The sequence below is a fragment of the Cryptomeria japonica genome, chromosome 11 (assembly GCF_030272615.1).
Source record: "Cryptomeria japonica chromosome 11, Sugi_1.0, whole genome shotgun sequence".
Taxonomy (NCBI): Eukaryota; Viridiplantae; Streptophyta; class Pinopsida; order Cupressales; family Cupressaceae; genus Cryptomeria; species Cryptomeria japonica.
This window is the reverse complement of record NC_081415.1, coordinates 182,421,090-182,493,178: the sequence shown is the minus strand read 5'-3', so window position 1 is coordinate 182,493,178 and position 72,089 is coordinate 182,421,090.

The following is a 72,089-nucleotide window of genomic DNA, read 5'->3' as shown; positions in this document are numbered from 1 at the left end:
CTCATCTTGCTTATTTATGAGCACTGTAAAATCCTTGACATCCAGGAAAATAAAAGGTTGTCTGTTTCTCCTAGAAAAAGAAAGAGAAAGCTGGAGGAAGGCGAATCCAGCAAGGGGGAGGCTATTCTGAGCAAAAAAAGAAAGAGTGCCACTGGGATGAAAGCCCGTGATGAAAAATGATTCAGAGGAAACTGGTAAAGAGGGAAGTGAAATGGAAATGGATGATTTAGAGGGTGAGGAAGGCTGGAAAGATGAGGAGGTGGGTGTAGAGGAAGAAGAAGATGAGAATGAATTCGATAATGAAAATCCAATTCACAGTGCCAGCATAGGCCATGACAATAGCCAACAAATGGAGGAAAAGGATGATAAGGACAAAGAGGATAAAGATATGGATTCTAGGAAGGAAAAGAACAAGGAACCCAAGAAAGAAATGGCTAAGGATAATTTGAGTGAGGATAAGGAGAGTGCAGGTGAAGGTCTATTCCTAGATAACCTTAAAAAACTCACTGAGGCCAGATTGGGTTATGAAAGATGGACTTATGAAATTTTGAAGATCTTGGAAAAAAATGGCAAATAGAAGGAGGAGAAAAGGTAGGAAGATGACACGAATCAGAAGCTATGTGTAATGCCCCGCTAGAAACCCTAAAGGAAAACAACACAACTAGGCAACTAAAGGGTGAAATATTTTTTTTTTTAAAGATTAAGTGCATTAATTATAACAATAGCACATTTAATAACATAATGGAAGTCTAATGTATGATTTCCTATGGGTTACCAATGAAGATTAATTCATAGATCATATTAACATTGTGGTTAATCCAATTGTCTATTTAAATAAGTTAAATGCTTAAGATTAAAACTACTCATACATCTAAATTCCATAATGATAGAATCAAAGTATTCCAATGCATTTATTTATCCATAAATCATTCATAGATAAGATCAAAGCAAATGAATTAACATACATTCCACTGACATAATATTACAATATCCATAATTACACACTAGTACATTCGGAGCTGATTTCCGACGGCCGTTTGTCGGATTTGCAACGAATTTTCGTTGGAGTGTTGACAAAATCCACCGTCGAAAACTTGATGTTGGATTGGTTGATGATGCCATTCCCGTCGGAAATTCGACAATCTAATGGACTCTACTAACGGTCAAAGAATTCGTTGGTTGAAAGCTTGGTATTCGTCGTAATTCCGATGATGATAATTTTTATGAAAAAAAAAAATTATTATTACCGAAGATAATTATTATCATCAATATAAAAGAGCCATCGAAGGAAAGAAACACTGATGAATTCCAGAAAGGACTCACCAAAGATAATAACTTCATCGACAAAAGATATTGAAGAAAGCAGAGAGGGTCTTCATCGACAGGAAAATTTCTCGAGGAAATAATACTATCGGTGCAACATAAAAAGGACCCACCAAAAGGAGCGTTTTAATCGAAAGAATAATATCGATCAGACAAAAGAAAGCTACATTGATAAAAGATATCGATGAGGATATAGGTTTCGAGGAGGTTAAACTTCATCGACAAAAGATATCAAAGAAATCAGAGAGGGTCTTCATCGACGGGAAAAGTTCTCGAGGAAATAATACTATCAGTGCAACATAAAAAGGACCCACCGAAAGGAGTGTTTTCATCAAAAGAATAATATCGATCAGACAAAAGGAAGCTACATCGATAAAAGATATCGATGAGGATATAGGTTTCGAGGAGGTTAAACTTCATCGACAAAAGATATCGAAGAAAGCAGAGAGGGTCTTCATTGATGGAAAAAGTTCTCGAGGAAATAATACTATCGGTGCAACATAAAAAGGACCCACCGAAAGGAGCGTTTTCATCGAAAGAACAATATTGATTAGACAAAAGGAAGCTACATCAATAAAAGATATCAATGAGGATATAGGTTTCAAGGAGGTTAAACTTCATCGACAAAAGATATCGAAGAAAGCAGAGAGGGTCTTCATCGATGGGAAAAGTTCTCGAGGAAATAATACTATCGATGCAACATAAAAAGGACCCACCGAAAGGAGCATTTTCATCGAAAGAACAATATCGATCAGACAAAAGGAAGCTACATCGATAAAAGATATTTATGAGGATATAGGTTTTGAGGAGGTTAAACTTCATTGACAAAAGATATCGAAGAAAGCAGAGAGGGTCTTCATCGACGGGAAAAGTTCTCAAGGAAATAATACTATCGGTGCAACATAAAAAGGACCCACTGAAAGGAGTGTTTTCATCGAAAGAACAATATCAATTAGACAAAAGGAAGCTACATTGATAAAAGATATCAATGAGGATATAGGTTTCGAGGAGGTTAAACTTCATCGACAAAAGATATCGAAGAAAGAAGAGAGGGTCTTCATCGACGGGAAAAGTTCTTGAGGAAATAATACTATCGATGCAACATAGAAAGGACCCACCGAAAGGAGCGTTTTCATCGAAAGAAAAATATCGATTAGACAAAAAGAAGCTACATTGATAAAAGATATCAATGAGGATATAGGTTTTGAGGAGGTTAAAAGGCATGTTCTCGATATGCGTGGTTTTGTCGATGTAACTTTATCGGTGAAGAACGATAAGGGAAAATAAAGAAAATCTTTGGTGAGATAATAAAGGAGGACACTGAAGCCCAAGGTTTCTTTGACATAAGACCTGATGGATATCATATATGTTTCGATGAGGAGACAACCATACTGACCGAATACAGTATTTCGATGAAGGGAAAAAATACTTGATCGAAGTAATATTTGAAACAAAAGTATTGTTGATAGAAACAAAGAGATCGATGGACTAAAGAAACAAATTATTGAAAGACATATCCTCATAGAAATGATTATTGATTGCCACAAAAATCATAAACAAATCCCAGGGAAGGCCACATTGCCATTAAATTCAAACATGTGCCCGAGTGACCGTTGTCCAAATTGCCATTACTAACTGATTAAATACGCCATAAGTAGTGGATCAACATCAAAGGACACATCATTAATGAATTCATAGGCAATGAACTAAAAGCAGGAATTGGGTGAATTCACAAATAAAACTTAGTAATTCCAAGTAAGTTGTTTGCACACAGACCTCTTTTTTAAAATTCAAATGGAATCATCATCTAAAACTAATAAGACTAGAAAGGGAAAAGAACCTATTGCTGCAGAAGAAAAACCTAAAAGATAGAAAAGGGAAGGGCTTTCTTTGGCCCAGGACTTGATTGACCAGTGGCCATCATCTAGTTTGAGGTCCAAGAAGATTAGAGCTGATGAGGAAGGCCTGGAGGACCGGTTTGAGGATCTTGGAGACATATGGACAGAATTGAGAGGGTATGAATTATTCATATATGGGTACAATGGAAGAGTTGCCCCTCAACCTATCAAAAATTTATGGAAATTGAACTTAGGAAGGTTAGCTGTGGCTAATGTATTCGTGAATGTGGAGCTCGTGAAGGCATTGGCAAACAATTATGACCCTAAAACCAGGACCATATACAACTACATGGGTGAGCCAATTCTTGCAATCACAAAGGAGGTTATTGACACCGTGTTCAAGTTGGATTGGGGATTTGAAGAATTGATTGACCTCAAGAAGTTAACAAGTGAATATTTTAACTTAGAGCACATTTACAAAACGTGGAGACTCCCTATACATAGACCTAGGAATGCAGGGTCCTTAGTGCCACTAGGTTAGGATGACAAAGCTCCTTATGATGTCAACTCTTTCCATCCATATTTCAAGTATACCTATTACTATGTTGCCTAAGTGCTAGGGATAAAAGCCCATCCTTTGATGGATATTGAAGCCATGGTCATTTGTGCCGATTTGCAGTCTAAGGACCCCCGCTTCTTTGTTTTTTCTGCTTTTTTGGTTGAGGTTTTGAATGATGGGTTAGAAAAGTTAAAGGGGGATGTCATCAATGTTCATTTCAAGCATTATTCCTTACTTATGCATATGCTATTGTATGTGGGCCAAGATGAAGGGTTATGGCTAGAAGAGTTATGTGTTAGGACATATGACAATGTTGGGATGAGAAAACCAGTGCAACTATGGGTTTCTTCATGGGACCAAAGGTATGTGAATAATCAATATTGGCATTTTGAGGAGTTCTTTGTCAAGCCATTATATAGACTATTGGGATGCCCATGCGATCATGCCCTTGCACCAGAGGTTCAAAGATTCCTAAGACCAAACGATTTCACTGAAGATCCCTCAATTGAACACAATTGGGGAGATTGGTGTTGTTTTTCAGACTGCACACAAGTCAGGGTATACGGGTTCGAAGGGAGACCATACTTACTACCACTTACAATCCCTAATAGAGTGGCTTGTCTGGAAATTGTGAGGCAACTGTCAATAGTGAGTACAAAACATCTGTCAAGCCATCAGAGACAATCAATTGTACCTAGGTTGTTAGTATTTTGAGATTTTATTGTGAAAAGTTCAAAGAGTTATGGCTTGCTGCAGACAAAATTGGATTATTATGGCATGGCTATGGGGGATCCAAGGCCCAATTTTGATCCTGAAGGATACATAAGGATAGCCCGATTATCACAAAAGCTGAAGGCTGGAGAGCATAAATCTTACCTACCGGATGACCTCATTAAGAACATTGGCTAAGAAGAGGCCAGAGTAAAGCGAATAAAGTTTGAGAAAGAAATGCAGGATTATAAATGGAATATTTTTAGAAGGAAAATGGATGAGAACGTGATACAAAAGATTGAAGACCCCTTGGAGTTGGCCAACAAACATATGGAGCATGAATTAGAAATACTTGAGGGAGTCTCGCCTCATGTTTTTAGGGATTACATTGATACTATTAGGAATACAGAGCCTTTGGCTCATATGTCTCCTGCTTCCACATATGGCATCATTCCATTCACTCCTTGAGAGGATTACCCCCCTAGTTATGCAGAGGATACATAGATAGACTTGGCAATAGGACAAGTGAATGTCCAAGAAGTGGCTAACTTCAGATTCCTGAAGCATGAGGATTTCATTATTGATAGTGACTTCATTGCTTCCAAGGAGTTCACCACATTCCTCTATCAACATAAAGGATCTCAAATTAGGAATAACATGAGAAATAATGAAGAAGAGCAACAGCTTCAAAAGTTACAAGAGGAGATGGATCTTGTGATGAGAGAAATGACACTTGAGAAGGGAAGATAGTTGCTTAAGGAAGCTGGTGTGCTATTATACTCTGGATGGGACATGAACTCTGCCTTGTTGTTTGATGGACTCCTCAAGAAGTAGGACCCAAGTAAGCAAATGATGGCAAAAGAGATTGATAAACTCTTTAGAGGATCAGGATATGATCCAACTTAGAAGGCTCTTCTATAGTGGGCTATCTATCCCAAAGATAAAAGACCTATATTGGTTGATACAGAAGAAGCTTTTGGACATTTGATGGTGCAGCAGGTTGGAAAGACTGACCCTAGAACAATTGCCAAACTAAATTTGGGTGTCACTAAACTGAACCAAGATCAGATAGAGTTTCTGGTCTGAGAAAATTCTACATACAAAAGCCTATATGAGAAAACTGATGAAGAAAAATAAAGGCTGCAAGCAAGATTGCTTCATATTGATATAAGTACCAGTCAAATAGGGATGACATATGGTGTTGACAGAGATGCCGTGGATGCCTTGATAGACGCTATGTATTGGAGGAATAGGGCCGAAAAGACATCTCAGCAAGTAAAAAAGGAACAACAAAAGATGGATAAGTTAGTTCTCGAGGTCGTTGAGCATAGATTCAAAAGTATGGTGTAGGTTGCAGAAATCTATTGGAAGACATACATTGGAATAGTCAAAGCTTTGAAAGAGCATGAAAGGCTTAGGTCTCGATTGGAAGGCATGATGAATGACAATAGTCTGATGAATCCAGGTGAGAAAATTGAAGCTGAGGCTTACTTGAAGTCCCATGATGAATTGGAAAATCAATTAAGGAAAGAGCTTCAGAGGCTGGATGATGGGAATACCCCTAGGGTGCCCTCTTTTTATAGTAATGGTGAGTTAGTATCGTTGTAATAGTGGAAAAAAGAGTTCATTGATGAGAAGAATCGAGTAGTAGCAGAGTTGGATCAGGACAAAGAATTGTCACTTTGTGTTAACCATATTCTATCCAATCATTTCCAGACAGAAAGTGACATGAGGACACTAAAAAATGGCATTCTAATGTGTAAAGATGATAAGTACATTCAACACATAGGAATGTTGAACTTGTTTATCTTCAAGTTTGTTAACAAAAGTGCTAATTAATAGTTATGTGCTGAAAAGCCATGATGCTTGCTGACAATGTATACCCTCATATAAATGAGGGAACTTTTGTAACAATAAGGATCATTAGAGAAGAAGTAGAATATAGCCTCAGGCTTACTATTGTAGCATTTTACGAACATACATAATATAATCAGTTGTCTTTCCTTTGTGTATATGTTGTGGATTACTACATCTTTATGTAGGTAGTTGCTTGTGATATTATCTAAAGGAGATAAGGTTACTTGTGTTCTTCCAGTAAAACTCTGTGTTTCATATTGTGGATTTGAATAAAATATTTACTTGTGAATATAGTTTTGTATATAGTGCGCCTGCATATTATCTCAACCATGGTGCGCCTGCATATGTATATAGTTTTGTTTATAGGTGGAAATTTTGAGGTTCAATGTCAAACTTGGTTGCTCTGATACCATATGTAATATTCCATTAATTCTATACTTAAAGAAAATAAATTGTGATCTATATTAAGAAAAAAAATTGAGCATTTCAAAATAAAACATAACTACTTCAGTTGAAGGAGAAAACTAACTAAATGTTCTTCAACATAATAAGAATCTAACTAATTTATCTAAAAGGAAGGTAATATTTTAACGATAAAAAACATTGAACAAATATTATTAAGCTAATCAATATGAGAAAGGAATTCAAATGGCCAGTTTCATCACTTAGATAAAGCATCACCATCTTGGCCAAGGTTTTAACATTGCAAGCACCAATGTGTTGTTAGTGTTCACCTCCCTTGCTCGACTTGTACATCCAATTCTTGAGCTCAAAAAACTCACTAGTTACCAACCATCTAAACAAGCCATCTGCTTAATGTGTACTAACAATAATGGTTATTAACGACCATCATATGATAAATAGCATACACTTGAGCCAACTAACTCACTAGTTTACTAACCAACTATCTAGCAAACTGCTTAATGTCTACTAAGAATAACGGTCATAAATGACCATCATAAGATAATTAACATACACTTGAGTCAGTTGATTCATTGGTTATAGAAATTCTAGGTTTAGTTGATCCAATTCATTACATAACAGTCTCATGTCTACTGACATTAATGGTTTACAAGGACCTTCATGGGATTGTGACATAACCTAACAAGCCAACTGCTACAAATCCCCTATCTCTAATAAGCTTCAATGGTCATCATGGAATTAAACCTAATACAACATTGGTTCCCTTATTTAGCTAAATTAACACATCATATTATGACTCAATAAAAAATACGGTTCTAATATTTTTTTTTTTCTTTCTATATTCCCAAAAGTATGCATCTAATTGATGATAAGAATCCTTCTTCGGGTCTTGCAACCATGGAGACTGGTTATAATCTGATTATAACCGATGTGCATTGATTCCAAGATGAACCATATTTGGTTGAACTATGAGTTAAGAGTGGAAAACAAATAAACATAGAATAGCTGCAAATTATAGCAAGGTATTGTGACTATAAGATAGAAACCATCCTAGGAGCCTCCAATATATCAAAAGTTGAGAAAGTAGCAAGCTTACTATACAAAGACAGTGATCACTATAAAGTTGCAGTCAAGTTCAAAGCATTTATTTGTGGGAACAAAGGGTTTCATATGGGGATAGAGCAGTCTCATGAAATATCATGACAGTCATAATCATAATCTAAAGAGTAGTCAAATATTCAATATAGATTGGTGATAGTGCAGTCATTCTGTTGAGCATCAAATCTGAATTAAGTAAAATATCTTGATTTGAGAAATTAAATCATAGAAGCCATCTCTCTTTGGAAGAAATCATCATTTTCATTGATACCGTAATAACCCATAAGTTATTGAACAAGTCTAAAAGTATTCTATCAAAGTATCTAAGATTCAAACAGTATCGATGAGACCCAGCGATGTCTCATCGATATAAAAGGGGCATCGAAGAAAGCAAACACTGATGAACTTCAGAAAGGACTCATCGAAGACAGTAACTCCATCGATAAAAGATATCGAGGAAAGTGGAGATGGTTCTCATCGACAAGAAAAGGTCTTCGAGGATATAACACTATCAGTGCAAAAAGACTCACCAAAAGAGATGGTCCCACCAACAAAAGGTATTGAAGAAAGCAGAGGTGGCCCCCACCGATGATAAAAGGATTTTGAAGAAACAATATCATCGATACAAGATAGAGAAGATTCACTGAAAGAAGTATTCTCATCGAAAAAGTGATATTGATAAAACAAAATAAAACTACATCGATGAATGATATCGATAAGGATATGAGTTTCGATGGGAGGACAAAAGAGTCACCGAAGTCCAAAGTCTCTTCGACATGAAACCTAGTAGACAACAAAAAGATTTCGATGAGAATATGAGTTTTGAGGAGACTAAAAGGCATGTCTCCGATACACATGGTTTCATCGATACAACTTTATTGGTGGAAGATGACAAAGAGAGGATAAAAGGGGCTTCAGTGAGACAACATACCCATTCATCAAAGGAGCATAGTGATATCGATGGAAAAAGCATTTCGATGGAAAACTAAAGGAAGTCACTGAAGCCCAGGGTTTCTTCGACATAAAAAAGGACTGATGGATACCAGATAGGTATCGGTGAGGAGACGACAATACTCAATTTGTTTATCTTCCAGTTTGTTAAACAAAAAATGTTGGTTACCAGTTATATGCCAAAAAGCCACAACGCTTGGTAATAATGTATACTCTCATATAAAGGGGGGAGCTTTTGTAACATGAAAGAGAATTAGAGAAGGAATAGATTATAGCCTCAGGCTTACCATTGTACTATTTTGGCAAATATACATAATAGAATCAGTCATTTTCCTTTGTGTTTATGTTGTAGATTATTGCATTTCCTACAGGCAGTTGCTTATGATATTATCTAAAGGAGATAAGGTTATTCATGTTCTTCCAGTGAAATTATGTGTTTCATATTGTAGATTTGGATCAAAAAGATTTACCAACGAATTGTAATTATTCTTGGTATTTCTTCCTTGGATGGTCTCTTATAAGCTAGGGTTAAATTCACTCAAGCGGTTTATAATATAGACATTGAAGTAGAACTCATAAGAAACACTAACTGACAGACTCATCGAGAGGTGGTGGGTTTAAAAATTATCTCATAAGTTTACACAATAAGTCCTAAAGAGATATAAAGACTCTATAGCCCAAACAATGAAGAAAGGCACTGGTCATCTATAGAATAAAATTCATCACTTCACATTTCATTTTAAAGCAATAGGAGTAGCTGAGTAGGAAATATAGAGTAGAGTAGAAATAGTGTATATACATAAATTTCAAGCACAAAAATTGAATAATTTCTACAACAACAATCTTGAACTCATCTGCTATGTCTCGATCTTGGGAATTTATGCCATTCTGAGATAGGAGGAAATCAGATCAAGATACTTAATCTGCTATAAAAAACATTAGTCATTGAAAACAACTAGTGAGTAGGTATACCCACCTAGGTCCCACAGAGCCTAAAGTGAGAGAGTTAGTAACCAAGTAGGTTTTCCTAATAGATGGTCAAGTAGAGTTAATTATTTTGGACATTTCAAGCTATGTTTTCCTAATAGATGGTCAAGTATAGAACAACACTTAGAAAATATAGTCTAGAGAGATTGCAGTCTACAGTAAAGCCAGTAGGAAGTCATACCTAGTACCAAATAAAATGATAGTAATCAAGTCTACTGAGTGAAAAAGAGCAGGGCATAAGTTCATTATACCTAGCAACTTGTGGTGTTGTTGCTTGTGTTGGCTCTATTGGACCCTGCAATTAAGATTCAATATACATTATTCAATAAGATTAACTGTGCAACATAATGAAATATTGAAAAGTGTGTTACCTTGTTGAGCTTCTCTTGGTTTTGAGAATAGTTTAATATTCTCTACTTAACAAGGCCAACCACATGAAAGTGGAAGCTCATTTGGCCCCTCCCCCCCCCCCTAACATCACTCTAAATTCCCCGTTAACATCTTATAACATTCATTCATTCTTTCTTTCACCATTAATTAAATATAGCATTCATTCATTAATATCACATAACGTTCATTAACACATAACATTGATTAACATTAATTAACACGCAAAATTCATCAATATTAATTAACACATATCATCCATAACCATTAATTAGCACATAATTACATTCACTAACACATCAAAATCAGTCATTATCAAATAAGTTAGATTACAATCATTTCTTTCTTTGTTTTTTCTTTGAAGCTATGAAAAGACTAAGTGGAACATCGGTTTCTTCATCATTTCCCCCCTTTGCAGATGTTCCACCAACTGCTCGTGATCTCAATGTATGCCTAGTCCTATACTGAGGACGAGGACACTGAAGCGAAGGGGGGTCCTCTGCAATAACAAAGAAATGGGTTAAATTCAAAAAAAAATTAATTATTGTTACAACTATTTCATTAATTTAGAGATCATAATTGTTGCGCTCTTTACTTGATGGGGCCACATCATTTTGTGTAGCCTCAACCTCAACATGCTGAACACCCTCTAGATCATCTGGAGTTGAAATACTAAAAGTTACATTAATGTTGAACACCAATTGCAATTATATTTGTTTAAATCAATAACAGTGGTCCTCTTTACCTGAGTGGGGAACATCACGTTCTTGATGTTGTGTACCCAGATCATGCTCCACTTGCTCACCACCGGCTACATGCTCTAAAATATTAACAAAAAAGGTTACATTAATTACTACTCTAATTACAAATTAAGATGTTTAATTATATTAATAGCTAAATAAATAAATTTGAATAGAAAATGAATACCTCCACTACTGGGATGCACATCCAGACCTTCATGTGCAGGTGGTGTTTCACAATTAGTAGGCTGCATTCTAATGACATGCACATTGTTATCATTGCTTGCTTATTTAAAACAAATATAGTCACTTTATGTTGGAACTCAACATCAATTAGATTATTGGTAAAGTATTCAATTTGAAACAACTTCCATTTAGCATATTTACCTGTGTGATGGATGCAATTGAATGTTGTGTATGCCCACTCAATTTTCATAGCTAATCAGCCACGACTAAATAGGCTTGCTGGTAGGCAATTCTCTTGTCATCTTTTGTGGGCGCTCTATTGAATTCAGAGCCCTGCATTTTTTCTTGGTACCGTGAATTTTGCTTGCATTGTTTGATAAAAAAAAATGTTTGCAATTTATTAATATTTTGATGCAATATTTCGTTTACATGAGATACTTACAATTCATGCAGCAAGTTTCATGTAACCACCAGAGCCGAGTTTGCATTGCTTGTGTTTTTCTTGCCTTTTCTTGTTTCCTTTGATGTGTCACTCATTCTATAAAAAGTTTGAAATATGTTAGATTATATAGATATAAAGAGTAATTAATTAGTACATAATTACATTCTTAATAGTATCCCGTACCTTCTTCTGACGTCTAGTGGTGTATTTCCTTTTTTCCTTTCAATTCTCTCCTTGGCATCCAAAATTAGGTCCTTCCACTCCCTCTCTAGAATCATGGGGGGATGCTCGTACTTTAGGTTCCTCTCCTAATGGGTCTTGTATTGGTCTCTCACATACTTTAGATATGTGCCAGCTTTTTCAAGGAGTTTGGTTTTGTCAAAGGTGTCATTTCCAAACCACTCAACCATTTGGTTTGTCAATTCATCTTTTAACCTTTTTTCTTGGTCATTCCACCTTTTAAAGCAAAAATAAACCTATTAGATTCAGAAATGAACTGAAGCTACATTTATTACACTTCAAGAAATGGATCAAAGGAAAACTATTCTAGCAATGATATGAAATCAAAAGTGGATTAGGGTTAGTTCACATATGATGTACCACCTTTTACATATGGTGGGCCCAAATATTTGCAATGCAGTGTCACTAAGATGTTTATAGAAAATATCATTGGCTGCAAAAAATTCATGGGATCATTAGTCCAAAACGAGTGATCATAAAGTAAATTACAATTAGAGTATATATAATAATAATTTTAAAGTACTTGGAACCTTTTGTATCTTTAAGGGAAGCATTTCTTCGTCGCTCACCACCAATGTGGCCTGCAACGTTCTCGTACTATAAATACGAGAAGATCCAAGAAATGATGGTATGTTATCAGCAGTAGTCACCTTTGGCACATCCTCATGTGCATCTCCTCCTGCAAAATATGAATCCACTATGAAATGGCATTAGAATTCAAGAAAGAACGCTTGAAGGGAAATAAACACATGACAGAAGATAGAGCAAAAGAGGGATCTACCAATAGTGGGCGGGCCAATATGATGTGCAGTAGAGGATGTCTGCATGATACGTGTTGCTGACATTGCAACCGGCAATACAGGTGAGGGTAACCTCTAATGAGGCGGCGGCGACATTTGCACAGTAACATTGACAACACCGAAAGAATAATACATTAAATATATCAAACATTAAATATATGAAAAGTGCAAGAATTGTAAACAAGGATGAACCTTTATTTTGAAAATTGACAGTATCAAGTATGATGTGTTTTGGGTACTCAGAGTGATAAGCCAAGCAAGTGATAATACAAGAAAATTGTCATCACCTGAAGATCCTACAACACCCTGATCGTGGGAACGACTTTCATGAGGGTGGATAAATTTATGTAAAAACAATACGTACATATTTTAGTTAATGACATAAAAGAGAATGAAATATAAACCATTATTGAACTTTTGTTATAATTAAAGCTTTCTTTACTGCTTACTTGCAAGTTTTCTGTTGTCTGAAACAATAATTCCACCCTCTCTCATATCTCATCAGTGGTAGGATGCATGGCTTCCAAAGCAACAATCTCTTTTCTAATTTTTATAAGAGGCATTTTAAAGAATTTCACAAGGTTTGTGGGATCTTTAGGGTCATCATTGCTTAACCCTAATGATTCCACATCCCAAGAAAGGTGCTCAGGTACTGCAACTCCCTTTCTCTTTCCCCGAACATCCATCTGTGTCAAGAATATCATTAACAATTACAAAATTAGTATAAATCACTAAAAAAAAGAACATAATAATGTAACAGTTTGCTTCTATCTAATTTGTACAATTACAATGAGGTTTACCTTCTCAGTAGAAGTGTCACAAGCTACATCTCTGTCTGCGATATGTGATGGATCCATGTCGGCCTGTGACAAAGAAAAAATATAAAAAATGTTAGCGAAATTACATAGTACACAACATGAACAACATGAACTTTGTAGACAAAAAGAGTATTAAATAATAAAAAGATGTTGTCATCAAAATCAATGTAAATTTTTTAATTCCTTACCTTTACTTTATGTAGACTATGCAGGATCCTCAACTAAATGGTTGATGATGTCTGTAGTCAATGACCTATTCCCACCAAGGGTGACATCATCACACAGGGACTATACTTGAAATCAACACCATCAATTGAGCATCATAAGAATTACTACATTTGTAAGTTGATAAACAATAAATACATACATATCATAAGCATCAGAAGCATCACATGATGTGTCATCATATATGTAATTGAGCATCACATATCATGTGTCATCATAAACATGTAATCCATCACATAGGTAATAAACAATCCACATTCTATAAATAAACACAAAGTTCAAAAAATGTCACATGCATCATCATAAACATGTGATCCATCACATATGTATTTTAAATCAACATCCATCACATAGCTAATAAACAATCCAGTTTCCATAAATAAACACAGTTTAAAAATTGTCACATAAATAGTCACTCTCCCTATCTCCATCTCCATATTAAAAGGTGCATCATGAATTAATTATGTAATGGCATTAGAATTCAAAACATAATGAATTAATTATGTAAAAAAAATTCTATCAAGAAGTCAATATTAAATAGATAATATACTAATCGCATACCTCATACATTTCATTCTTCATCATCATGAACATCAAGGTCATCATCGCCAACATCATCATCATCATCATCATCATCATCATCATCAACCACGTCTTCACCATCATCATCACCATCGTCACCATCACCATCACCATCACCATCACCATCACCATCACCGTCATCATCATCATCATCATCATCATCATCATCATCATCATCATCATCATCATCATCATCATCATCATCATCATCATCTTGTTCTTGTTCTTGTTCATCGTCATTGAGAAACTGTCAATCATGATCATCATCCACTTCATCTTCTACTTCTTCGGTATCTTCTTCTTCCATCACATTATACTTTATTGGCCTTCTTCTTGGATCTTGTCTAACAACAAATGACCAACCTGGTTTATGTGGAACCTCTGAGTAAAATACTTGCTCACATTGGCTTGGAAGAACATAGGGCTCATCCCCAACTAGTTCAAATGACCTTGTATTTAGCATTATAAAACCATTATCATGTTCAATAACAGTTCTATCAGGATCATTTTTATTCAATTGTAGCCTATACCATTTGACGATGAACAAAACTAATTTGAAGGAATTAAAGTCACACTCAAGTATATCATCCAAAATGCCATAGTATCAATTTTGAGACTGTTGAGGATGAATGTCATTTCTCGATGAAATATTTGTCACCTCAAAGACTGCAGTGATGCCAAAATCACAAGTTTTTTTCATGTCATCAACTTTTTATGCAAAATTTATGACCATTGCAGCACATAGCGTTGTGGTGTTTGACCTGCAATATGTCAAACATGTAAAATTTATTGCATTGTGAGTTGATAAACATATGGGTGATTAATAAATTTATACGTACCTATTTATCTCTTAAACCATATGCTAAACCAATTTCCCTTTACGTAACATTGGAATCTCCATTATGATGTGCTTCTTTAACCAATGAAGCCACACCTTCCCATGTTAATGTGCATCCATAATGTTGACAACATTCAATCCATACCGTCATCCAATCAAGATTGTTTGCAATATACAAATGTAGTGCATCCCACTCTCGACCAACTGTACAAAAAATAAATAGACATGTTACAATCGATTTATTTTGAATATTAAGAATTAATTAACTACAATAACATCTTATAATTACCTCTCACTTTCCTCAATCTACCTTTCCCCGTCAAGTACTCCCCTTCAAATTTGTTAATGGTGTTGGGATCCCAAATGCAATCCACGTGGATCTTTGCTGCAAACTTAGGAAGATATTCAGAAATGTACACCATAGTCTGGTATACCATATATCCCTCCACCATAGAACCCTCAGGATGTGCTCTTTGTCGAACCAAAGCCTTCAAAAATTTCAAGTGCCTCTCAACCATCCACATTGACCTAGTGTGTATAGGTCCACACAATTCAATCTCCTCAACTTGGTGTATGAGGTAGTGTTCTTGTGCATTGAAAAAAGCTGGAGGTAGACACTTTTGCATTTCACACATTAAATGACAAATTTTTCTCTTCCAATATTTTATATCGTCTTTATGGATTTATTTACATGACAACCACCTACAAGGTATTCAAGACGCAAAAAAGTATATTACATAAGAAGTAAAACAAATTGCAAATATAATATCTATACAATGAACTAAAAAAATATCACTACTTACCTCATGTGTTTTCCAAGATCATATATGACTTGCTTGACATTATTGTCAAAGTCGTCTGGGAGAGATAGAGGTAGAACGTACTGCAACAATTATAAAATTATCTTTTCATTTTTTTGTAACATAATGAAAAGTAGACGTACGCGCAGTACTTAAATACATACTAAAAACACAAGAACATGAATTACCTTAATGAAGGTATGCCAATCATGCATTTTCATCCCTCATCCAAATTCACTTTTCTTTGATATGAGATTATTTATGTTCGCAGCAAATCCTGTGGGAAATTGAATTTTTCGTATGACTTATTTTATAGCATTGCTTTGTTGGTCCGTTAATAACCAAGGAAGCTCACTTATATTAATCTGGTCTCCATGGCTATTTGATTGAATGACATTTATCATTGCATGATTGGAATCCTGAATGTCACTACATATTTTGACAATTTTTTCTTTGTCACGCATTCCATCCAATATTTTCCATAGTCTCTATTATATTCTTTCCAATATGCATACTATCAAACAAATGAACAATTTGTAACTGCTTGTAGTAAGGCAACCTACTAAATTGTTAGGGATAACTTTTTATTCCCTTAGGAAGGTGGTCATTTATGCCTTCATGACCTTCATGATCATCAATCACATCACCAGTAAACAAAACAAAATAGAAAAGATGTTTTATGACAAACCAATAGATGGAATGGCATTACCTTGATGATTAATTCTATTATATTCCAACTTCCACAGGTGAGGTGTCATTCTTCATGGCTTTGATGTATTCTCTTCTTTCCCATTGACATGATGTTTTTCAGTATTTTGATACTTATGATTTTTGTGGAGAAAGTGCCTATACTCATCAAACACCTGCTTTCCTAAACTTTTTGAATGATGAGATTTCATCTTTGGACCACAAATAGGACATGCAAATTTTCCCTTTGTTTGAAGACCTACAAGATAACGTATAATTGGATTAAATATGATAATTTTTTGAATTATAATGTTCATGCACAACTTAAACACTATAACATACCACAAAAATGTGTTAGCCCCGGGGCATCGTGTATTGTCCATAGAAGCATCGCATGGAATTGAAATTGTCTTTGTCCTATTGGTCTAGAGACGTCATACATAGTGACAACATTCCATAACTCCAACAACTCGTTGATAAGAGGCTCAATATATACATTCATATCTTTAACTTGGTACTTGCCTAATCGAATGAACAAAAACATTACATAATTATTATGACCATTTTACTACAATATTTATAATTAAATTTAGACGACTATATTTAAATGATAAAATACCTGGAACAATCATTGCCAACATTATGTGCTCCCTCTTTATTGACATCCATGGAGGAATGTTATTGTTGATAACAAAAACAGGCCACACTGAGTAAACAGATCTCATCTCTCCAAATGGATTGACACCGTCTGCTGCCAATGAAAGCCTGAGATTACGAGGTTCTTCTTTAAAGTGTGGCCACTTTTCCTCTATGTCCATAAATGCTAAACCATTTGTAGGCATTTGAATAATGTCATCTTGACTTCTATTGTGTGCATGGTAATCCATAAATTGTGCCAAGCTAGTGCACTTGAATAATCGTTGCATACGTGGAATAATGGGAATATAGCGACGAACCTTGCGAGTAACCCTTTTTATTATTTGATCTATTTGATATCTACTGATATGACATTCAGGGCATTTAGTTTGAAATTCATGTTGTTTGTGATATATAATATGATCATTGGGACAAGCATCTATTGCTTGATACTCCATTCCAATATCTTTCATAACGACAGATAATTCTCGGTATGAGCAAGGTAGAATGTTTGATGGTGGTAACAAAAACTCACCTATCAATCTACAACAACAAAATATAATTTGTTATAATAAATAATATTAATGGTACAACATGATTCATAGTTTATTATGACATATATGACATACCTTAACATACATGACATTATTATGTTGGATAAACCATTCATAACCTTCAAGTTCACCAACAATACAACAAAGAGAAGAGTTGCCTGCGAGCCTTCGTAAAGGGCCTCAAATGCCTTCTCAAGTAGAGGGACATCATGAACAACATCAAGGTCATCTTCATCATCATGATCAGCTGTGCAAGTACTAAACGAGTCATGGATCAATGTATTTGTACCATCATCTTCAATTGTGTTTTCTGGCTCATGATCGTCATCTTCCATGGGATCATTATCTTCAGCTTCGATATTCACACCTCCATGTTCATCCACTTCGAAAACCATATTCTCAGGGTTGTGTTGATCCATACCATGTGCTCTGGGGTGCTCAACCTACATAAAATTGATATACATAAATAAACTATGATCATGATCTCATCATCACGTGATTTATTATGTATATAAATTGTCAAAATGATATAATAAAAAACTTACCAATGGATGATAATCATGTCCACCTTCAATGTGACCATGTAGCCTACAATGTTTCTTTGTTGTTTTGATTAGAAGTCTTCTAGTATTTAACCCCTTACAATTTTTGCACGAACAATAACATTTTTCATCACCTTTTCTTTTCAAGTTAGACCACAATCTAGAAATTGTCTCCTTATTTTGTTGTTCGCTGATATTGTCTGACATGGTCTTTCTTCACAAGCAAGAAAATAGAAATTATCATCATTGAACAAAGCATCTTATTGAATTTATATTTCTAGTTTGCTTATGGTACATCACACAACATGGAAAACAAGAAATACTCAATAAATAACAGGATTCATTGATCTAGTATTATCACAATCTGCACTTGGCCTTCAATATTTTCTCCTCCTAACACTGTTTATCCATTACCTATCAAGTACAAAACTCTAAAACCCGTGGCTATTAAAATACATAAGACAACATTGTAGCATCTTATAATCATCTATAATAAAACCAAAGCACTTGGGAGTGATTCTTTTGTTTGTCACAGTCCAGGAAAACAGTGTCTACTGGAGCCTTGAATAACTGACTAGAAAGATTTTTAATTCCTTTTCTTTTTCCTTCTGATTTTTTCACTGTCACTTCCATCCTCTGAGTTAGATGCCCTCATCCTTTTCTTTCTTATTGTTTTTTCATACTCATTGTCATGCTTTGAATTATTTTTCTTTCTTGGTGACTCCTTACTGCTCTCACTATTAGTTTCACTCTCAGAATCTGACGAACCTGATGAACTAGAAGAATCATCATTAGAGGTAGATTCATCTGACTCAGGAATAGACTTTTGCTACTGCATTACAAGCCTTGGCATATTCTTCAAATACTCATGTAAACTCTCAGTGATACCACCAAGACCAATAGAAGTAAAGAAATTGATAGTAAACTGTGAATTTTTGGGATAGTCCTTTGGAGAAATTGAATCAAAAGACTCTTGCATTGTTGGATCATTCAACCTTTCATTAAGCAACAATATACCAAGCTGCTCTACCAGCTCCTGCAAGAGAATCTTTATAAAAATACGGGAAGAGGAAGTAGTATCTTCCTCTGTCTCATGTATATAAGCAAGACAATGCCATGGAAGAGCATCTGTGCCAAGTAAGTGGGCAAAAAACTTTGCAACATTACGCAGTTTATTTGTTTCCAGTTTGTGTGTCATAGAATACTATTGTACAAAACACTTATCAAAAAATTCCTCATAAATTTTATTGACCATACATAATCATTGCCCAAGAAGACCATAATAACGAAGGTATGTTCTCTCTTGACTAGGTTCAAGCTTGATCTTTAGTAGCTTATGACCAACTTCCTCAAAATCAACACTTGACATGATTGTCAAATAAATTGTACGTCTTAAATTGACCAAGTTTGTCTCTGTCTCATCCTGTATTCTCAATGATTCCTCACCTTCCTCTTCATCATCATCATCATCATCTGAATCATCACCTGAATCATTCTCCCCTTCTGCTTCATTTGAAGAAGCATCTCCAAGGATATCTTTCTTTAGTTTTTCATAGGTTGCCTCATGCTCTAAGAAATCAGGATCTGGCTTGAAAACATCCAAACCGGCTTCTTGATCAAGTTCATCTTCTAGGAAAACTTCATGTGTTAACTGATCTGGACGCATAGTTGGATGACCCTTGAACTTAGCTTTGCGAATTGCAAAAAGGCCTTCAATTAAAAACTGTACTCGTTTGTCAATTTCCCCCTCATGGAGAATACCTATAAATCTTTTAAAAATCCCATAGAGACCTTTGGGTGAAAGGTCTTGCAACAAAGAACCACATTCTTTCATGAACCCAACAACAACCTCTACACTGTCATCTATGGGGTTCTCTAGTAAAAGGGTGAGAAGTTCCAAGGCAATGATCTCATGTGCAACTTGTTGATTCACTAAATGATCTATGAATTTGGCTGCTGCTATCAACATGTGCTTGTCATTGTATTTGTATGCCCTCTTAAGCTACAAAATAATTCTTCACAAAAGCAGATTGCCAACTTCAAGAAATTTTGTATTTACAACAGCAACCAATGCAACAAAAACATATGTAAATCTAGGGGATTCCATTTGGGATTTCATACAAGACCTACAAAATAGACCCCTCCCATGGATGAGATTCTCTGCAAACAACTTTGGAATGATGTTCTTGATGTTAGATGCGTTTACCTTGTTTACTAACCCATTGATACTCTTCCGAAGGGCATCCCATGTCATGCACTGGTATTCCACACTGCTCTTGTCTTCCACATCTTTCATCATTTGAGCCAGCTTAAATGGGGGAATGTAAACACCCCCACTTCTTCCAACACCCTTCTCAGCTCCTCTTATAGCACCTTCGCCATTCCCATTCTGAGATGGAGCAGACACAACACCAGAAGTTTTCACTTCCACTACCTCTCTGTCCCTCTTGTTTCTAGAAGCCCCTTTACCACTTAATTCGTGCTTATTTCTATACATAAACCCATTAGGAAGCATGAGTTTTTGCATATAAGCTCACCCAAATATTTTACAATTATTTTTCATCAAGAATCCCTCAGGAGCTGGCAGATCCTACTTCCATACTTTAATTCTATTTTCTCAAAGGACAATCCTAAAAATCCATGCATTGCAAACAAATTTTTACACCTTTGTTGGTTGTGGTGGCATCACAGAGAGTTTACATCAATAAATGAAGAACATGCCAATGCTTTTAATGCAGCAGTAGAAGTCTATCTCTTATTCAATATCTCTAGTGAAACCCCCATGATCTTTTGTTGGAGTAGAATTTGTTATATTCTAGAAAGGGTCTTGTCCTTTATTGATGGGATATTCATCTACCTCAAGAAATAACGGTTCTTTTCTCCAACAAGAAGTGGAACTAAATGAAGATCTAGCACCATGAAATGAATCCTCAAAAGGATTACTATAGTTAGTTTTGGTAGATAATGATCTGGGTAAAATACTAATGTGGCTTTAGGAAACATTATGTACTAGCTTAGCATACTCTAACAGCTTTGGTGCGACATGCTACATCCAATTAAGTCTCCATCGGTATCTCTATTGTGTTTATGGATTGGGATTCAATGTACTCTTTTTATACATAGATTTTACTTTCAACTGAGGAGGCTTGTATGTACTTACTTGTCTTTCGATTGTATCCCTATTTCAAGAATTTCTTCTATCAACAAATCATTTTTTGTAAGTTGTACAAGTGGAAGCTTGAACATGCCTTCCATGCTAGCCTTGTTGATACGTTCAACACCATCTTGTGCAACAAATCTTTAGAACTCCATTTTTCTGAATTGAAGAGTGAGTAGTAGGGACAATCTAGGACAATTACAGAGGTTTTGCAAGAGAGATAAATAAACCTAAATATTATGGCTTAATAATGATCAATAGGTAAACAAATAAGAAACTCTCAATATCAAAATGACTTTCTCAATTGTCTTTACTATAAATGGATAGATCTGCTAATAATGGCTTTATGACTATATGTCAACTTTAGACTCAATCCAAGAAGAGTTATAACTAATATGCGATATCTAGATTTATGATCTCTATAATATAAAAATCCCATAATTATGTTTCCACGCATCTATACCACAATACAAACATCATGCTAGTGTTCATCCATAGCAATTGATATCCTAATTATAGAATGTGAAATATGCACATAACTATGAATAAAGATTAAGAAAAATAAAGAAAGATGCTTATTGCAAACATAAATGACTAATGGACAAGAATTGAATTCATTGTAGATAGTTTTGAATATCAAATTCACTTATTTGTGTGCATTTAGTAACTCATGTACTTGTGGCCAACCATTTATCTCTTTCATAAATTAAACACTTATTAATAACATTAAATGGATGAGTAATTATGTTTTAGTTGAAATTGAAAATAAAATATTTTATTTCAGGACAGCTCACACTATTCCCTATCATATTTTAGACTATTGGTTTTGTTAGTAGTGGTTTGATGTCTTTGGAGCTGATCATTGCATTTCTTTAGTTACGTTTGCCAGCGTACTCCCAGCCTGTGCCAAAATGGGAGCTTTAGAATAGGGTATGGACATCCATAAAAGCATAAAAGATAGAGGAATTTTGTCAGATGTAGTTGCAACTGCTCTGTTAGCATGTATGCAAAATGTGGAAGCATAGACAAGGCATGAGAACTGTTTGACGAAATGCCTCAAAGAAATTTGGTTTCCTGGACTGCAATGATTGCCGGATATGCACAAAATGGATTTGTTGAGAAGGCTTTAGAAACTTTCAAGCAAATGCAATCGACAGGTGTAAAGACAAATTCCATGACCATTGCTACTATCCTCCCTGCCTGTGCCAAAATGGGAGATTTGGAACAGGGTATGGACATTCATCAAAGCATAAAGGATAGAGGAATTTTGTCAGATGTTGTAGTTGCAACTGCCCTGGTAGACATGTATGCAAAATGTGGAAGCATAGACAAGGCACGTGAACTGTTTGATAGAATGCCTGAAAGAAATGTTGTCTCATGGACTGTAACGATTCCTGGATATGCACAAAATGGATTTGTCGAAAATGATTTAGACACTTTCAAGCAAATGAAATTGGAAGGCATAAAGCCAAATTCCACAACCTTTTCCAGCATCCTCCCTACCTGTGCAAAAATGGGAGCTTTAGAATAGGGTATGGACATCCATCAAATCATAATGGATAGAGGAATTTTGTTAGGTGTTGTACTTGCAAATGCCCTGCTTGACATGAATGCAAAATGTGGAAACATGGACAAGGCTCGTGAATTATTTGATACGATGCTGCAAAGAGATGTATATTTTTTGCAACATGAAATTAAAAACTAGGGAAATTTGAATCTACCTCTTGCATGGGATTGCAAGCAATGCCACAAATGCCTTCGACGTGGGTTTGATGTTCTTGGAGGTTAAAGTCGCCACGAATGCCTATGCTGGATTGCAATGTTCACAAATGAATTTCCCTCTTCTTTTTTTTAAAGTAATGGCCCTTGTCGTTGGCATTACGACGAACTCGAGCACATTTTTGAAAAATAGAAAATTCTCATTGCTAATGCCTTCTTCGTCGAAACCAAATGGGAAATTTCTGTCAAAATTACGACGAACACAGGCATTTTTTCAAAAAAAATCAAATTTGGCCACAATATACCTTCTCCATCGGAAACCTCAGTCAGAAATCTAGTCCAAATGTATTAGTGACATGGCTTCCAATGATACCACGGAATCCAAAGATTACAATGTCAAGGATACATAAAAGTCTAATACAATGACCACAAGGTCTCAACTGAACAATGATCACAAACATGAGCTGGTACATGAACCACAAACCAAGAAACACTAGTGAAGCCTTTCCTCGCTTGAAGATACAATCTAGAATATCCGATGAGAAGTGGCACTACCACCCGACCATGTGATTCCAAAATGGAACCACCCCACCATGATAGGAGATAGTAGAAAACCCTCAAGCAAGCAAAGTAAGACAAGTATGAAAGAACTACAAGACTCCACAAACATCCATGTGACTCAACTCATAAATACTAGTGACTCTAAGGAGAGAATGTCATCGCATAGCTTAAGATGGATACCATGGTACAACCTCCATAGGTCCCGGCCCCCATCCTGGGTTATCCTGGTAACCTCTCTCGAACCTTCGGTTCCAACTAACTCTCATGCAGACCCTACCAATCCTTTCATGAAGACAAGGTGGTAAGTTTTCCATTCTAGGCCTTCTCGCAACATTATGAGCCATGTACTAGCACTCACGTATGCACGAGGTACATTATTTTAATTAATATTTATTCCACCCACCCCAAATCAATTATTAGGTTATCACTTTTTAATTGACTTTCGACGGGTTATCCTGTCATCCACTTTGGGCATGAACCCCACTCGAAAGCCACTCTCTCTCATAGGACACTAATAGGAAAGGTCTCTCTATGAGAACTCTATGGCGAAACAGACAACCATAACTAATCCTGACAAACCACAGGTGAAGGATACACAATCACTAACCCAGGATTGACCATTTGGAACAAAACACACAATGGCTCACATCAACAGGGTTATACAACAACACCTGACCAAGGAGATATAACAACATATGACATAATGACAACTCAACCAGAATAGAAACGAAATAAAGCTTGACTGCAATACCATTTACACAAGATCCTAATACAGACAATCTTTTCTTTAAACAACCAAAAGCATAAATAACTTGCAATTAAAGATTTTTCAGACAATAAGAAAATACAACTATTTTAATACAAAGAAATCAATCTGTCATTTGTCCAATAAAGTTAAATAAAATCACATAAAAATTAACCCCCTAATTATATGTTCATGATTAATTTACAAATAAACCCAATTAGATTATATCAATAATCTAAATTAAATTCCAAATTCCAAATTATATATAATAATATAATATAATTACATAAATATATATATTTTACAAATATAATATTATATAATTATATCACATTAAAATATATAATAAAAAGAAGATTTAATTTTGAAATATCTTTCATTTCCAAAATAACATAATTAAAACCACAGTAAATTATATATATATATATATATATATATATATATATATATATATATATATATATATATATATATATATATATATATATATATATATATATATATATAATATTATTATTATTTTATTTATTTATTTTAATTTAATTAATTTATTATTATTATTTTATTTTTGTTTATATTCTTTTACTATTTTTTTTTTATATACAATAACCCAAAAACCAGTAAATTCTATTTTCAACCAAAATTTATTTCCAACCAAATTTATTTACAGGGAAATTAAATTAATACATAATTTCTCCAAAATAATATAATAAAATAATTTCCCTTAACTTTTAATAACACAATAAATTTAATTAATGATTAAATTTATTTTTATAATAACTAAATAATTCCACAGAGATACACAAATATTAAAAAGGGCTGCCATAGCCAAATATCGAAACAAAAATCAAACAATAGGGAATATTTTCTCTGGTAAATCCCATTTCTCCCAAATCTTGCAATTTTCATGCACAATAAAAATCTTGGCAAAATTTGCCATATTAACTTTTCACAATTTTCTCAAAATTTAATCTACAAACAACTTCTTTCCATAAGCCAGAAATTCACTTCAAGAATGGACTTTAGCCAAAAACATAATTAATCGGATAGGATATGACAAACATCTTAACACACACATCATTCAGAAGTTAGAAGAAATAGAAATATTTTCTTTAAAACAAACAATCAAACGAAGCCACCCAACCTGGTATAGCTTTCCTGGAAGAAATTTGTAGAAGAGAACCAATCCTTCAACAAGCTTCCAAATAAATTTCTCTTCACCTAAATCCCTGACCTGTTTCCTGTGTGTCCCTAAAATAAAGACCTATTCCACTTTTAAACTAAAATTCTAGGTTGAATCTCTTTTTCTCCAAAAACCTAAATTAAGAATAAAAGCAATTTTCTTTTCTTTTCTAATTTTCTAACAAAGGGATAAGTTAGCATGCAATAATTAAAAAATCATTTTTCTTTCTTTTCTTTTCTTTTATTCATTTATTTATTTATTCTTTTATTCTTTTATTTATTTAAAATTCTAGGAAACAATAAATGAAATTAATCTAATTTATTTTTCACTAAGATTTAAATAAAATATATTTCTAATATCATGCAGCTTGCAACTTAATTTAATAACTTCTTTTAATTAACTAAATTTATAATCTCAATGCATAAAATACATAATTCAAAAATACAAACTATGAGATAACTCCATAAATTTAATTAATTAATTAAAACCACTAAACACACAAACTGGGCAAACCAAAGCAAAGACTCATAAAAGTCAAACGACAAAAATACGAAGACTGAACAAACTGATAGGATGACCAACTGACGAAACTCACACGAGTGTAACTGAGTAAAATAGGGTTAACTACTACCACCTCCACTTCCATCGCAAAATATAAGGCACGCTCAGACCTGTGAAGCCAGGTGGAGACGATACCCCATACCTACCCAGTACTTGTACCTATAATATCCTGCATCACCGAACCACACATGCATATATACAATATAGAAGACACAACATACACACCGATGAAGGAGAATCACGACGTTCCGTGTATCACCGAAATGAGTGAAGGAAAATTCTCCCCTTGAATCTAATACACTCACAAACATGCAACATATAATTCCACATTGCATAAATAAAGTAAAGTGTCAGTATATAGCAATAATCATAAAATGCCATAAATCACAAGTACTGAAATACTGCAAATAAATTATGCATCTCATATCCAAATAAAGCATGAAATAATGTCATATAAGTCTGAATAGCACATCATGGTAATGTATCCACTGAAAACAAACAATAATAAAATATAAGTCTAATGAGTTCAAATGAGTAGGGGTACTACACTATGGAGGTAGGAAATGGAGAAAAAAGTTTAAAAAATGGTAGCTCAGATTGACTATCTAAAAGAAGGGAAAGTGGTGATGAAAGTTGGGTATGGTCCTGAATGTCTTATCTATAGTTACAAAGAACATAGAGGATATTGCTAAGGTCATTGATAACTCTAGCTCTCCAAAACCGGTGGTGGACCTTGACATTGAAGAAGATACGATCAAGATTGGAAGTTGGGAAGCTACACCGGGTGGAGCTGCAAAGAGGACTAGAGCGAGTGTCAAGAAAGTTGTTGCTGCGTCTACCAAGGATATCCCTAATCTTAGGGATAGTATCAAATACTTGTATCAGATTAGTAGTAACTTGGCTAATGCCCTGAAAAATTTCAATTAGATCCTTGTCTATGTTGTCTCTAGTTAGGCTAGCTTTTGCTGGTATTTTTGGGGCTTTTTGCTGGTCTTTTTTAGTAATTATGCTGGTTTTTCTTTCGTACGTTCCTCTTGGTTTCTTAATGCTTTTATCTCGTAAGGAATTTTTGTAAAGGGTTTCGGGGCCCCTTCAAAACCTACTTTTACTCTAATAAAAAACAATTATAAGATATGATTATAAATTAAAAATAAAATAAAATTTAAAAACTACAATTAAAAATTTGTATATTTATATAAATCATAACGTTATAAAATATATATTATAACTATACTTATTTTTAATTAATTTATAACGTATATATTAATTTTTTAATACATATATTAATTTTAATTAATATATTTAATTATAATATATATTTTTTATTTCTATATTTTTTCAAATGTTCGATAAATTTGTTGAGTTATTGCCAATTTTTTCCTCGAGTTTTTGCAAATCCCAAGTTTTTTAAAAAAATTGGGCTTGCCAAGTCCAAGTTTTTCAACTATGGGACAAACCTTCATAGTTAGAAATGCTCCCTGGAAGAAGGTTGATCTGAATACAACCGGTGAAGACTTGCAGACAAGAATGAAGACCAGTGTTGCAAGAAGGAGGAACAATGCAGATCCCAAAGGAAAAGGGAAGATGGGAAAAGATAGCTTCACCAAAAGAAGGAACATGAGAAGGCAGCAAAGAAGACCTCCCACCAATAGAGGACAAAGGAATGATACCATCCATAAGACAAAGCAAGCGTGGGAGAAGACAACTTCACCGAAAGCAGGAACATGAGAAGGCAACAAAGAAGACCTCCCATTGACAGAGGACAAAAGAATGATACCACCCAAAGGACAAAGAAAGCGTGGGAGAAGAAGAGACCATATGGAAGGGCTGCACATAATGGACAACCAAAGATCCATCCTCAGAGATGCAGAAATGGAGATGCTAAATCGGTAAGATCTCCCTATGCATGGCAAAATAAATGTGTAAGTCATATGCCATCCTTCTCCGGTTATAGCTTTGCATGTAATGGTCATGGCCATAGGGAAGAAGAATGTAGAAAGAGATCTAGAATGAGTAATCTAGGATCTCATAGATATCATGCATATGAACAAAATGTATCAAGGAGTAGATACATGCATGTCCCACCTCCTAGTTATACAAATATTGTTTGTTATAACTGCAATAGAGTTGGCCATAGAAGTTATGAATGTAGGAAGGACTTGTAGTCATATGGAAGCCGATACAACAACTATGCTCTGCAGAAAACTGGATACAAAGCATATGAAAGTTAGAAATCTCCATGGAACCAAAGGAGAAATGACCCTGCAGGAGCAAGAGGTCCGTCGGTTTTAGTTGCCAGTCACAACAACATGACCAAAAGAAGATGGTCAAACCAGTATGTCAAGAGATTACCCAATCATAAAGTTGGGATGAATACTATGTGCTACTATAGCACTACCTTTGGCTGTGATGCAGAAACTGGAATAAAAGGATCCATCAGCAGAAGATGGTAAGACCTGCTCCCAAGACTAAAAATGGGAAGGAGAATGAGACCACGAAGGTGTGGAAGAAGAAGACCATGGACCGACACTGTGCATTCAATGCACAGGTGATATCTCCTAAGGCTTAAAGGATATGGACCTTAGGGGGAGTAGTACATTGACTAGATCATTCACCCTCTCGAAGAAGAAGGATACTTGGAAAAACAAAATGCTGTCGGTATGAAGGATGGAAATGAGAAGATAAGTGTGTGTAGTGGCTACCTTGGCTACACACCTACAGATCAGAGTTGGATCACTACTACCATGTCAATGTATGAAAAGATAATAATTGGACTCAAATGCCAAGTGACAAAATGTTAGGATCTATAGGAAGGTACTCCAGTAGTGATGATGGATGGTATAGGAAATTGGTATGTGTGGGATGTTACCAGTAAGAATGCTAACCGGTACTTGCAGGTTATGTAAGACAATGAGGTTGGATATCATTGCATTAGCCCCGGTAGCATGGAATGTGGAGTCGATGTCTTAGGTGGTGTTGATGAAGACTTGAATGACATATGTTGGTCCAGTGGTTGATCATGTAGGCTTGCATGTTTTTGGGCTAACTAGTTTGATTTATGACTTGATGATGACATTGTATGGCATTGTGTACATCTAGGATCATGTCATAGGCTGTGGTGGATATAATGGAGATGAAAGATCATCAAATGATCATAGTTAAACAGCTCAACTGGTATATGGAGATGATAGGAGCCTCGGTACTGGACGTGATCAGAGATGAGGACCCGAGATGTATGACTCAAGGGGAGTTCAAGTGTTTTTGAAGCAAAGTCGACATGCTTGAACTCATGAGAATACTGACTACCTAGATTGCAGATGATGGAAATTGATGTATGAATACCCTGGAGAATTTCATGGTTAAGGGTAGCTACTTGTCATATGGATGGTTGTATTTATAGTACAATCACATTTGATTCTAAATAAATTTGGGATCAAATAGGAGGTGATGTAGTCTGATCGACAGGTAAGTAGTATTCACTGACACATCCTTCTGCAATTGAGTACTTTAACAAATGGTATCAAATTTGCATACTCAATTGGTGTCAGTTGATGGTTGAATCTTCCATCTCAAGTGCTGCTCCTTCAGAAGATATAACAATTGGTATCAGAGGAAAAGATACATCTAGGAAAGAGAAAGGGGAGAAATAATTATGGCAGTGATCAGTAAATACAAAGAGGAATGATATCCTGACAGTGCCCTTTGCCATTGTTGTCAAATGGGGAGAAATATTTTGTAGTATACCGCATACTACATGTGTGAGAATCCATTGGATCATACAAAGCGGGAAAGAGATTATGTATTATGTCAGATACTACATGAGTTGACATCAATGCCAAAGGGAGAGATTATTGGCATTGTGTTGTCATTGATGTCAACCGGTATGGGATGACTACTGGTATAAGAGATGTATGTGCAACACTATCATGGATGAGTACATGATGAGATATCTTTGATATCACCTTGTGTTGTAGAACACCGATAAGGTAAGGGAGAGAATTTGAGGTCACCGGTACATAAGTTAATGTCTGACTTGTGTGGATGAAATGGATAGGTTATCGATACAGTCTATCACCGATAAGGAAAGGATGTCAACTAGTAAGAGTTCTGTTGACATTGTGTAGTTGCCAACTGGTAAGCTCATTGGATCTGTGTACAAGTGTGAGTGGGCAAGTTTCTTGACCTTTTGTTTCTGATGAAGAGACAAAATGCTACCTTAATCACAATCAACACAAGAGAAGAAAGATGTATAGGTCACCGGTATGTTGTGTGATTACCAAACAACATGACTTCCACCAGATAAGAGATGCAGTCACCTTGTGAAAAGATGACTGCCAATGAATGTGCCTATTTGAAGATATGTTGCACAAATAGGGAAGCCACATGAGTGCATTGTAGGATGCAAATGACAAGGAATCACTACCACCGGTAAGTGGAACTTATCTCCTATTATGCATAGTATGCATCATAGTTTTGTTAGATAAGGAAGAAGAGGTAAAGGTAGATGTTTGAAGGTGGACACTGGATCTATCGGTGATTCAAAGGGATGCCTCAAGTGCATGAAACCAGGGATATGCACTAGACCGACATAGAAGGCATGTTATGCCACCAAAATAGAAAATGATGAGTAAAGAATTGATGAGTTTGTCAACTTGACAAACCGGCTGAGATGAGAGTTAGTTTGATGATGAAGAAGGTAAAGTGAAGCAGCTGAAAATAGAGAATGAAACCAGCAAGAAGATGCCTTAGATGGAAACCGATGAAGGTTGATGATATGGCATCATCAAGATGAGCAGATTGTGGATAGACATGTCTGGTGACCGGTTAAGGTGTTCCACTGACAGTTAAGCAAAGAGAAGACATGAAGGATAACCGGTAAAGTGTGAGATACTGACAGGCTTAGTGAACCGGCAGAAAAGTGGAACTGGTTGAGAGTTTGGTTGGTCATCCAGTCTGAACTGACACAAAGGTCTAAGCTGGCAGTTGGGTGAAAAAGGTGCCATGTGGAGTCAAGGTGGTGGACTTGCATGTAGTGGTAGATGGAGTGTACACCAACGAGGTTGTTGCAGAGTTGGTCGACATTTATTATAGACTCCATAAATCATGGGAGGTTTTATAGAGGAGTTGTAGAGGTGTGCGGCTCGAGGAAGGTCAAACTGAGGTGATCGATGTAGAGTATCCAGGTGCAGGATGAGGTTGATGAGTATGAACCATTAATGGTGATTGATCGTGTGTCTCGCCGACTGACTGTCTATGTTTGCTAAGCATAGAAAACATGTTTTTGAAGGCACGTTAATGGCAGTGATGTGCAGATTGTTGTCTGGGTGATCAGATCGGATAAGATCTTATTGGATTTGGTTTGCCTCGAGGTTGATGAGGAAACCCTAACCTCTTGACATTTGAATTGACTTTTGGCAGGAATACTGGGCTATAAATATTCAAGATGAAGATATTGTTAAGTGTTGGTGAAGGGGAGAGTGTTTCTTCTGGATGTGAGAGAAAATCAGTCAAATACACAACAAGTATTAGAAGAGAGATTGAGTTTGTGTGTGAGAGGATAGGTTTGAATAATTCAACCAGCAATAGTGAGATAACTGGTGGTGACCAAACTGGTAGAGAAGAGTTGCAGAAGAGTGTAGAGTAGTCAAGAAGAAACCGATAGAAGATAGAACGGAGAGTCAAAGAGCAGCGAAGAGAAGAGCCAACCAAAAGTGAGAACCGCCAGAGAGAGAGCCGACAGTGAACTGGACAAGAGATCCAACAAAGACATTTGAAGAAGTGTTACAAAATCCATTTGTAGCAAGGCTATTAACTTGTAAATGAATATGTTTTGTATTCACTAAGTTGGAGCACAATGCAAAGGTTGTAGCTCCTTGGGATGGTGCCCTAAATCAAGGGTTGGTGCTCTAAAATCAGGGGTTGGTGCTCCTTAGGTTGGTACCCTAAACATTGTAATCAAAGATTGATTATGAGGTTGTATTGGAGTAGTAGTCTTCAACAAAATTTCTCATCGAGGTTTTTCCCATCTTGGGTTTTCCTCGTATATGTTGGTGTTATGAGATGTCCCTTTGTGTGTGATTGCATTTGTGTTGGTCTCTCCACTAACCAGTAAGTTTGTATTGAGTTAGATATGATAACCAGTATGCTCACATAGGATAGTTAAAGGGAAAAGTTTGAGAACCACTGATTCACCCCCTATAGTGGTGCATTGTGTCTAACAAAACCTAGACAAGGAGGAATTTTCCTCAGCAAAATTCCTCCTTCTATGTCCAAATGCACTCAGGCTAGAGAAGATGGCACAAATATCAAGGATAGGAGGATTTTTTTCTTCTAGGTCAAATTCCTCCACTGTAACAAAATTGTGACAAAGTCCAAGAGGAGGGTGCTAAAACAAGTATAAGGAGGAATTTTCCTCCCGACTCCAAATTCCTCTTCTACTAGTGGAATACAGCCAAGGATGAAGAATTTCTAGAAATGGAAAAGTTGGTTAATTAGGACTCCCGAGAGGATGAAATTCCTTGGACATGGAAAAAATGGTTAGTTTTTAGAAAATATCTCCCTTCATTAAAGTGTATACATGAACATCTAAAAATTCCTTCAAGGCAAAATTCCATCAGGAAGAATTTTCTCTCTCCAAGATTAACAAACTTTCAGGAATTCCTGAAGACAAGAAAATATTTTAAAATCTTCCATGTATGCCAATGATAGAAAGAATATGGAAAAGATGAGTTGGTGACATGTAAAAGGAATATTGCATATTAATGAAGCACAACTTGAAAAATTATATAAGTTTTTATTTTTGAACTCGAGTGGTGGCAGGGTTCACTAGAATGGTGAGTTGTCTAAGAAAAAATGACACATGATTGAAGAGAATTGATGCAACTGCTAAATTTATCCCCTCTCCAACTTAGCAACTTACTGGATGACTTATATTTAAGAAATGGCTTGGAATTCATTCTTCACAATGAGTTTTGAAGAAATTGGAAGCAAGAGCGAAGTGAAGAAAGTCAAAACGAAGTTTTTATTATTTTATGAAAAGTTCTCATTTTGAAGATTTTTTAATTTTTCCAAGTTTGGAATTATCAGTCTAGAATTCCTTCTCAATGAATTTATAGAACACTTTTGTCACAAATTTAATGTTAATTATTTTATTTTGTATGAATGGCAGAATCTAGCAAGGTGAAAAATACCTCCCAATAGACACAAATCAAGAACGAACAAAAAGGATATCTCCCAAAGTCAAAAATCATTTTGAAATGGAGAGAAGTCAATGACACTAACCTAGGAACTTTCAAGTTGGGAGAATTTAGAAAAGGAGTATATCGAACAACTGGATGTCCTCCATGAGCCATTGCTAGTAAAATAGTCAAAACTGGAATGTGGCAGCTGCTTGCTTCCCTCCTACTATCCAATGCTCAGAGTTGATTATGGAATGTGCGAAGCATTACAACACTAAAAGAAGGGTGATTATAGAGCCTAATGGAAAACCCTTAGCCAATCTTACATTTGAAGTGATTTGGGAGACTTTTGGAATCCCTGCATTCCATTCGATGACATACAAGACCAATGAAAGAGCAACATTGATTTATGATTCTGACTTTGAGAGATGCATTGGTATAATCAATAAGGTGTGGATGTAGAAGTCAAAGTCTCATATTTCAAATTTACCCAAGTAGATCACCAACATGGATTTCAACAAGAATACGTTGATCTTGTGGTGATGATGAGCAAGGTCAATGGGTTTCCGCAAGCTTTCATGTTTGAATCTTGGATGTTTTACTTCATTGGTGAAGTAATGGAAGGCATAAGGGTGATAGATTAGGAAAAATAATCAGAAACAACTTGGATGAGCAGCTGAGGAATTTAAGGCAATCTCAATCTTTCTATATGAGTTCCTATGTTGTCTACCTACTGGCTAGAATGGGCAAGTTTAGCGTATTGCTAGGAAAAGGACAATGGGATGCAGACTAGGAAAACTAAAGTTCATGAGTGCTATACACAATTGCCTTTGTATGATCCTTCTTTCAAGAAAGAAAACAACACCTTCACTTTGCATATCACCAGATCGTTGCAAGGATGATTTCACACAAGGTTGTTGTAGGAAGTAAGGAAGCTAGTAAATAATTATGGCACCTAGTACATTCAATTTCCAAAATTTACTTACATCTAGGTCCAAGTATTCTCTTCCCATCCATATAAACTTACAAGATATCCAATAGACAAGATGTTTCTATTTGAGGTTACCAGACAATTGACTGCCTATGACAAAATTCAGAAGAATTCAGGCCTTGAATTCCCAATTGTCATGGGAGATTATGAGGAAATGTGTCCATCATTGATAGCGGAAGAAAAGTCAGCGGATGAATCATTATTATACCATATATACCACAAGGACATTATTTGATCCATATGATAAAATCAGGATGGTTGTTGGCGTAAAGCACAAATACAAGTTTCAGTTAGAGGAGGCATTATTTGATAGGTCCATGTTGCAATATTCCTCAACCAAGATCACCTCTTTGTATTGACTCCTATTATTATTTCCAAAAGAAATTCAAGAATGTTAGAACATTTTTTGTGTTCACCATCATTTTGAATTTTTCTTTATGTCTTAACTAATCCTTATCTTCACTTTGATCTTATGCTTCTTGAACAAGCCTTCATATTGACAAGTTCTTTCTTTTGATTGTGGATTTTTGAAGGAAATCCAAGGTTGATGTAGAGTCTTTCATCCTTGTATGACTTGATCTTCTTGAATGTCTTGATGAAGTGTAAGTCCTTTTTTCTTCCATTCATCCTTGGATTCCACCTTGAAGTGTGAATGTTGTCCTTCCATGCATTGTGGAATCATCTTTCCAACTGGTTCCTTTAAACTTTGACAACTTGAGATAGTCCTTTATGTGGTTGAGTCTTTCTAATTCCCCCTCCCATATTCTTTGGTGCAGACATGGTACTTGTACGAAGCTTAAAATTAATGAATTTAAAAAAAAAACAATTGAAATGTCAAGGATGATAGATTGATTCCAGAATTCCTTAAGTTTTTATTTTGTTTATGAATTCCAGACATTTTGACTTCCTAAAATCTGAATTTAAAACCTTGAATGCTCAAATCGTAACAAAATATGGAAATGGAGTTTTAAAACCTAATTCTCACTTTTCAATGAGGTCTAATTATAATTAAAACTTGAAGATATCAGCTCACTATACTTCTAGAAATTAGATTTCCGACCCAAAATTCAAAGACGAAGGGAGAAATTCTTTGATTTTGTCCTCAAAGTATGATCACCAAGGCTAAATATATGTCTGAAACTTATTTGCTTGTAAATTATGAGGGCTTTGTTTGGTTGATCAACCTTCTCATTCACTAGTATGCTGTTGCAGGGTCTGCCTAGAGAAAAATTGAACTTGTGGAGTGAATGATGTTGTTCCCTTCTTTTATAGACTAATGAGGAAGTTTTTTTCTTTCTTTTTTTGCTTTGATTTTCCTTTAAAGTGATTTGCAAAAAACAATAAAGCTTGCTTGATTCATTTTTTTCTATTCTCTTAGCTCCTTTTTAGGAAATTGACTTCATGAAGGAATTATTCTTCTACTTCTAAGTGGATTTTTAATGTATCCTCACTTACTTCTTTAGTTGGGAAATCTGACCTCCACGTGGATTTTCCATTTTACCTCACAAGGAATTCTCAAGAACTTAGAAATCTTTTGCTTACCTACTCTTGGGAAAATTGGAACTCAAGTTGATTTGTCCTCTACCTTGTGGATTTTTTTACCTCTTAAACTTTCAACTTGGGAAATTCAAACCTTAAGTGAATTTTTTCTCTCTTTCCGTGTGGACTTGTTCACTTTGTCTTCAATTTTGGAAATTTGAATTCTAAGTGAATTTTCTTTCCAAGTGGATTATTTTTACTTCTTTGAGGAATTTATTTTCAATTGGATTTTTCATTTTTCCTTGGTGGATTTCATGCCTTAAACAAGATTTCTTATTGAGGAGGTCGGACTTTATTTGAAACAGGCTTTTCAAACATCTCCCAAAAATAGGAACTCCTAGAAATAGAAATTTCTATAAATAGGAAAAGCAAAAAAGAAGCTTCTCAGATTGGCCCCAAAATGCCAAAACTGATTTTTTTGAAAAAGCAAAAAGTAAAAAAAGAAACTTTCTTAAAAAAAAGGAAGTTGTTAGATTTAATCCCGAAAAATTGCGTTTTTACTCCTTTGACATGTCTGAGCACATTTGTAGCATTATATTGTTCTTTTGATCATTCTTTCTCCTTATTGATTTGATGGTCTCTCGAAATTTGATGAAAAACCAAAAAAAAATCAAGAAACTTGCAAAAGAAAGAGATCGGAGACCAAAAACTAAGACGCCAAAACACTACCATAAAAAATGAAAAACAAAGGGGTGGTGATGTGTGAAAACGTCACAACACAAACACATTTAGTATAAGATGTTTGTTGGTAATTGAGTTAAGGGTTAATGTTGTGGATTTTGATGTAATGAGAGAATTGTATCTAGATGACCCAAATTTTAAGGAAACATGGACCACTAATGAGAGTTAACTGGAAGGACATATAACTCTGACTGAAATATTTTAATCATGATGGATTGTTGGGACAACTAGTTTTTAAAGTTTTATCTAATGTTTTGATATGGTTTTACATGTTTACCTTGGCTTTTAGATATTTTGGCTCTATTTCTTTCGACTAGCTAGTCCTAATCACTAGTAGCTTAAGTTGTTTTTAGTCCTTCTTGTCCCCCTTTAGTCTTTTGACCCTCTATTTCTAGTCATTGTGGACATGGCATTCTAATTTTCTAAGTCTTTTGAAAACAATCATATATGCTATCCCCCTCATTTTGTTAGAGTGGTCGCCAGGTGTCAATACTTTATTGCATCTCTAAGGGTTCTTCTATCACAAGTTATTTAAGTTTGTAAAGTCCTTACCTACGATATTGGAAGATATCACTGCATGTCATATTTATCAGTGGGCCTATATTCATTGGGCTTATCCTTTTAGTGTGTGATGATGTAGCTCTTTGTGATGATGATGTGTGTTTTGATCTGTTGTTGCATTGCATTCTATTTGTTTATCACTAGTTCCTGACTGTCAAAAATATTGCACCCATGGTAAGATGAATTGGTAATATGTGTCTCTTTTTCCAAAGGTGGCGTCACCATTCTCCAAGCTGATATCTATGTGTTTCATCTTGATTGCATCACATTAATGCCTTTATATCGTAGTTTCATTTTTAAGGGAAGATCTGAGATTTTGATATTGTGAGATACTAAAGTGGTAAGAATAGTGTTTAGAGTTCCTATGGTGAACTCTATAATTTTATAACATTGATATCAAGTGAAAAAAATAATTTTAGAACAATAGAAATAACTGTTGTTTCTTCTGGGCAATTAAAGAGACTATTCAAAGTTGTTATGTTGATATGGAGAAGAAATTTAATCCTTTCCTAATACTACTAGACTTGAATACTCCCAAATTACACATTGGGACTTGAATACTCCCAGATTACAATTACACATGATCGTCTTTAAATATTACTTCACTTGATGGCCAGATTGCACTGTTGAAGCACGGGGTCAACTTGATTCATCAGAGTTTTGCTTGCATTTATTAATTTAGTTTAGGAATACCTAATGATTTTCTTTCATTTCATCATGACAAAGGCTTACCACATACCACTATTGAAGCACATGGTCAACTTGATTCATCAAAGTTTTTATTGCATTTATTAACTTAGTTTACACAGGCTCAACTTGATTCATCAGAGTTTTGATTGCATTTATTAACTTAGGTTAGGAATACCTAATGATTTTCCTTCATTTCATCATGACAGGAGATTAGCACATATCTACAAGGTTCCTTTGCATTTTCTACAACCCTGCACATCAAAGGGTTTTTGTTGCTTCATAATCATTCCTCTCTAAGACAGTTCTTTTCTCTTTATATCATTAGTTTGTGTTGTGCCTATGAAGTGTGTACCTGTGTACCTATAGCTGCAACACAAAACACTCAATAAATCATTACAAGCAATGGTTAGAAAATTAATCAACAAAAGATAAAACCATAGCTAATCGATCTAATGCCTCCTAGTAAATGCGAGTATGAATTTTTCTCTCAGATCTGGTTATGCAAATTCTAGTGACTTGACTACACTTAAATGGAGGATTTGAATGATGAAGATGCATAATCTAGTAATGATGGCATGATTAAGCTAAATGATTTCATGATTATTCTAGAAAATAAGCTAGAATGAAGATGCAATTAAGCTAAAATTGAACATGATAACAATGCTAAGAATGATTTGCTAAGAGATATATGCCTATAATAACAATGATTGAATGCAAATGAGATGGGATCAATCAAGGGCCCTTTGAACTCCAAAATGGGGTCTATTTATAGGGGTTCCCAAGGCTAGGGGTGACATGGTAGGAATCAATGGTCAAGATTAAGTCTGAAGATATCAATGGTTAAATTGGAGGTGATTGGCAAAGAGGTTGGATTAAAGGGAACATATGTCATCTCTATAGTGACAAGTGTCAAGAGGCTTCTAGAAGAGGTTGGATGAAAGGGAACACTTAGTGACAAGTGTCACAGATTCTATAAGAGGTTAGATGAAAGGGAACACTTAGTGACAAGTGTCACAAAGCTTTTCTCATGAGAGGGAAAATTGTCCAAGGAAAGGGGACATGGTGGTTAGGATGTGCAAGCTACGATGGGGTTAGGCAAACCCAGGGTTAGATGGAATGAGTTAGGTTTATGAGTGGTTAGGTTAGGTGGTTAGAAGTTAAGAGAATTTGAATTTAAAAATTCAAATAATAGGAAAAGGCTAATTAATTTCAACAAATCATGAATTTGATTTGTTTTAATTAATTATGGGATTTAGAAGAAATGAATTTGATGGGGGGAATTAATTAATTTGAAATAATTAATCAAAGAGGATTATTGAAATGAACCTATTAAATAAATCCTTAGATTTATTAATAGGTAGATGAATGGGGAGAATTTAATCAAATTGCTAATGAATTCAATTAAATTAGGAATGGGGATTAATTAAATAATTGCTTATTCAATTAATTATCTTCAAACCATTTTTAGGTGTATATAGTTTGCATTGATTAAGTCATTAGTTTTGAAATGCCCCACAAAGTCTCAAAAAATATTTCTCTTAACTACCTATAGGACAAATTGAATGCCCAAATATTAGAAAGGATGATTACAAATATTTTCAATGAAAACAAAAGGAGCTCTAAAACCATATTTGCAAATTGAGATAAATAAGAGTTGTAATCAAACTGATTATAAAGCTGTTATTTTGTATGCTTTTAAACCTAATTAATATCAAACTCTAAATTTCACCCAAACGTTGTAGCTATAAACAATTTTCAAGTTACGAAATGTATGTACAGAGGCTCACATACATTTAAATGGCTACACTTATTAGATTTTAAGAATCTTGTTAGATAATTTTTTCTGGTTTCAATTGTCTAAAATATTTTTGCATTGATGGTTCCGGTCACATTATGTGAGCCACCCATCATCAAGATGAAAGAAAGCAACTGTGGAAAAAAAATGGTTGTTATGTCTAATTGTCTAATTAATAATTTATTTGTTGTTGTCTTTTGGTTTTAGACTGTTTGCTAGCTTTCTTATCAATGTTTCGATCATTAAGATAAAAAACCTTGCACACAGTCTAAAACTAGAATTGTGGAACTATTATATCATTGATTAATAATTGTTTTCTGATACAAATAAATTGCTCCATTTACTTATAATGCTAGCTGATCAATAAAATTTGTCTTCCAATATTTAGCCATTTAAAGCATGATAGCTCTTTTATTATATTTTAGATGACTTCATAATTTTGTTGTTTATATGGATGTGTGAAAGTTTTATCAATTGAACTAGAACTAGAGACAACAAATATTTAGTTATGACTTAACATTTTTTTTTTCTTTTTATTAATGTGTGAAAATCTTTTTTTTTTTTTTTCTCTAAAATAAGGTCGAATGTGTGTGAAAATCTTATCATTTGAGCTAGAGACAATAAGATGTGCCATCTTGGCATATGTTTAACATAAAGCCTAATATTTTAATCAATTATTTAAATGAAATATTAATTTTTTATTATTGTTTAAATTATCTATTAAAATTAAACTTTAAATTTTAAGTTAGGATATTAATATTTTGTTGTAGTTTATTAAAAAGTTTATTTAAAAAAAAAAAGAATTTAGATTATTAATTTAAATTTTTTTGAAAGAAAAATATATTTGAATTTTCAATCTCAAACATAAATTTTCTAATTGATTCATTGTTGATTTTTTTGTTTGTTTTCCCTTTAATGTTTAATGTAATGAAATTTTTCTAATATTTTTATGTATTAATGCATAAAAAATTTCTATTAAAAATAATTTTTTAAATTTCAAACCTAACTATTAAATTTCTATTGTAGTTTATTGATTTAAATTTCATTAAAAGAAAAAGATATTTGAATTTTCAAACTCAAACATAAAATATATGTCTTTGAATTATTTTATTATTAAATTTTTTAAACTAATTAATTTTTTAAGTAAACTTTTTTATTTAATTTTTCTATTTTCCTTTTTATTTTACATTGTAATCTATTTTAGTTTATTTAATTTATTTCTTTTGAATGACTAAGATAATCTTTAGATATTTTATTTAATTTTAATTATCATTATTAATTTGTTTTGTTTAATTTTTAATTTTTTTGATCGGTAATAATTATAATTTTATTGATATATTTGAAAAAGTATACATTGCATATATCCAAAATGTTTGATAAATCATACCCCAACCACCAGCACCCCTACCCGTTCACCATTACAACTGTTGGCATTATGGATGAATTGATTATGTGTTGGATTGATGTTTTGTCATTGATGTCAACACTAGCTGTTATGATTGGTTACCGATAGACAGGTTTTGGTTACCAATAGAAGATCTAGCGTTACCGACAGAAGAGACTATCTGTTGGACACTTCCAGCATGTTTGGATCTATGGAATGTGATTGGTTACATGTGGTATGTGCTTCTGAAGCATGTTTTGGTCAGTTGGTATTGATTTGGTAATCAGATGCTATCATACACTCTGGTAAACCCTTACTAGCACTGGTTTAAGGTTTTAACGACAGAGCTTTCATAGAGGAATCTTGATAGGATGCATAATTGGTGTTGGTGTAGCTTCTACATGGCTTTCAAGATGCTGAAGACGTTCTTTGATCATGCTTCAACTGCTTGAAGCCATTTCTTTGGCATGGTGGACCCCGAATAGGTCCGATGCCTATCTAGGTTATGGACCAGTATCATGCTAATGTGTACTCTACACATTACCAGGATGTTTCAGGATGTTTTATGGATTGATTATTGTTGTTTTGGTCTTAAGATGACATGACATATCATTGTAATATGGATTTATGTGATGATCTTATTGTAATATCTTGTAGGTGGCCGACCTAATTGGTTTAGGCCTTAGGGTTTGTATAAAATGATGTAAGATCTTATTGTAGATTGTGGTATGCGAATGGAATAAGTGTTCATGGTCTTGAAATGCAATATCATATGCGAAGGAGATTTGGTCGATCATAGGTGATTGAATTGGGATTAAGGAAGAGGTCAAAGGCCTCCTATATCGAGCTTAACCAGGATTGTAATCAGGCATGGTAGATGCTATCTCTGGTAGTTCACTCTATTGGATTGTTTTCCATTTATCTTGAGATGGTTGTAGCCTCTCTGTAGTCAGTGAGACTCTTTTGTAATGAGCAGTACGCTCTAGGTAGTGTGGCTTTCTGCATGTGCATGCCCCTCATTGTATCACATACTTTCTGCAGAAGTATCATCTGACTATGGGTAGGCTTCCCATTGCAATTTTTCCCTTTTCATGTTTTCCACGTACAAATCATGGTGTTATGTGGTATGGTTGATTTGTATTGATTATCTATTTAATTGTTAAGTTGTATTGTTTATCGATATATGTTCCTACCGGCATTTGTATGTGCTTTATCGGTACTTGATTTGTTTAAAGTTTATTAAGTGGATTAAAAGTTATAATTTGTTAACAACTGATTCACCCCCCCCCCCCCTCTAGGTTGTTCATCGGTTATCCTAACAACAACTACTACCCATCTGATCATATTGGCATTCTCAAGAAAATTGCCAAGAAACAAAAAAGAGTCCCTAACTACTACTACAAAACCTACAACAAACAACCCAAAAACCCCCGAGCCCCATACCTACATAGGACTACATTGTATACACTAAAAAACATAAAGCATCGAAAAAGAAACCATAATTGATATATGAAGATATACATGAAAAGAAAAAATCAAATTTTTGACCACACACAAAAAACCTTCAGACACAGGCCTGCCTTGCAAAAAACTAGGGCATATTTAGGGAAACACCACTTGGCCCTTCACTAGCACTGCCGCTACCACCTCCACACATTTCAGCACTTGCGCACTCGCATGACACCATTGGCACTTTAGCCCTGTGCTTTCCTGAAAACTTCCTCTTGCCTTTCCCTTGAATTTTTGACTTCACATCACCTTCCCTTACAAAATTTCTCACCAAAGCGCCTCGAGCTTCCACCTCCTTTTCTCTCAAAAAAAATTTGAGAGAGTCTTAGGCGATGGTTTCCTCTGCTCACCATTCATCTATGTCCAGTTAAAAGGCCCACTGAATATAAGGGACCAATTCACGCAGCTTGTTAATTCCATTGATGTCCACTCCTTAGGCAACATCGAAACCAGATCCTGACATTACCATTGCTAAGAGCTCCATCAGGCCACCCAACCAGTCGTGTTTCACACATTGTCTAATAATCTCCACCAAAACATCTTTCCTCTCACCCAATTCTAGACCCTACACCAGATTCATGGTCACTACATCAACATTGGTGTTGTACTTGTGCATGTTTATGAGGAAACAATCCCCCAGCAACATCTTCACAATCTGGATGAAGGCTTTCTCACCATGTTTGAAAATTCACTTCAAATTCTTCTCTAAAATATCCCCCACAAACACCAACTATTGGCGGGAGGTATACAAAATAAAGGTGGCCTCCATACCTGTCACCTTCACACAATGCCTACAACCAATACTGCCAAAAATGGGCCTAAGGCCCTATAAATAATTGAATGCCTATCTCGTCCCTACATTACAATAAATGAGTGGTATTAATTATACCCTTGTACATTGCCTGCCACATCGACCTCCTCCAAATTTCAAAAATCTTCCAAGTGGATTTCGTGCACTTCAGCAAATGATGTTGCCCACTTGGACAACATATCAACCACCTAATTTCAATTCCTTCTCAAATGTGTAATCTTGTACTAAAAAAATTTAAATCATTTCTGATTTTGGACATATATTTATTTAAAAACCATGAGTTATCTTCCCCTTTAATGGTTGCATTAATAATAATTTGTGAATCCTCTTCCAAATGCAAATTTTGAACTCCAAACTTCAACCCCACTGCATCACCAATAATGTTGCTTGGACTTCTGCCTCATTATTGGCACCCTTTTCAAGCCTTTGACCACCCATCATCACAATATTCCCAAGCCAATCCCTAATCACCACCCCTGCCCCCAAAATACCTAAATTGTCTTTAGAGGCACCATCAAAATTGGCCTTGAACCACCCTACCTGTGGCATTTCCCATTTCTCTATAGGATTCAAAGGGAGCATTGGATCAACCCGAGAAGGCCCATGAATGTGCCATTTAATTAATTATTTTATTAGTATGGTTATTTATTGTATCAATAATTATTTGCATCTAGTTAATTAAATAATGCATGCTTTTATAACTATTTAGAAGATTAATTAATTCATGACAAACTCCCCTCCTAAAATATGCATCATCTTGATACATCAAATTAATGCAATCCAAACATGTAATAATATCTCCCTTGACTCTTGAAAATATGCATCATCTTGATACATCAAAGCAATGCAATCCAAATATGTAAAAATCATATCTAGCATTATTATTTTTTAATGAATGGGGTATAATTGTTGCATCTTAATTATATTTTTTCATGTTGCATTTCTTTATCATATTAACCTCACTCTATTTTCTTGCATGAATTTACTCTTATCATTTATTGCTATAAATCATCTTTGTAACAATCTAATCCATTGAACTCAAAAACATCACTTGATTTTTCTATGTATCCATTATTTGTTCCAAGTTATTAAATGCTCATTCTCTTGTATACTCAAGTAACCGTGATGAATTTTCAAATAGTTTTGATGGATAGATGATGGATTCTAATCTTGTTTTTAAATGCCTATCATATTTTCATGGGGTAGATGTTGAATTGATTCCTATTGAAAAGATGGTTTTGAAATTATTTGTTAATACTTGTGTTTCTTGTTCTCTGCCATATATATTAGATTTATATCTTTTTCTAAGCATTTAAAATTGTATCCTAGATATATCAAGTTGCACAAATTTCATTCCTCCTGCCATTTTTGGATTGTTAGACATCCTTGTGCAGGCTCAAGTATTTTGTGAGTTAGGAAGAATTTCATGGAAGCATAAAGTTTCATGGTTGAGTGGAAAAACACTTTGACAATATCATATTTTTATGGATAGATGATGGATTCCATTCTTGTTTTGATGGATTGATGCCTATCCTACTTTAATGAATTGATGCCTATTTTGTTTTCATGGATAGATAATGAATAATTTTTTTATCGATAGTAAGCTCAAAAAAATACTTTGGTCAAAGCTTTTGAAATCATTTGTCAATGATTGTATCTCTTAATCTTTATCATATATTGCTACTAGATATATCATGTGGCATAGATTTCATTCTTTCTACTAGTTTTGGATTGCTCGACATCTTCGTGTAGGTTCAGGTATTCTTTGAGCTAAGAAGAATTCCATGAAAGCATAAAGTTTCATGGTTGAGTGGAAAAACACTTCGACAATATCATATTTTGATGGATAGATGATGGATTTCAATATTGTTTTGATGAATGGATGCCTATCCTAGTTTGATGAATATATCCTACTTTCATGGACAGATGAAAAAAATGCACAAATTTTATTACTCCTACTAGTTTTGGATTGCTAGACGTCCTCGTGTAGGCTCGAATATTCTTTGAGTTAGGAGGAATTTCGTGGAAGCATAAAGTCCCATGGTTGAGTGAAAAAACACTTCGACAATATCATATTTTGATGGATGGATGATAGATTTCATTCTTGTTTTGATAGATGGATGCTTATCTTACTTTAAGGAATAGATGCATATCTTATTTTTAAGGATAGATGATGAATGGATTCTTGTCAATAGTCAGCTCAAAAATTATTTTGGTCAAAGCTTTTGAAATCATTTGTTAATGATTTTATTTTCTTAATCTCAACCATATCATGCTACTAGATGCATAGATTTTTCTATGCATGTAAACTATATGCTAGATATATCATGCTGCATAGATTTCATTATTCTTGCCAATTTTGGATTGCTCGACATCCTCGAGCAGGCTCGAGTATTCTTTGAGTTAAGAAGAATTCCATGGAAGCATAAAGTTTCATGGTTGAGTGGAAAAACACTTTGACAATATCTTGTTTTGATGGATAAATGATGGATGGATGCCTATCCTACTTTCATGGATAGATGATGAATGAATGTCTATCAATACTCGGCTCAAAAAAATGCATAGATTTCATTACTCTTGCCAATTTTTTATTGTTAGACATCCTTTAGGCTTAAGTATTCTCTGAGTGAAGAAGAATTTCATGGAAGCCTAAAGTTTCATGGTTGAGTGAAAAAGCACTTAGACAATATTGTATTTTGATGGATGGATGCCTACTTTCATGGATTGATGATAATTGAATGCCTATTGATAGTCAGCTAAAAAAAATCCACAAATTCATTACTTTGCCAATTTTGGATTGCTAGACATCCTCGTGCAAGCTCAAGTATTTTTTGAGTTAGGAAGAATTTCATGGAATCGTAAAGTTTCATGGTTGAGTAGAAAAGAACTTTGTCAATATCATATTTTGATGGTTTAATGATGGATTCTATTCTTGTTTTGATGGATGGATGTCTATCTTACTTTGATGAATATTGAATAGATGCCTATCTTATTTTCATGGATAGATGAGGAATGGATTCTTGTCGATAGTAAGCTTAAAAAAATTATTTGGTCAAAGCTTTTAAAATTATTTGTTAATGATTGTATTTCTTAATCTCTATCATATCATTCTACTAGATGCATAGCTTTTTATATGCATGTGAAAATATATGCTACATATATCATGCTACATAGATTTCATTATTCCTTCCAGTTTTTGATTTCTCAACATCCTTGTGTAGGCTCGAGTATTCTTTGAGTTAAGAATAATTTCATGGAAGCATAAAGTTTTATGGTTGAGTGGAAAAACACTTGGACAATATCATGTTTTTATGGATAGATGATGGATTCCAATCTTGTTTTAATGGATGGATGCCTATCTTACTTTGATGAATATATCCTACTTTCATGGATAGATGATGAATGAATATCTGTCGATAGTCAGCTAAAAAAATGATTTGGCCAAATCTTTTGAAATCATTTGTTAATGATTGTGTTTTTCTCTCTTCCATATTATAATATTAGATGCATAAATTTTTATGCATGTAAAATTGTATGCTAGATATATCTGTTGGCAAATGCACACTCCAATGAGAAATTGTAGGTGATTGAAGGTTTTGTCATTGATGGCAACCTTGCAATCATATGATACTGGCAAGACAAATATACTGGCACCGGCAATGAAAAACTCTACACCGGCATACAGAACACCAACAGTGAAAGGAAGGATGTTGGCACCCTAGCCGATAGGAATTTTGTTTATAATGTATTTTGTAATTAATTGTAAAATCATTGTAAGCCGACATGGTGAGTTGTAATATGACTCATATATGTATGAGATCATTTTAGAACATTTTGTAATAAGTAGATAGGCGAAATTATGTAGACCTAATATGCAAATTATAGGTTAAGGGTTTATGTATGAAGCAGAGCTAAAACCGGTACTGGATCTGGCATAGCAGATGCTAATTTGAAGCAGTACAAGACATTGGATTTGCATAATCCATTTTGTAAGTCAGTGTGACTTCCCATTTTGTAATTGAGCAGTGACCTCTAGGCACTTGGCCCTCCTGCATGTGCAGGCCCTGATTGTAAGAGTAATATTCACTTATTGGTCAGTAAGTGAATATTGTGGGTCACAAATCCCACCGAGGTTTTTCCCACACCAAGTTTCCTCATTAAAGTATTGTGTTATGGTGTTCTTTTCATGTGGTTGTTGTTATTCTTGTTTACTACATTATTTCTGGTTTACCGGTACACAGTATTGATATGCTTTTCATGTTTTAAATCAAGTAAATTCATAAATCGGTAAGATACTGATTCACCCCCCCCTCTCAGTATCTTTGGGAATCCTAAGAATTGGTATCAGAGCTGATCCTCTATTTTCAAAGCCTAACAGCTTGAGGAAGATCTTGACACCGATAGAGATGGAAAACTTGATGAAGCAAATAGAAATAGCTCTTTCAGACTATGATGCAGAAAATTTGAAGAATATCAAACTCGAAGATGATCTAAAGGTTGCACAGGATATTATTCAAGCACTTCAAGAAAATCTTACTATTGCAAGAAACAAGAGAAGAGAACTTTTTGAAAAGATGCAAAATGAGAATGATGAAAAGGAAACTCTTAGTGATCTGGTGAACAAGTTAAAACAAGAGAACACTACAACAAAGAATGAAATGCAGGATATGACCATGAGATTTTGTAAAGAAATTGAAGATAGGAAGAAAAATGAAGAAGACTTGACTAGAAGACTGAATGATGCTGCAAATGAAAACACAAGACTTAGTTATGAAAATGATATATTGAAGACAGATCTGATGCATATACAAAATGACACAAATGAAGTCATGAGATAGAAAGGAATCTTGGAAAGAGAACTGACTGCTGCAAATCAACACAAGGAGAAATTCAAGAAAAGCTTAGAAGAACTTGGTGACATGCTAAAGAATCAGAAACCTAATGGTGATACAAATGGCCTTGGCTTTGAAGCTGGTGAAAGCTCTGGTACTGCAAACACACATGATCATAGCAAACCAGTAAGACAACCAAATGCTTACAAATTTAATGGAAAATTCTTTAACTGTAACAAGTATGGTCACAGAGAAAATCAGTGTAGATCTAGAAATTATGAGAACACTAATACACCCACTAGTCAATGCTCTAAATGCAACAAAATTGGTCATAATTCAGAAAATTGTAGAATGAATGTAAGATGTTATGTTTGTGGAAGATTTGGACACTTATCTAATCAATGCAGAACACAAACTGGCATAGAATATGGGAAAGCCATTCATAAAAACAATGTGACTTGTTATGCTTGTAACAAGATTGGGCATATTGCTAAATTTTGTAGAAGCAAGTCATCACCGGCAAATAACAAAGGTCCTAGTTTGAAGGGTAAAGAAAAGGTTGAAGAGGTAAAGCAAGAATTATCAAAACAATGGATCAGAAAGTCAGATCAAAATATTAATGGGAATACTCCTCCACCGGTAGAATAGAGTAACACTCCACTGGCAGGAGACTCTTCATCTAACTGAAGAAAATTCCTTTGGGGGTTTAGCAACTAAATGAAAAACATGCTATTATTCCCTCGGTTGATGGTGAAAAGTTGAAATTACTTCTATTTCGGCAGATGAGTTAAGTTGTGACTTAACCGACAAGCATTAAATGTGGTAGGTGAAGAAAATAACATTATAAAGCAAGTGTTTTCGCTCCATTTTTATTTCATCGAGCATTCAAATCTTTGAGAGCACGAAAATTCCTGAGCGAAGGTATCCCAAGCGAAGAATTGAAGCAATCTATCAAATCATTCATCCTTAAGGCAGATCAAGGTATTTATAGCTATGGCATCTTCATCCACTCCTGAATTTATTGCAAACCCTACTGTTGTTGAAGTTGTTAAGCGACCTAGACCCGTTTTTCAGCTAGTTCCTGAAATTGCTAAGAAAGATGATAGCATAGGTGCATTTTCTCAAATCCCTAAAGGAGTAGTATATGCTGAAGACCCTAGGATGTATATACATTGTCATATTGATGAACTAGGTGATGATGAAATTAAAAATATCTATAAAATTGTAATTTGTGATGAATTCGGAAATGTCAAACCTAAACACAAGATAGTGGAAACCCTAGGTTTCACTGAAATTCTTAGTATCCCAGATTTCCCCAAGGATATCATAAGAATTGTGTTAAGCAGGATACATGGTGAATTTTTCTGGTTGGACTCAGTTCATAAAATCACAAAAGAAGCAGTAAAGGCAGTAATAGGGTTACCCTCCACCAGCAATAGACCTGACAAAACTAAGAAGGTCTCAAATGATCTAGTGACAAGCCTAACTGGTGCAACATTTGATAAGAGATCCTTAAGGGTAAACGATGTAAAGGATATAAATGTCAAATTTATCAGTATGATCTTAGGTTACAAGGCTACACATGCAAATAGGTTAAACTCAATTTCTAGCCTATGTATTAAAAGTGCCTATGATATGGTAAATGATAATGCAAGGATAGATATATGTGAATGGCTTAAAGATGAGCTAATAGACAATCTAGGAAAGATCAAAAAGGATAAGAAAGGTACATTCAGATTTGGAAACTTACTTGTTTGTCTACTGCTGTATATAACCAAACAAGTGCCCGGTATTGGTGCTAGAGATTTTGGATTTGATATACCGATAGGAAAACAACTATCAAAATTACTGAACAATATGGGAGAGAATGGAGAGAAAAACATAAATGAGCACTTTCAAGCACTAAAAGCTCAAATAAAAACAAGAGTAAGGTTATCGCAAGCTATTGTGGATAAGTACCAAAAGGAAATCTATTTTGTAATAAAGAAAGATGAAATTTGGATGGAGGCAGTTATCCCTAGAACCATCTAGGTTACAGAAATGGGGTATGAGACTGATGATAACATAATAGAAACCTATGCAAAAGCCCTCCTAGAAGCTCCTAAGGAACCTGAAGAAAAAGTATTTCGTAGTGCTGAAACAATAGAAAGCCAAATTCAATCTAGGAAAAAGCTTAAGAAGGTTGAGGCAACTGTAAGAAAAGGTACCCGATAGGCAAAATCTATTAAGGAAGATGTGTTAAAACAAACTAGTTTAACTGAAAGCAAGATAAAAGAACTTCAATCAGAAACTCACCTTTCACTGGTTGGAACTTCTTCAGAAAGTGACATACCAGCTGTATTTAAGAGAGTTGAAAGGAAAATAAAACCTTCACCGGCACCTTCTCCTACACCAAAGAGGACAAGACAGAAGCAATAGGCAGTAAGGCCTCCAGCAAAGAAATTAACTCCAAAGAAAAAGAAGATGACTCCTAAGAAGAAGACACAACAAACTATTGCTCCCATTGATAAACTTCTTAATGAAATCACAGAGGATGGTAAGTTGAAGAACATCAGCAAATTATATGACACACTATCCACTAATGACAAAGAGAAAGTAGAGAATAGTGTAATCTTACACTTAGATATTTTCAAGAAATTTTTGATGCAAGTTGTTGATGAAATACCAACAGATCTATATAATAAACTAGAAGCTAGAAGAGTAGCTATTGTTGATCTAGATAAGAAAATAAAGATTGAAATATTACTTGCAGTGCATCCTGTTAACTCACCTGATGAGATAGATCAATTAATCTCTGAGGTTGACCGATCAGTATTCTCAACTACTCACCAACATGTAGCATTGATGGTAGGAAGAGTGAATCAGGTAATAGAGGAAACAATAGATGCATGGGACATATTCTTGGTAGAAAAAGAAAAATAGGAAGAGTATCAAAAACCTAAAACCTTCAAGGTATATCAAAAGGATAGAAACAAAGGAAAAGGTAAGGTAGGTGGACCTCCCAGTATAAAGATAACTGATAGCTTACCCCCACCACCTCTAGATACTCCATCGATAGACACTACTGACAATCAACCAGAAACTAAGAGTATGGATACACCACATGAGGATACAAATCCTGATTCTGAGGTGTTATATACAATGAACATTGACACTCAGGAAGTCAATATTGTGGTAGATAAGGAATCAACTGAGAAGATAGATGTGGCAACAGAGTCACCAACAGGAAATGTTGAAATTGAAAACATTAAAATTGGGGAACTAAAAAAAACTGAAGGATCAAGTGAACCCCCAGACACTGGAAAGGAAAAGACCACAGATGTGCATATTGATGCATCTACTGAGCCACTGGTAACTACTGAAACTGAGAAACCAAATGAGTCACCGACATTAGGCAACACAGAGGTAAACAAAGAAAAACTAGCAGATACAACAACTAAACCATCTGAAGAACTAGCAAAAGAAAGTTCAGAGGTACATACTAAGATAACATCTAAGACACCGGCAAATGAAAGCTTAGAAAAAACTTCTGAAACATAGCCAGAGAAACAGGTAGAGCAACAGACTCCTTCACAGGTACAAGTTGAAGCACAGTTACAGACAGAGATAGTGCCACTGGCTACATCTGAAAAAACCAAGCCCTTGGTAGTGGAAATGCAAACTTAAACAGATCCTCCAGAGAAAGAGGAAAGCAAAGCTATAACTACAACCGGCAGATTATAGATTGTAAAAACTATTGGACAAACATCCGGTACAGCCATGATAGAATTCAAACCTACTAATGTAACTAAGGTCTTATTAGATTCCATAAAGAAGATCACGGATTGCAATGAACAAGCCTATAAGGCTATTGATGACACCATATCAATTCTTAAATTAATTGCACCAAAGTGCATAGTTGATAATAAAGATTCTTTAGGACAACTAGACACATTGTCTAAGTTCATCACCGGTAACCTAATCATTGTTGATCAAATAAATGAGGATACATTTAAGAAAAGGATGATAAAAGAGAGAGAAATTCTTTGTAGAAATTGTGAATAAAAACAAAGAGGAAATGGATACTCTTTTACCGGAACTCAATGAAATCATTTTTGACTTCAAGAAATTGTACAGGGATACATGCAAAACGGATGTATTAACAGAGGATCTTGACAAAGAAATCAGAAAAGCACAAGAAAAGATAAACAACATTACTGACAGTCTGATAGGGGCATCAGATTCATTTTTGGAATTAGAGAAAAAAATTGTAGAGCAGGAAGAGAAAATCAAGAAACTGGAAAATGAAAAACAAACAATAAAGGACAAGGCAAAGGACTTAAAATGCAAACTTGGTCCAAGACTAGAGTATCTTATTTCTTTGAGAAAAGAAATATCTGAGGTTCTGGTTCCTAGACTAAAGACACCAGAAGAGAAAATGCACATACTCACTGGTACAGTGCAAAGAACCCAAGAGGCTATAAAAGACAGTAAAACATTCAGCATCGACATAAATTTAATTTTGATAGATATTTTTCAGATTGTAACCCACCGATTACAAGAATTCAAGTAGGACTCTACTGACAGTGAATGCCAACCTTTATCATTGATGTCAAAGGGGGAGTAGAGGATGAGAAAAATGGTCAGCAGATGACACCATCAGCTCAGGGGGAGCACATAATTTGGGTAAGACAAATTTGGCAGATTCATTTTTGGATGACACTTTTTGGATTTTTCTCATGAGTGTTGCCATCAATGCCAAAGGGGGAGATTGTTGGCAAATGCCCACTCCAATGAGAAATTGTAAGTGATTGAAGGTTTTTTCATTGATGGAAACCTTGCAATCATATGATATTGGCACCGGCAACGACAAACTCTACACTGGCATACAAAACACCAACAATGAAAGGAAGGATATCGACTCTTGGCCGACAGGAATTTTGTTTATAATGTATTTTGTAATTAATTGTAAAATCATTGTAAGACGACATGGCGAGTTGTAATATGACTCATATATGTATGAGATCATTGTAGAACATTTTGTAATAAGTAGATAGGCAAAATTATGCAGACCTAATATGCGAATTATAGGTTAAGGGCTTATATATGAAGCAGAGCTAAAACCGGTACTGGATCTGGCATAGCAGATGCTAATTTGAAGCTGTTAGCATTTTTCACAAAGGGATATTGTTGGAATTTCTATAAGGATATTGAGAAGGTTGTTGGAGATCATTGATATAACTGAAGAATCATTGATATAACTGAAGAAGGATGATTTCTATCTTAATAATATTATTTTGTCATTGATGTCAAGCAATTGATTTTCTGACTCAGTATGATGTTGCCATATCTTGAGAAGTATGTTTTGATGAAAATTAAGAGGTCAGTAAGTGACACAGAAAGAATGTGATAATGAAGGGGAATAATAAGTTATTCAATGGGCAACTATTACTGAGTTAGAAAATGATGAGATCATGTTGTTTTGATTGTTTTGATATCCTACATATGTTGTTGAATATAAGTTTAATACTGTACTATGTTACCAAGCAGAGAACCTAGTCGATAAACCCTAAGGTTATCAATATCAGTTAATGAAGGCAGAATGTCTACCGAGTGAAGTTCAGTATTTACCGAGTGCCAACTGAGTAGTAACAGAACACATTGGATGAATAAAAGCATTATTAAATGAAGGATGCCAATGAGTTGGAGATTTGTAAATGATTGGTATGTCGTGCATGAAGTTTGTTAAGGATCTACGACAATGAAAATATAGGAGATAGATCTACAACATAGATTGAACCACAATTACCTAGCACAAGTTCCAAGGAAGGAATGCTAGTTCCAAGGCAAGGTAAAACATTTTTTAGATCAAAGGATACATTGAATCTGGTCAAGTTTGAAGATCTGATGGCTGAAATTGATCATGGGAAATGTGATCAAGGAGATTTAGTGGTTAGGAACTGTTTATAAATAAGGAATTGTTAATGAACAATGTAAGTGGGCAAATGTAAGCATAGTGATGCTACAGTAATGTTTACCGAGCACATAAGCTTGAAGATCTGATTGAAGAACAGATTGAGAAGCCCAGCAAGCCCAATAAGGGACAAGATAAGTCGTATGACAAGATTGTTATGAGCAAATAGAATCTGCTTTAGCATTTCAAATGTGAAGTTGCAGATATATTTTATTACTGTTGTTTATTTTGTAAGTGACAGGAAATCTCTTAAATGAGTGGACTTAACAGTCTTATTTGTAAATCCTCTAGCAAGGTAACATTCTAAATGAGTGTTTGAAATCCTTTGACAAGGTCACTTCTAACAAAGTGCAAGACTCTAACAAGTCTAAGGGAAATCTCTTAACCAAGTCACATCTAGCAATGTGTTTATAATCTATAACTAGATTAGCTTTTAACCGAGCATACTCTAGAAGGGTATATTTCTTAGTGGGTCTGAAATCCCATAGTGGTTTTTCCCTATTTGGGTTTCCACATTAAATCTGGTGTTGAATGTGTTATGATGTCTTAAGGATTTTTGTTTATAAGTTTGAATGATTTATAGTCATAGTTACATATCAGTAGAGGCTACCAAGCTTGAATCAGATAAATATATTGTATTGTGAGTTTTTATGATTCACCCCCCCTCTCATTTTAACTAATAGAAGCAGTACAAGACATTGGATTTGCATAATCCATTTTGTAAGTCAGTGTGACTTCCCATTTTGTAATTGAGCAGTGAGCTCTAGGCACTTGGCCTTCCTGCATGTGTAGGCCCCTATTGTAAGAATAATATTCACTTATTGGCCAGTAAGCGAATATTGTGGGTCACAAATGCCACTGGGTTTTTCCCACACTGGGTTTCCTCGTTAAACTACTGTGTTATGGTGTGCTTTTCATGTGGTTGTTATTCTTGTTTACTGCATTATTTCTAGTTTACCTATACACAGTATTGATATTCTTTTCATGTTTTAAATCAAGTAAATTCATAAACCGGTAAGATATTGATTCACCCCCCCTCTCAGTATCTTTGGGAATCCTAACAATACCATGCTACACAAATTTCATTACTCTTGCCAATTTTGGATTTCTAGTCATCCTTGTTCGGGCTTGGGTATTCTTTGAGTTAGGAAGAACTGAGAGGAAACATAAATCTTCATGGTTGGGTGGAAAACCACTTCAACAATGTTCTCACCCATGATGTTCTCAAGGAAGATAGACATCGGGAGTTCTTGTCAGGTTTGTCTTCATTATTTATGTTTTGTATAGTCTATGTGTTCAACCTTGTTGTCTATTACAAAAGAATTTGTTTTCTTCTGTTATACCTTATTATTGACTTACATACTCAAACCTTATGTCAAAATTTAATTGCATGTTGATTCTTTTGTATATGTGATAATGTTGATTTAATTAATGATTATCTATGTGTATTATGTGCAATATATTAATTTGATATTATGGAGGTCTTTACACCTCTCCCTTAAGAAAGATTGAAGGCTTAGTAATAGAAACTAGAAATGACAAAGTGAGAGAAAGGGAACACAAACTCAATAATATCACGTAGTGGGATAATCATATGAGTAAAACATGGATGGTTCTTTTCACCCCCCAATTAATGGGAATAGTGATATTGAGACCTTTTCAAGAGAGCAAAGGTAAAATGAAAATTTCCCCAACAAGGATGGGTCAAGTTGGAATTTAACCAAGCTAAACTCCAGGAACTCCTGCTCAGGATGCAAATTTGTACAAATATTAAGATGCAAAAAGTAGTAATTGAACAGGATTCCACATTAATGGTGAATGTTGTAAGGTTGAGTTCCCTTCAACATTGGAAACTAAAGTCTATATTTGGGGCAATACAAAGGAGAACTAACAAAACTAGGTAACTACATTACAAGCTTTGTTTATCAAGAATCCAACTTGGATGTCAATTCACTTGTCAACTAAGTTATGAATAGGGAGGTGGAGCATTTTTATGAATTATTAGAGAGCAATTATAAAAGAAAAAGGAATAGACTGTGAGATGAGAAGGTGTAGTCATTTTAAATTGTACAATGTTCGATTAGCAATACTTTGAAAGTAATTTAGAACATGTAACTCTTAAAATCATTAATAACAATGAGCTCATTGCAACATCCATTTGTAAAATCCCCACATAAGAGCTTACTTATTTATGCCTCTTGGAGCTTAATCCACAAAAAAATAATTACTAGCAAAAGATCTTGGATACATATATTAGGCTCACCTCATGCCAAATGCAAACGATATTTCTCAAGGGTTGATCATAGAGTGAACATTATTTTTATGACTTGTAGTTTCTATCTGATTTCCTACTTTGATAATAGTAGAAGAAAAGAGGGGAAAATTTTCTTTTGATAGATAAATAGATAGAGAAGTAGTGAATGTCGATTATGTTAGATGATGCGAGTATTGCTATCAATAATCATTAAGAAAAATATGCAGTCCCTAATAACACTAACTTCTATTTTGCGCTAATAGTTGCTCCCTAAAACACCAAAAAATTACAACTCGAGGATGTGATTCAACAAGGATTAGGAGTATTTTCTCTTTGACGTATGATACTAAGCCAAGAAGATATGTGTACAACTTGAAAAAGGTTATGATGTTGATGATGAATGTGAGGTGGAATGCCCAAATAAGCATCCCCATCACTACACAAGCCTATCAAGCTCATCTCAATGTTTCCTTTTGTCCTTGAAAGAATGTGTATGCTCAAATGAGGCATGTATGTCAACATACTATAAATATTAATGCTCTTTCTGTGGCACATTTTATTGATGTTATCATGTTTGATCCCAAGTTACTTATTTCAAATGTGCAACTCCTAAAAAGGCCTAATTATGTCACATGGAAGTCAAACATGTGTGCAATTCTTCATTTCAAATACCTATGGGAGATCATTACTAGTGTGGTACAATGTCCAAATGATGCAGATGAATGTAATATGTTCGACAAGGTCACACTCAGCATCTCTAATGAGGTTTAGCCACATGTTTGAGATGCAACAACATCAAAGGAGGCTTGAGATTCCCTCTCCACTGTCTACGAGGTACAAAAATAGACCAAGATCCTACATATCTAGTCCAAACTCCATACACTCAATATGAAATTTGGAGATAAGCTTGAGGAATCCTTGTGTTGTATGTTAAAGCTTCAAGAAAAATTTATCACACTTGGTGACAAGGTGGGGACAAATTGTTCATCCCAATCACTTTGTGAGGTCTTCCTCTCCAATTCAGGACTTTTGTCATGAAGTTGAATATCACCAAACAGGTTTCATTTGAATAATTGGTAAATATTCTTTAGCAAGAAGCCATCCAATCATTACAAGATGACTTTGAAGACAAAACACTAATTTGAGAGATTAATGTGATTAAAAGTTTCAAAAGTGACCCCATAGAAGCCGCCACAACAACAAAAAAGGCCCCTAAAGAACAATTGATGGTGTCACATCTGCCATACCAAAACACATGACATTGACCACTCTTGGTATAATGGCCTTACACAAAGAAATTATAGTAAGGAGGGAACATCTGGTCGTACTAATTCTTGATATTTGAGGGGACATCCTCATCCTAATGCTCAAGACAATAATGAAATTTTGTTTTGCTGATTCTTTGCATTCCAAAAAAAACTCCTCATTTTCTAACTAATGGATTTCATTACTTTACCTAGGATGTTGAAACACATCATATAATAAATAGGGATTACAAAAATTACTAACTTGAGCATTAAGATCCTGCCTGCAGAAGTCAACCATTTGCTTTTCCAATCCTCCAATTTATTTATCCAACTGTCTATCAATTTATTCCAAAGATGTCCCCTATTAGCCCCTGCAAACGAAGGTGTACGCGAAAATGTGCATGGGAGAACTCTTGGTTTTATCTTTAATATTGTGGAAATTTCTCTTTGTTTGTTAATATTTGTGTTGAATTAATTTTTTATTTATTTATGCCAAATGACCTTTTGATCGGATACCTCACAATATTTGTCTAGAGCATGTTTGATGCATCTTGCTTCCCTTAAAGAGGATTCCCCAAATAAAAGTGTATCATCTATGAATTGTTGGTGTTTAGTATGATCCATGTTTGGGGTAATTTTGATTCCTTTCTGTTTCCCTTGCACTCTCAACTTGGTTATCATCTTTCCTAAAACCTTTGCCGTTATGATGAATATAAAAGGGGAGAGAGGACCACCTTGTCTCAAACACCTATTACTTTGAAAGAAGCCATGTGGGTTTCCATTTACAAGGATGGAAAATCCTGGTGTAATAATACAAATTTTTACCGGGTAAGTGCACCAAGATGGTGAACAAAAAGGGGGGTATAAGTGGCCACTTTTTTTCTTCTGAAAATAGGTAAACCTGAACTTCAAAGAGATATTTGAAGGTCATGCACTAAAAACTAGGAGTTGAGAAAAGAATAAGAATTGTAGTTCTCTGAATCTAGTTTCTATAATACTAAATATTTTTACAATTGGATAAGATTAAGAGGGTCAAACATTTCATGCATGAAAAACTATTCCTGATTTTTTCAGAAAAATATAACATAGTTGTTTTCATGCGCTACACAAAATATATAGTTAGATTTACTATTTTACAAAACCCTTTGGTAGGATAATAGGTAAAAGTGAGATCTAGATATTGTGTATTTTTTTGTAATTTTTCATTGAGTATTTTTTTTTTTATGATTTTTTGAAGTGACCACATCCTAAAAATTTTGTACTTGTTCGTGTGCTGGGCATAACAATAATATGTAATTTATTTTGAATTTGGTCAAGTATATCAAAATTTATTAAAAAAATGGTAGACATATGTCTGTGAGGACTGTCAAGTCACTGGTAAAGAAAATTAAAGTTTACTATGCTAATATTGTCCAAAAATAGAAAAAATTATATGGTCAGAAAACTAAGAAAACGTGTCAGATTATGGTGGTAATTTTAGAGATACCCACTTGATCATTTGTAAACCTGATGATGACAAAATTGATAAATCATGCTGGAAGATGAAAAAAGGTGTAAAGGGACAAAAATGGGGGGAAAATGGGCTTGCAAGCCTTAGGGTCATTTTCCAACCCTCTTACCAAGCCAAACCCCACATGGGTTTTGAAAAACAAAAAGTAGTATTCACAGTTCTTCATAATTTGCGCAGGTTTTGAAAAATAAAACATACTATTCATAGTTCTTCAAAACCCAGGGTTTTAAAAAACCAAAAGTACTATTCATAGTTCTACATAACCCATACGGGTTATGTAGAACTAAAACCATTATTTTGTGTTTCACAAAACCCATATGGGTTATGAAGACATAATAATGTATGCTTGTAAACTTAGTATTTACTACAAATATGTACAGACATACATATATAATATGTGTTTATGTATGTATATATGCATATCTATAGTTATATATACATACATTAATATGGATATATGTATATATGTTTGTATACATGCATGTATCCCTTCTTTTCCTCTCTCTCTCTCATCTTCCTTCCCCATCACCGTATTTGTCTATTCTAAGCCCTAATTATCCTCCTTGAGTTCTATCTCATCTCTCTCCCCCTCACACTTCTCTCTTTGTCGAGTCTCTCATCCTTTTCTCCTTCTCATTCTCTCTCTACCTCATGTCTCTCACCCTCACCTCCTTCTCTTTCTCTCTCTCCCTATCCCGTTCTCTCTCTCTCTCTCTCTCTCTCTCTCCTCTCTCTCTCTCTCTCTCTCTCTCTCTCTCTCTCTCTCTCTCTCTCTCTCTCTCTCTCGTTACCCTATCCTATTCTCACCCTCTCCTCCTTCTCTCTCTTTCTCTCCCCCCTCCCTCTCCTTATCCCCCCTCTCTTGACCCTACTCTCTCTCTCTCTCTCTCTCTCTCTCTCTCTCTCTCTCTCTCTCTCTCTCTCTCTCTCCATCTTTGCCCTCCCTCTACCTCTCTCCCAATATCCTCTCTCTTTCCCCCCTCTCCCTTCCCCTCTTCCTATCTCCTATTCTCTCTCTTACCCCCTTCCCCCTATTCCTATCTCCTACTCTCTCTCTCTCTCTCTCTCTCTCTCTCTCTCTCTCTCTCCCTCTCCTTTTCCCTCTCCCCCCTCTCTCTCCGTCTCCCTCCATCCCCCTCTCCTTATCCTTCTCTCTCTCTCTCTCTCTCTCTCTCTCTCTCTCTCTCTCTCTCTCTCTCTCTCTCTCTCTCTCTCTCTCTCTCTCCCTCTCCTTTTCCCAATCTCCCTCCCTCCACCTCTCCTTATCCTAATATCTCTCTCTCTCTTTATCCTATTCAATCCCTCTCATCCTATCCCCTATTATCTCTTTCTCTTCCTCTCCCCCTCTCCTTTTCTCAATGTCCCTCTCTCTCCCTCTCCCTCTCTCCTTTTCCCAATCTCCCTCTCTCCCTCTCCCCCTCTCCTTTTCCTAATCTCCCTCTCTCCCTCTCCCTCCATCCCTCTCTCCTTATCCTATTCTCTCTCTCTCTCTCTCTCTCTCTCTCTCTCTCTTCCTATCCCTATCTCTCTCCCTTTCTTCCTATCCCCTTCTCTCTATCTCTAACTCTCTCTCCCTCTCCCCCTCTCCTTTTACCAATCTCCCTCTCTCCCCCTCTCCTTATCCTATTCTCTCTCTCTCTCTCTCTCTCTCTCTCTCTCTCTCTCTCTCTTCCTAGCCCCTATTCTCTCTCTCTCTCTCTCTCTCTCTCTCTATCTATCTATCTATCTATCTCTCTCTCTCCCTCTCTTTCTATCCCCTTCTCTATATGTCTCTAACTCTCTCTCCCTCCCCCACTCATTATTTTATCCTGTTCTCTCTCTCTCTCCCTCTCTTCCTATCCCCTTCTCTATACGTCTCTAACTCTCTCTCCCTCCCCCACTCGTTATTTTATCCTATTCTCTCTCTCTCCTTTACCCAATCTCCCTCTCTCTCCCTCTCCCCCTCTCCTTTTCCCAATCTCTCTCTCTCTCTCTCTCTCTCTATCTCTCTCTCTCCTTTTCCCAATCTCCCTCTCTCTCCCTCTCCCCCTCTCCTTTTCCTAATCTCCATCTCTCTCCCTCTCCTCCTCTCCTTTTCCCAATCTCCCTCTCTCTCCCTCTCCCCCTCTCCTTTTCCCAATCTCCCTCTCTCTCCCTCTCCCCCTCTCCTTTTCCTAATCTCCCTCTCTCTCCCTCTCCTTCCATCCCCCTCTCCTTATCCTACTCTCTCTCTCTCTCCCTTCTCTTTCTTTCCCTATCTCTCCCTCTCTTCCTATCCCCTTCTCTCTCTATCTCTAACTCTCCCTCCCTCCCCCTCTTCCTACTTTGTACTTTCTCTCTTCCTCTCCCTCTCTTTATCCTATTCTCTCTCTCTCTCTCTCTCTCTCTCTCTCTCACTCTCTCTCTCTCTCTCTCTCTCTCTCTCTCTCTCTCTCTCTCTCTCTCTCTCTCTCTCTCTCTCTCTCTCTCTCTCTCTCTCTCCTATTTGGTTCCTAGTTCTATATAACCCGTATGGGTTATGCAGAACTAAGAAAAAAACTTCTAGTTTTGCATAACCCGTGGGTTTCTAAAAAGTATAATGTTCCTCAAAATCTGTACGGGTTTTGAGGAACTTTTGATTTTTTATATAAAATATAATGTTCCTCAAAACCAGTATGGGTTTTGAGGAACTTTTGATTTTTTATATAAAATATAATGTTCCTCAAAACTAGTATGGGTTTTGAGGAACTTTTGATTTTTTATTATAAAATATAATGTTCCTCAAAACCAGTACGGGTTTTGAGGAACTTTTGATTCTTTATTATAAAATATAATGTTCCTCAAAACTAGTATGGGATTTGAGGAACTTTTGATTTTTTATTAAAAAATATAATGTTCCTCAAAACCTGTACAGTTTTGAGGAATTTTTTTTTTTTTTTTAATTATTTTTGGCTAGGCTTAGTGTTATCGAGCCTAGCACATTTTTGAATTTCTAGAACACGCACGAGTTATGAAATTTTTTGTTTTTTTTTGCATGTGGCCACTTTTCTGTTCACCATCTTGGTGCACTTACCCTACCCAATTTTCTTTTTTAATTTATTTAAGGGGTAAATGATTTAGACCTAGAGCTATCAACCAGTGAGGCCACAAAAGGGGGACCTCATCCCCACACTTCACTTGTTCAAATCTGTGAGCACAACGGCCTAGCAAAGGCACAAGGCCTTGCAAGCACAAAGGCCTAGCAAGGATTTCAACCTTGGTGGTCGCTTCACCAACAAAGTGTTTTAACCGCGACACTACATGTCCAAAGACAACTTCTTACCCAATTTTTTTTAAAACATCTAGAAGGAAGATCATGTCAACTTTATCATATGCTTTTTTGATGTCTAGCTTAATCAACATTCTTTCCACTTTATCTTTTCTAATAGTATGAATCACTTCATGTGCCACTATAATGCTTTCCACAATCGACCTTTGAGGAACAAAGCCACTTTGTTCTTTTGAAATTAGCAAATCCAAAATCCTCTTCATTCTATTAACCATGACCTTTGCAATGATCTTATATATTGTGTTACATAGGGAAATAGGTTGGTACTCTTCAAAAGATTATGCTTGATCCTTCTTAGGAATTAAAGCAATGAAGGTTTTGTTTAGATCTCGAATAATGTACGTATTTTTTCTGGATTCTTTCCCCACAAATAGTAGTTCGTCTGAGATGATATCCCAAAAAACCTGGTAGAAAAGGACAAGGAAAGCATCCACTCCAGGTGCCTTGTCAACAATCATAGAAAAAACCACCTTATTGACTTGCTCCTTGGAGATCCTTTGCATTAATGATACATTTTTCTGCCTCATGATCACTGCAGGGACAAACATCCAATAACTCCTCATCCAAACTATGATTCCTCACAACATCACCTAGTAACAAATCCTTAAAATAACAAAAAACCTCTTTGTTAATATCTTCCTCCTTTGTTAACATTTCACCCTCTGAATTCTTGATGTTGAAAATTATATTTCTAGATATTTTTGCCTTTACCAAGTTGTGGAAGAACTTGGTGTTCCGATCACCCTCCTTCAACCAACACTCTCTTGACTTCTGCCTCCACTATACTTCTTCCCTAGCTAAAACTTCATTATACTCATTGAACTGTTTCCTCTTTTTACATTCTAATTTGAATACTTTTTCTATGAACATCTTCCAATTTTCCTTTTGTAAAGTGGAAAATTGGGAGCTTAGCCAATTCTCCATGTAGAAGGGACGATTGACTAAGCTCAATTTTTGCTTGAGGGAGACTTTACATTCAAAAGAGGGGGATGAATCTACTAGATCCAATCCTAAATGAGGTAAGGACCGAATACTAAGTAGATTGGCTATGATTGGAATGTAATTGACGTTCTTTTGTAAGTTGACAAGTTGAATTAAGACTAAGTGCTGGAAATGAAGACAAAGTATGAGAAAACAATGAGCACTAGACTCGGGATTCAGTCATGCACCTTGATTTGAGAAGTTTGAGATGATTCGCAGTTGCTCTATGGAATCTATCAAAAGTTGCAAGGATTGTTTGTTCGGATGAGGTCGCCCTCCTATTGGTCCTTCAAACTTTTCGTGCGTCAAAAAGGGTTTTTCCATCTTTGCAAATAAAGCTCAATTCCAAAAGTATAGCTACGCACCTGCTTTCTGCACATAGAAGGAAAGGGAAATGTTTTGGGAATAGAGGTTTATGTTCAGTTCAAACCCCGAATTTGGAAAATTAACCAAGTGGTTGAAATGATGTAATTGAAATCACTGAAAGTAGAAATCCTCCTCTTTGAGGGGATGTTGAATTGCTTGAAAATGAAATGCTTATACCTCCTTGTGAAGTTTTGCTTGCCTATACATGGAATTGTGATTAGGATGATGATCTCCCCTTCAATTCTTGAAATCTTGACTCTATTGCTACTCCAAAGCTTGAAGGAAGACTGAAACTGCTCAATTGCTCTTGAATGCTTGAATGCTTGATCTCTTGGGTATTTAATAATGATTGTTGGATTTCATGAGATGTCAAATGAGAGGGGAAATCCCTCTTATATACTTTCTCGTAGGATTAATTGACCGATTTTCTGACTTGAGCCGACATTGAGGGGATTTTCCCACTTCCAATTTAAGTTAGGTTAGGGAGAGGGGTCCAAAATAGGTCCCCATTAAGGGGGACTAGGGTTGCACGCCCTGGTCTTGCCGTAAATTGGGGTAGGATCAAGGTGCAGTTAGGGTGCATTAATGAATTAAATGAAGATTTTGATATGTATGAGCATAATCAAGTCTCTGATCAGGCTGAGAGGCACACACACTAAGGTGAAGACCCAAATGTAGTCAAAAATTGCAAGGGGTGCAATTTTAGGATGTTACATTTAGCCCCCACTTTAGCGGGAGTATGAGCTTACACAAATACTATCGATAAAGTACAAGGAATTTAGATTGAAAGACTTTCACCACATCAAAGAGACAAGATTCACCATGCCCCCAATGGACTTAAGGATCTTATAACTTCAATGATAAGGTAAAAGGGAAGATCATGAGAGAGAAAGAGAGAACCATGACTGGAACTAGTAAGGTTCTCTTACTATGAGTGATGACTGGAACTAGTAAAGTTCGCTAAGGAACTTTAAGTATCAATAGATAGAATCATGAGTGGAGTGTATATGCCCACATTAAAGTGATTGCACACACCTTGCCAGGAGCAATTGTTGTAAGGTAGGATACACCCAAAGAAAACAAGCACATTATCGCAATAATTTAGCCCCCAAGAGAGGATAAATCAAAGAATAATTATCACAAAACATAAAGAACGAGGTGGTTTCACCTAACTTTGGAGTCAGTATGATTTTTATGATAACTCATGTATATCATGTATATGTGTGTCTGTGTGTGTGCATAGAATTTCCCTCATCCCCCAAAGAAAGGAAACCACCATGGAAGAAGGGAACACATGTGTCATTTGAGTCAACATGGAAGAGACCAAAAGAGATCTCAACGCTTTACATCATCCTCAAGTAGACAACACTAGGGACAACAAATAGAAGAATGTGACAAATAAGCAAGAGAGGAGAGAGAGAGAGAGAGAGAGAGAGAATCTACTATGCTAATGAAGCTAATCAAGCATGTCATCCTCCCCCTGATCTTGCTAATCATTAATTCAAGAAGGTGGAAAACATGCAAGAGGAGCCACATCGCGAATAGTAGATGGAGCTATCACAAGTTCCAAACAAGGACCATGCTCTAATGATCAGTCACTTGGTTCGTTACTAGGAGCTAGGATTAATACTTTCGAATATTTTGTAGATAAATCATTGTAAACATCAACATATTCATATTCATCATAAAAAATATTAGGATCAACATTTTCACCTATTTCTTTATCAAGATTAATAAAAATAGGAGCTCTACTAGGAATAAAACTTGAACCATCATTTGTTTTAAGCATTTTGTGTCTTGGAGAATTAGGTTGAACATCTTGTTTAGGAGAAAATGGAATCATGTCAACAGTTGGAGTTTTAGGAGAAGAAATGGTTAGGGAAGAAACTTCAAGAGCTCTATCACGACGTGTTCATCGATGTTCTCTCGCACAACAATTTCATCTAGTTTTGCCTGAAGGTTGAGGAGGTTTAGGTTCATCAGGTATAGGCTTCATCTCTTCTTTTAGGGAAGGATGAATTGGTTGAGGTCTTTTAGGTTGGACAATATGACAGGTCGGTCATTTCTCTCTATAGGATGAAGGATGAGGAATGTGAGGTGTAGGAAGGAGATCGGGTCCATCATGAGGAGAAGGGATAGGTCTAGCCTTAGGAGGAATAGTTTGATGCTTAAGAGGAAGAGTTTTTTTACCTTTAAGAGGAGGTGTGGACTCATCCATAGGAGAAGGAATAGGTTCTTCTTTAGGAAGAGGAATATCTCTTTTCTTCATAGAAATGATACTATACTCTTTAGGAGAAGGAATAGGTACCTAAAGAAGATTATTTCTTTCCTTAGGAGGAAGAATAATCTTATCCTCAAGAAGGGGTATATGATCATCAAGAGGAATGCTAAGTGTTGGATTTCTAGGTTTACTCAATGACAAAATCATTTCATTTTTTTAGTTTTGATATGATCTAAAGAGAGCATCACTTCTAGGTTGAAGACGTTGGAATCGTTCAGATCAAAAATAATCAAGACAAACATCTCCACGCCTCATTGTAGGTTGAAAAATGCTATGATTAATAGTTATGATTTCACCATTATGAGGAAATTTGAAACACTTATGAACAATAGAAGCGACCACTTTCATGGAAGAGAGCCAAGGATGTCCCAACTTCACACAAAATTGATCGGATGTAGGAATGATAAAAAATTGAACATCTAAGCATTTAATGCCAACATCAATAGGAAGTGTGATATAAGCAATAGCAAGATAAGAGAAGACATCAAAAACTTTAACTATCACATTAGTATCATCATATATCACTTGATGCAATTGCAAAGTATAAAGAAATCCTTCAGTTATCACATTAACCATGCAAGTAGGATCAAATGTTATGCACAAATCCTTAGGAGGTCCTTGTTGATCTAAGAGGCTCACCACATTGTTAGATTGAATGATCACATCATTGGGAGAGAAAGTAAGATGACCAATCTCAACGACATTAGTGGAATAGGATGGTAAAGGATAAATGAAAATGTGAAGGTTCTGATTAGGAGGTGCTACAAATTTGTTTCCTTTATCATTCACACCTGTCGCAGATATGGTATTGTTCTCAATCAATTCTTGAATCTTACTTCTGAATGAAAAACATTTTTCAGTATCATGACCAGGATAACGATGGTATTGACAAAAGGATTTAGCATCAAAGTAAGGTGAGTTGTTTTAGATGGATCAATTGGTTTGATTTGGGGAAGTTTTAACACATTCCTTTGTATTAATTGAGACATAATGGGAGGTAGAGATTCATTCAGAGGAGTAAATTCTTTTTATCTTTTAAAGTATCTAAACATTGGAGGCACACTTGTAGTGACTACCAATTGATTGTTGTTGTTGTCATTGAATTTGATTAATCCTTTGTTTGGTTTGAACTTTGCAAACTATTGTTGAGCACTATCACCCTTATCACTCGAAGCCATGGAAGGAGATGATTGTTCTAATTGATTCACAGTCAGTTAATAATTGTGAAGTACTACGCACAATTGCGAAAAGGAAGTAAACTCAGTTAAGAGAAGTATATCTCTAATTTTTTTTTTGTAAATTAGCAATAAATTTTTTTGAATATCTTGATCAGGCACAGGAAAAGAAATCTGAGAATACAAATGCTTATATCTACCAATAAAATCAGTCACTTTTTCTTTTACTCCTTGTTTACAATGCATCAATTTAGTCAAAGTAACTTTAGGACCAATGTTATTGTGAAATTGTTGAATAAAAGTATTAGCCAATTGTTGAAATGTAGAGATATAATAAGAAGGCAAAGAACAATACCATTGGAAATCTCTATCCCTTAATGTTCTAGTAAACAATTTTGCTAACAACCTTTGATCATGAACAAAGTCACTACACAAAGTTTGGAATGTTTTAACATGAGTTAAGGGACCACCTTTTCCATTATAAAGTTTCAATTGAGGGACTTCTACATGTTTAGGAGGGATGACTCTAACAATGTCATTGGGTAATGGGTTCACTACATCAAATGTGGGCACATTATAATTAGATTGATTCATATAAGCTATATGTTGTTGTAAGGAAGACACTGTTTGGGCCAGACTATTGATTGTAGCTTCGGTAGAAGGGCTGAAATTAGAGATTGGATTACAAGGGTGGAGTAATATTGTTGAATGAAGGAAGAGATTGAGAATAAGGAGGTGGGCCACTATGATAAGTAGGTAATGGAGAAGGTTGGATAACATATGGAAGACTCATAGGAGGGATAAAGTAATTGTGATTGAAAGAGTTGCCCCCTTGACTAACATTTATAGGTGGTGAGTGTGATTAGGTAACAAGGGGAACATTCATGGTAGGAGGAATGAAAGAAGAGGTATTTCCCCCATGACTAACATTTATAGGTATAACATTTTGTGTAGAGGTAGTCATGATATTTGATGTGAAGGTAGGAACACTAGTCATAGGAGTTGTTAAAGGAATGAAATGATTAACTTGACTAGGAGGTTGTTTATAGCCTAGGTTTTCAACACAACTCTTCATAGGCATGATGTTAGAATCAACAATATGAGCAATACCACACAAGATATCAACACCATGTTTATCACTTTGAATCATTATTTTTAATCCTTCAATCAATGGGAGAGATTCACTTTCCGGGTATTCTTGACTTATCCATTGTTGAAGATTGTCAAGTTGATTGTCCATCTTCGCCAATTGCTCAAGGAATACCCTAGTTAGTGATTCCTCTTCATTATGAGAATTATCAAGAGGATAAATGAGAATATCTATAGGATTGGAAGATCCACCAAATATTCTCATTGAAAAAGCTAGCTAAATTAGCCCCCATTTCCTCGGTAATTAAACCTTGGGCAGCCTTAATTCTACAACTTCTTCTTACGGGGATACTATAGGTAGGACTAATAGTAGTAAAACTCATGCACTGAGGGAGGGAAATTGGAGATTTGAATTTTAGAATGCAAAGTGGTTGAAAGAATAATGCAATCTCCTAGGAATTTGAAATTTAAAATTAGGGCTTTGCTAAAATAACCTGTTAATTTTAATTTGAAATTATCCCTTAGAAGATAGAAATTTAAAATTAGGGCTGAAAATGAGCTCTTAATTTTAAAAATTTTAAAATTGAAAGGAGGGAAAACTAAATTTAAAATTAAGGTTGTCCAAATCTAACCTCTTAATTTTAAAATTTGAAACTTTGGCATGTTGAAGTATTGGAGAAATCAATTTAATTTTAAAAATTAGGGTATATGTAATTAACCACTTAATTTTAAAATTTAAATTGAAAATTGAAATGTTGAAATTTATATTTGTTTTCGACCTTAGGGGGACCTAAAATCAATAAAATTTCACAAATCTCTGGAATTGTGCAGTAAAATACAATCAAAATAGGTTCCCAAAATTTGAGGAGAAAAAGTCAAGACCAAGTAGATACCTACTTGGTCCAGCCAACTTTTTACCAAATTTACAGGGAAGCAAGATATTGTGATTTTAATGCAAATTCCAGAAGGATTTTGGAATTGGAGATGTCTAAATATGCACAAATAAGCCTTGAAGGTTGAAATAGGACACACTAGGATGCTCGAGAAGATGATTAATTGAAAGAATAAAACAAAAAAAAAGAGGGGCACACTTAAGGGCCAACTTTTGTGATGTTTAGAAGTAAGACAAGAGACTTTAGATTTAATTGGGTCAATTAAATGCTTAAAGAAAAATTTGAATTTGCACAAGATTAATTTAATTTTAAAATTAAGGTTTGTTGCATTAATCGCTTAATTTTAAAAAATTAAATTTGAAAATTTGAATATTGTAAGGAGGGAAAGTGAATTTTGAAATTGAAGCAAGGGCCCAAATCTGAAAAATTAATTCAAGATTTACACAATCCACAAGTTCAATTTTAAGATTAAAAAATAGTTTTTTTTTTAAATTTACCCACTTAATTTGAAAATTATGAAAAATTGAACATGTAAATGAAAACTTGAATTGTAAAATTGAAGAAATCTTAGATCTGAAACAATCAATTCAATTTAGACAAATCACAAACTCAATTTTGAATCTAAAAATTAGGGTTCTTGTGAATTTAACCACTTAACTTAAAAAAAATGTAAGGAAATTAAGCTTGTCATTAAAAATTTGAATTGTGAATTGCATACATTTAGATCTGAAAATAAAAATTAGAATTAAGGGTGTAAGGAGTCGGGTTCACCAAAATGTAAAGTAAAAAATTGGGAGCTTAGAAAATTCTCCACGTAGAAGGGAAGATTCACTAAGATCAATTTTTGCTTGGGGGAGACTTTACATTCAAAAGAGGTGGATGAATATACTAGATCCAATCCTAAATGATGCAAGGACAGAATACCAAGTAGATTGGTTGTGATTGGAATGTAATTGACCCTCTTTTGTAAGTTGACAAGTTGAATTAAGATTAAGTGCTAGAAATGAAGACAAAGTATGAGAAAACAATGAGCTATAGATTTAGGATTTAGTTGTGCACCTAGATTTGAGAAGTTTGAGATGATTCAGAGTTGCTCCATGAAATCTATCAAAAGTTGTAGGGACCATGTGTACGGACTAGGTTTCCATCCTATTGGTCCTTTGAACTTTCCGCGCATCGAAAAGGCTTTTTCCATCTCTGCAAATAAAGCTCAATTCTAGAAGTACAACTGTGTACATGCTTTCTACACACAGAAGGAAAGGGAAATGTTTTAGGAATAGGGGTTTGCCTTCAGGTCAAACCTCGGTTTCAGAATTAACCAAGTGGTTGAAATGATGTAATTAAAATAACTGAAAGTAGAAATCCTCCTCTTTGAGGGGATGTTGAATTGCTTGAAAATGAAATGCTTATACCTCCTTGTGAAGTTTTGCTTGCCTCTACATGAAATTATGATTATGATGATGATCTCCTCTTCAATGCTTGAAATCTTGACTCTATTGTTGCTCCAAAGCTTAAAGGAAGACTGAAAATGCTTAATTTCTCTTGAATGCTTGATCTCTTGGATGTTTGATAATGATTGTGGGATTTCATGAGATGTCAAATGAGAGGGGAAATCCCTCTTATATACTTGCCCATAGGATTAATTGACTTATTTTCTGACTTGAGCTGACATAGGGGATTTTCCCGCTTCAAATTTGAGTTAGGTTAGGGAGAGAGGTTCAAAATAGGTCCCCATGAAGGGGGACCAAGGTGCCATGCAGGAAGGGTGCATTAACAAATTAAATGAAGATTTTGATATGTATGAGCATAATCAGGCCTTTGATTAGGCTGAGGGGTGCAAACACTAAGGTGAAGACCCAAATGCAGTCAAAAATTGCAAAGGGTGCAATTTTAGGACGTTACACCTTCCAATGCAATTTTTCCTCAAAGATGTTCTTGAAACAAAGTTTGTTCCGTTCTTTCAACTTTTATTTGACATTGATAAGTTTATTGTAGAAAACATATCTCTGCATCCTATCCATATTGGGTGCATCTTGCCACCATTGGGCCACTAGATTTCTCAGGTTTGGATCCCTAGTCCACATATTTTCAAACTTAAATGGATGCATAATAGGGGCTACATCTTTTTCGTAAATAAGAGACATTGGATAATGATCTGAACCTACAAATGGGAGAATATTGGCTTTGAAGACTATATATTTCTCAGCCCATGGACCCACAACAAAAAATCTATCCAATGTTTTAGGCAATAAGTGCTATTCCCAATCTCGTATTTGTCCACATGAAACTTCCATTTCTGGGGCTAATTTCTAAATGACCATTTTTTAGCACAAAATTTTGGAAATCTCTGTGTGTCAAACTTATCCCTCTATTACCACCTACTTTGTCTGATGTTTCTAAGGTCGCGTTGAAATCTCCCACCAAAACAACTACAACATTACTAGCACTCACTAGCCAATTTGACACTTGCTCCCAAGCAATCCTTTTTTCCTATAGCTTTTGTTGGGTCATAGAAGTTATCCAAAACTAACTCTAAACCATTTAACAAGGAGGTGATTTTAACAATTTGCCAATTAGCAACCCTCTTAACTTTTGACAAATTCATTACTAAGTTTACGATGTTGTGCTCTGCAATTTGGAAGCTTGTAGAGGGCCAAAAATGGTAGAGTCAATGACAGATCAATAGTTCTTCATACTATTATGGTAGTAACATACATCTCTTTAGGAAGTAAGACCATGGTTACCAAAAACACAAAAAATTTCCCTCTCGTTGGCCTAAGCAGTTGAACAAAGACAAACAAGAAGTCTTTGGCATCAGTAAAGATGAGAGAATCCCGCCTGTCCAAAAGACAAATTCAAGTTTCCATCATCAAGAGTTCACTTTGGGTTTAAGGTTTGGTTCAAAGGATGGATCATTTTTAAGCTTCCCAAAT